The 72089-nt window shown below is 40.1% G+C and overlaps 1 protein-coding gene across 4 annotated transcripts; it reads left to right on the top strand.

Moving 5' to 3' along the window:
* Nucleotides 1-12428: 12428 nt before the first annotated feature.
* On the top strand, nt 12429-70781 carry PIK3R1 (phosphoinositide-3-kinase regulatory subunit 1). 4 transcript variants are annotated; one of them, XM_063127986.1, is made up of 15 exons: nt 12429-13163; nt 41787-41879; nt 43683-43757; nt 47462-47593; nt 48519-48720; nt 48817-48896; nt 60103-60205; nt 60778-60876; nt 60987-61167; nt 62273-62398; nt 63649-63791; nt 64405-64581; nt 64685-64753; nt 66198-66368; nt 67620-70781. In XM_063127986.1, exons 1-15 carry the CDS (start codon nt 12830-12832, stop codon nt 67807-67809), a joined length of 2175 nt encoding a protein of 724 aa, XP_062984056.1. In that variant the 5' UTR covers nt 12429-12829; the 3' UTR covers nt 67810-70781. The 4 variants fall into 4 exon arrangements, with proteins under 4 accessions (XP_062984056.1, XP_062984058.1, XP_062984059.1 ...); XM_063127988.1 differs by lacking the exon at nt 12429-13163 and adding an exon at nt 37856-38127; XM_063127989.1 differs by lacking the exons at nt 12429-13163; nt 41787-41879; nt 43683-43757; ... (1 more) ...; nt 48519-48720; nt 48817-48896 and adding an exon at nt 56007-56542.
* The last annotated feature ends 1308 nt before the right edge of the window (nt 70782-72089 follow it).

Raw genomic sequence — 72089 nt, 5'->3', positions numbered from 1 at the left:
AAGATGGCGATAGAAGCGGAACGTGGAAACCGGAGTGCTCCGAAAATGGGCGCTTCTCTTCGCCTTGCTTCTAGGGGTCCGCGGTCCGCTTCTACTCCGCCTCTGGGCAAGGCGGAGCAGGCCAATTCGCTCCTGCTTCTGCGCTTCTAATCGGAGCAAAGCACATGCCTATTAATTAGTACCATCCCCAAGTAAACTCTTAAAATGAAAGTTGGAAAATGAATGTTCTTTGCCATCCAAAAATTTATTTGGATTCTAATAACAAGGCCCCAGGTCTAAACCTTGCTCTTTCTTCCACCACATTGAGAAGTTCTTGCCCTTCCCATCTGCCCAGCACCTCGAACTCTTGCCTGTGGCTTTATGCCCTCTTTTGATTACAGATGCTTGTCCCCTGACTTGTATGGCAGTGGCATCACCTCCCCTAGTCTTTACAAAATGTAGATGCTAAATGTTTCTCTTGGATGATCACTATGATGGTTATTAGTGTCCTCTCAACATTTCCATTGATTCACACTTTCCCTTCACAATGGTGTCAAAATGCTCATTCCATGTTTTAAAACTTTATTTTACTCTGCCTGTATTTTACTCTGGCTACATTTGTCCATCCATGAGGCCTATACACGAATTGATTTCTGAATATCCTTGTTTAATACTATGTCTTATTCACATAAACTAATATCTGGCTACACTGAACAGCTCCCAACAACCCCACCTTCTTTTTAACTGTGCTCCTCTTAGCATTTTTCAGAACTAAGCTAAGCTAAGTGCAGTTGGATGCTCTTGACAAGTCTGAGCATGTATCTCTCATTCTGAACTCAGCAATATGATAGCACTCTTAACTGCGCTGTCACACATTTAAGATTTTTCAGGACAAACCTTTTTAAATAGGACAGTTGCATTGACAGTTTGTAGGAAGCAACTGCACAATACAAAACATCATTGTTCTGTTGCATCATATTATTAGGAAAGCCCACATGCAATGTAGTTGACAAGATACTTAAATGTCATGATAAATAAATCTTCCCTTTTATTCAGGAGACATTTAATTATCTCAACACATAATATTCCTCATTCAATCTGCAGTCCGCAAGAAGCAAATCAAACGCAACAATGTACTTAATCTTACAGTGCCTTTCTGTTTACATTTTCTTTGTTATTCTTTAAACTTGGGATCAGCAACACAGTGCTTGTGGGAGTCTGTAGGCACCACCCTTTGTGCCTGTTGAAGCTCCTTGCCCCTCTCAAATTTTAATTTTTTAAAAAATGTGTAAATATTTGTTTTTGTTGACCTTCAGTGGTGGCTTAGTTTGCTGGAAAGGGAAACACAAGCCTCCAGCTGCCCCACCCTCTTCCTATCTTTCCCCCATAATGCCTTTGGGCTGTGTGTGTGTGTGTGTGTGTGTGTGTGTGTGTATGTGTGTGTGTTTTCTCTCTGGATTTTATTTTATTGGGTGGAACGGTTGCCTGGGCTTTTGTTTTTTGTGAGTATCAGTGTAGCCTGGGTTTGTTGGGGGGGTCCCCTGTTTTGTGCATGTATAGATGTATGAGAGAGTGTGCTGCAGGTGGTATTACCTAGATTTTTGGATGGTGTTTGGGTGGTAGATTTTTTGGGAAGTGTGTTGTTGTTTTTTAAAAAATCTTTTTTCTTGGTGATGTTGCCTGGGTTTTTTGGGGGGGCGGGGCGGGAGATGCCTGGTGTTTGTATGTGTATGTGTGTTGCCTGGCTTGTGTGTTTGCCTTTGTATGGTTTTCTGGATTGCATTTTTCAGGTGTGTATTTTTCCTGGTAGTATTTTTAGGGTGGTAGTGGTCTGGGGTGTATTTGTGTGTCTTGCCTGTGTTGCTTTTTGGGGAAGGGGGCTACGGGATATTGGGCAGGTCGGATGTTCTGAGTATCACCAGTTTTCCTTCTAAGAAATTGGTATTTTTGTGCATTTGTAATGTGGAGTGAAATATATACTCATTTTCTTGGGCAAGTTAACTTGTCTTTTGTGACTAGCCAGGACCTATGGAAGCCATTTTGTGGCAGTGCCCTCAACACTTGACAGACCTTCTTTCCTCAGGCAAGACAATGAGGCATTCAAGTTGAACTATTATGACAGATTAGCATAGAGGAAGTCAGAGACTGAGGACAATAATCAAGCAGATGCTAGATACCACTTTCCCTTTCTTTGGGATTCCTACTACACATGAGCACTTTAAAATTGCTACACTTCTTTGCATAAGTGTTTGTATTTATAACTATGAGCTAAACTGTTGTGTTTCAGCAGGAGGAATATTTCAAGTTGAACTTATTTAGTCAGAAGTAAGCACCACTGAATTCAGTGGAGGTTACTCCCAGGCAACTATGCAAGGGATCCTAGTTATACTGTTCTGTGTGGTGGTGGTGGGGGAGTGCTGTCATGTGTGCATACATACACTGTCATGACAAGTGCCTACATTTCAAAATTTAGTAAACCACTGTACATTTGAATGGTTTCCAAATTTCTCTTATTTTGCAACATTACAGTTCCATACGTTAAAAGAAACTCTTACATTTTAAAAAAAAAATCTAGAGCCACAGGGCATTCAAAAACCAGGGCTTCTCGGATTTGGCTTCATGTGGTTTTATACAGCCATTCAAGCCCACAAAATACTAATGAAACCTAGGATTTTGTAGAAGGGGTCCATCTATCTGACTGGTAGAAACTTAGCAGGTGAAGAGCTTTCTAAACGTGAGAATTAAGGGGCAGAAAAAGCTCCAGTTGCTAAGATTAGACCATCAAAATGCATGCGACTCACTGCCAAATAACCTAGATTAAAGTGCGGGCAAATCTCGGGCAGCTGTTGAAGGCACAGGAGACCTACCAGGAAAAAGAAGACTTGGCAACCCGTATGGAAGGGTTAGCAAACAAAACAAATATATGCGGGTTGAGCTGCAACATCATGACATAATATGAGGAAACCAAGACGCTAGAATAGCCAAGGCCCACTCCGTATGTCGCCCTCCAGAAATGGTGTGGCGGCGTCTTTCTGTCCGAGGCACCCCTCCTCCATAGCTCTCCCACCACCCCCACCACCGGGCCTCGTTTCTGACAGGTCAGCACTGGGGCAATGGGTGATTCTTCTCCCTAAGCCTAGCCTGAGCTGAGGCTACGGAACGCGCCAGCCGGGGCGGCGGCGGCTGCAGCAGCAACAGCAGCAGCGAGAGAGGCAGGCAGGAACCGCCAAGCCTGAGGGGAAGCCGACGGCGACCGCCGTGCTGCGGTAGCAACCGCAGCAGCCCCGACACCACCAGCAAGCAGCAACAGCGGCTGCTAGCTCAGTAGCCGCCGCCAGCGTGACAGCCCAGTCGGGCGGGTAGGCGGCGCTTGAGTCCCCGAGGCCTCGAGCGGGTTGGCAGGGTTGAGGACGAGGAGGCGGAGCGACGGACGAAGCTGGGAGGGAAGCCAGCCTCGCTGGGCTCGGGCTGCCTGGCTGGGGCTGAGGCTGAGGCTGAGGCGAAGGGAGCTGGCTGCACGGCTGCCGCGGCGGCGCTGGAGAAGGGGCAGGGGAGGCTCGCTCTGCGGACCCGCCGGCTTTCCTCGCGCCGGGGACGCGCGGCCGAGGCCCAGGCGGGTGTGACAGCCGAAGGTGAGAGGCTGCGGCGTGCCCGCGTCCGCTTTTCGCGGTGGCCTAGCGAACGGGAGAAGGGAAGTCAAGCGGCGCCTGACGGGCCAGGGCGCTGCTTGGCCGCGCGACATCCTGTTCGGCGGAGCGAGGCCTCCTGCGGCCTCGGGGTGGGGGGAGCGGGGCGTGGGGGGGGGGCTTCGTTCTCGCGGGGCGCCTGCTCCTTTCCCTCCCCGACAGGAGTGAGGCTGCGGTGCCTGCAAAGCCCGGCGCGCTAAGGGCAGCCGCTTCCAATCACCCCCCTCCTCCTCCCCCCCCCACCGTCTTTCCTTCCTTCTTCCCCCTACCACTTCCAGCTTACTGGATGGGGGAAGTTCAGTAAGGCGCTTCTCTCTTGCAAGCGCTGAGAGCCGGTTCATCAAGCGACCCTTGCAGCCCCCGAGCCCTGTGCAGTGGGTTCCTCGGAAGCAACTCGCAGCGAGTTCTTTAGGCAAGGTGTTCAGGATTGCAGCCGTCATAATGGTCGCGTTTGTGGCAACTCCTAACTCCAGACGCGCCGGGCAGCTCAGAGGTGCCTCCTAAGGACTGGAAAGATTGCAGGGAAGGAGAGGGTGCAGGAGTGGCCAGATAAGACTCTTTATTTTATTTCTTCCACCACCACCACCCGTCTCTTTCTGAAGGGCCATAATGGTGGGCTGAGTTAAGTCTGCAGTGAATGGCAACAGGGGTAGGAGAATTCTTAATTCAAGAAATGCCTTTGCTGTCTTTATATCTCAGAATAAAAATATATTTTTCTTCTATCACCCATCCGCTCCCCATAGAGCCTTTTTGAGGAAGTCTGTTTGTAGCTTACTGGATTCTGTTTGCATTAAAAAAAGAAAAGAAAAGAATCGAATCGAAGTGTGAATGGCACTTCTTGGTCTAGACAGTATGCAATGGCATGCGTGTGGCAAGGTGCTAGACTACTGGATGCTAAATAAACCGTGCTAAATATTGGCACTAAAATCTCATTCTCTGGATATGTGAGTAATCTACTGAATCTAATTTGGAAAATTGCTTCACACCATTTTCCTGATAAGAATTTTAATTATGTATTTGATAGTTTTTTTCTGCTAAATTCCTGCATTTTATTCTTACTTCATGTGTTTTATTTGCACAGCACTCTCAAACTTCTTTTAACCCTATAGACATTTCTGAAAAACCTAACTTTAATTTCTGTCTTCAAAAGAAAACATAAACAGGCACTTACTTAAATACGCAGGGAGATGCACTGATTTCAGTACAATGCCATATACTGTTGGGGTGCAATGTGTTGAATTCATGGCATTGATTTTTTTTTTAATGAAGTGTATGTAGCCTAAGCTAAATTTCAGTGAAGAAACATTGTGAACTGTTAAGGAAACAGTTTGTGCTATGGAGAGCACTACTTTGTGTTTGTTTTTGGTGCTTACTGGTGGCATTTTGGAAGAATAGCTCTTATTAAGTGCATTGTGACTTTACTGGAAATGGAAGGTGTCTGGTTCTGAAGGAACAAAGTGTGGTTGAAAGATTTCAGTTCATGAGCGGGAGAAGAAAGTGTTGTGCTCTTCTGTTACCAAATCTTTGACTCCAAGTATTGGAGTAGTTGTATGTGCAGATTGTTCTGAGAACTGTGAGGCACAGGATTGGGATACAATTTCTGGCCTAGAAATCTTTGGAAAGCAAGCAGCTTCCCTCACAGTGATTTTGGCCGTTAGGTGACCCTTTGACTGCATGTCAGTGGCGCATTCTGTGAGGGCTGTTTGTAGAATAGAGCATTCATAACAGTCAATGCAAACTAAGTTCGGGAAAAATAAAATTAGAAGTGTGGGTGTTTTTAGCCTTATCTAAGTCTAATTGCCCGTTAGTCTAAATATCTGTGGACTAATGTTTTATAGTATTTCTGATAGCATCTGACAGAAACTACCTTGATCAACCTGGTTTGTATGTGAACATCTTTGAAGCAGTTTAGCTCCTGAGAAACAGCCACAAACAAGTAATCTCAGGCTTAAACTCTTTCTTCCAAGACCATTTCTTTAGAATGCTGCAATAAAATTGCCTTGTGACTTTTTTAAAAGTACATTTGAGTTACTCACCAAAATCTAATCCAGCTAGTAAATATATTCATACTGTTCAGAGTAATTATATCCTATTGTACTATAGAAGTACTTGAAATTTACATCCCAGTCCAACACATATTGACCTGGAAGCAAGTATACTGATTGGAATAAGGTTTTACTCCTAAGTAACTGCGTTAGATTTGGGATGCCAGATGTCCAGAGAGGATGTTGAACATCTGCAGCTATCAACTGTATAAGGTTAATTTTGATTAGCTATCTGCTTTCCAATATGTGTTCATTCTATCTGTATTCTCTTTTTTCTTGTCTCTTGATATATATTTTTATAACTTTCCTTTTGCAGTTATCGCTCAGGCAGAGCAGATTCAGGAAGTCTAAGGAAAACTTGTTAGATTAAAATGTGACTACAGTTGTATGAATAGGCCATAGGATGGAGGCAATTGTTGACAAGATGATGGAATTTCTTGCTGACCAGATGATGTGCAAATCATTTTGAGGGGAAATTGGTAAATGTCTTGCATTTTCACATAGTTTGTGTAACTGGGATATTATAGGTTATACTGTTATAAATTCATCAACAGTGAACCTCTGGTGTGAGATTACTTGGAATATCCATAATGTTAAAAAGAAAAGAAAAGAAAGAAAGAATACATTTTGGGTTATATGTGAGAAAGAAACTAGTAAAATTGCTCTTGTGTGAATAGGATAAAGATATGATTCTTACTGTGCAATCCTAGGCATGTCTTCTTAGAAGTAAATCCCATTCAGTGGGACTTTCTCCCAGATAAGTGCATACGATTGCCACCTTTATTCTAGAGTTGTCCTATTAACTTGAATAGGATTCTGAAGTTTTTTGAAAAATGACTGCCAAGCCTAAAATTTGGAGATGTGGTGTCTGATGGCCACAGTTCAATTGAAGAGCACATGGTTTGCACATATGAGGTCTCAGTTCAATCTGTGGTATCTTCAGTTAAAGGATCTTGAGCAACAGGAAACACTCTTGCCTGAGTCCCCAGAAAGCCACAGTCATTCAGAGTAAACTGCTGGGCTAGAGAGACTGATCATTTGACAGTGTAAAGCAACCCCTTATATCCTTATACAAGGCCTGCTCAGAAGGTATCCGAACTCTGTAAGGATACAAGTGGTTCCACTCATTACACCTGAGGATCCAAACCTGTAAACCAAAAATACATAAAACCATTAAAATTAATGGTTATTGTTTTTTTCTTCTTGGAAAATCCAATTCCATTTTATTTAAACATCATAATGCTGTTTGCATGCAGTATTTGTTATTCATCGTGAATTTGTGTAAAGGCTTTTATAATTAATCAGTTCAGGATAGTTTATGTAACTCTAGCTACACAATGTTTGGGGTTTGGATTAAATGTGGTTGGTTTGTGTAACATTTTAGTAATGCAAAGAGTAAATGTAGCAAGTAAATGGCATTTATTTATTTATTGCATTTTTATACCACCCAATAGCCGAAGCTCCCTGGGCAGTTCACAAAACTTAAAACCATTCAAATTATAAAACAAACGGTATAAAAACATGATATACAATACAATATAAAAGCACAACCAGGATAAAATCAGCAGCAGTGCAGAAATACAAATTTTAAACAGCACAGTTAAAATTAAATTTATAGACTGTTAAAATGCTGAGAGAATAAGAAGGACTTCATCTGGCATCTGAAAGAATATAGTGTAGGTGCCAAGTGAACCTCTTTAGGGAACTCATTCTAGTGTGCCACAGCAGAGAAGGCCCTCCTCCTGGTAGCCACCTGCCTTATTTCCTTTGGCAGGGGCTCACAGAGAAGGAACCCTGAGGATGACCTTAGGGGTACATATGGGAGGAGGCGTTCCTTCAGATAGCCTGGCCCCAAGCAGTTTAGGGCTTTAAATGTTAATACAAGCACCATTTGATTTTGTTGTCTAAGTGTAAGCTCATGAGGATGTTTGTAGCCAGAACTAATAGCACTTAACATGTCGCCAGAAGCAGAAAATTCATACTAAGACGCCTTGATCAATAACACAATTGGGTTTGTCAGGGGAAATTCTCCCCTACTCTCAAACTGACTGTAAGCAAGAGACTGCTCCATAACCCATCACTTGCTGATATTCTTGGCAGAGGTAAATGCTGCAATATTTCTATATTGTTTATCGTGGTAGCATTGTGGCAATGTTGGTGAGATCCAGCAGATTGCTGTCAAGGGATAACAGCTAATTCGGCAAGAGAACTCCTTGACCCTGATTTCCATCACAAGCCTATACTGGCAGATAGCAAAGAGGCAAAATGGAATTGCTGTGTTCAGGGTATATATTGGTATTTGTAATCCAGGTGTAAGGAAGTTCAGCATTTAACAAAGAAATATACTGGTGCTTTGCTTGTTCTCTTCCCATTTGATACACTGTTAATCCTGGAGTTAAGGGAACTGTTTCTGTACTTTATCTATAGTATAATCCTCCCTTTTAAATTTTAATGAAATGTGTGTATGCAGGGATACTGTATCTCACATTTAGAAGGGGGCGTGAAGGATAGAAAGTTAGATTAGACAGATTTTGCAATGTTTAGAGAAGAACTCTTATTTGGCAATCTGCCAAAATATTTGTGGCAGTGAGAACAAAGTGAGTAGTCCTCACACACTTGTGCACTTGCTGAATTGAAATTATTTCTTTAAAAGATAATAAATATTTCAAAGCATTTGGGGAAGTGTTAATTTTCTGGTACATATTGTATGCATATTTAGTTGAATGTTGGCGAAGTTCCATAATCTTAAATCAAGGTGTGTTAAGTGCATTTGCTTGTTTGTTCCAGGAATTAGGGAGGAAAACAATGTACACAAAAATGACTGTAGAACAATTTAATTAATACTTATGATGCCTTTTTCTCCCTTGTTTCCAATTCCTGTTGTGTTCCTTTGCATAGGTGTGAAAATTCTAAAATAAACACCAGTAAGCCTTCCAAGTTAATGACAAAGCCTTCAGTTCCTTGATAGTGCATGACCTTTTAATTATGACCCCCACCCTGAACTATTCTCTAAGAGCCTAAATCCAATACAAAATGGGTGGTTAATTTCCATAGATGCAGTAGTGATGCAATGCAAAAATCTGAATTGTTGTATTTATAGAAAGTGCTTTCTTTTTCAAAGGCCATTTCTGACTGTTGCATAGTACAGACACTGATATCTTTGCCTTGTCAGTGAGTCCCTGTGATTTTGGTGGTGGTTTTTGTTAGGTCATGCAGTGGCATATGAAGAGACATCTTTCTCTCAATGCATCTTTTTTTCTTCCTATTTCAGTCACTAAGTGCTCATCTACACCAAGCAGGATATTGCGCTATGAAAGCGGTATATAAAAGGCAGGAGCCACACCAAGCAGGATATAACAGTATGGAAGCGGTCTATGGTATGTGTCAACGGGCCCCAACAGTTGTCAATGCACTTCAGTACTGCTATAAAGCCGTAGTGTGGCTCCTGCCTTTTATGTACCACTTTCATAGTGCAATATCCTGCTTGATGTAGATGAGCCCTAAAAAAAGTTGTCTTGACCCAGTGGATACCACAGAATGGAGAAAACTAGTATATCTTAATACTGAATCTTAATCCTTTGGAGATAACTATCTCTAGAAAACAACATTTGCTTTGGTAGGGGCTGTGCTGTAAGAGGGCTGCTCATCTTTCTAAGATGGCTGTTTGTCTAATTTCACCTTTTAATTATGTAAATAGATGATGGTTGATGCAGAACCACATTTTGGCACTATGTGTTCTTATGGGAATGCTTTTCTAGACTTAGCTTATGGTCATCTAGCAAAGACGAATTCAGTTGTTTTGCATGAAAAATGTTGATGATTATGATTGGCAGCATAGGAAAGTTAATGGAGGATGATTGGCAGGTAAGTTGTCATTTAATAGGCTTCCCCCAAAATTTCTGCCATGCACTGAAGTTGCAGGGAAATAATAAGGTGGCATTTCATTATCTCATTGCTCATAAAAGAGTGAACACATGGTGTCAGATCCCATGTTTTTGACTTCAGTTGAACCAAAGGTCTTATAGATTTTAAATAATCAGGAGACATGGAGGGTTATGCTTCATTTTTACCTTTTGTGTATGACTGTTGAATGCATATCCAGATACATTAAAAAGATACTGAAGTTCAGTAAATATAACATTTAGAATGTTATATTGTGGAAATATATCTCCAAATTTTGCTCTCTGATGTGACTGCTGTATCTATGTCATTGCTGTGCTACAATTCTTTTATCTTCCTTCAGACTCGCTGACATAGGCATCAGCTACACATAACTAAACATCCAACCAAAATTATTAGGTGGTCAAATAGTTGGTAGCAATATATATGCTTGTCTTTATAGAAATGTTTGGTAAGAAGTTCTTTGTACATGAAACTCTGGAAACAGAGGGGAGGGATGCCTACCAAAGATCAACAGGAATTTCACACTAAACTATTATCATAATTGTAACAAATGACTGGCTGATCATTAATAGTTTCATCTGCTATAATTACACAACCCCTGAATTAATTATATTATTTTTAGAAGGTGTTCCCTAACAAGTGAATATGCAACAATTAAATTATTATTCAAATTTTGATTTTTTTATATATCAAATAGAATGATTAACAAGTGAAATAATAGACCTTCTGTTCTAGATTAGTATGTATATTTATACTATTTTCAGCAGTGTATTACTCTTTTCACTACTTTATAATCCAATTAGGATATAAATATCCTAGTTCAGCCTTCAAGGTATAATTTAGGAACTTGCCCTTTATTGTATCCTGTCCAGTACTACTCTTTAGATCTAATTGGCCATCTAGGCCAATTACATAAAACTCTGGAAAATCTGAACTAAGGTATGGAAGACAAAAGTGAAAGCCTTCATAGAAAAAATGTAAATATACATATTGAGGCTGAACAAATGAAAAATGGAGAAACGTGCCTTCACCTGGGGGGAAACTCTGCTGAAGCAATGTTTCTTCTCAAAAGAACCATCCAAAAGCAAAAAGTCATATTTGGCAGGATGCCAAGGCTTATTCTGACCCCCACCCTGCTTGCCCACTGCATACATGTACTATACCTGGCTTTGCCCACTTTTGTCCTCAGCCTTGGAGATCAATGCAGAGAAGAGCATTAACTCTTAGGTATGTAGCAGATATTTAAAATAAGACCGCTAAGAATAGTGCTGAAAGTGGACAGATTCAGAATACCAGCAAATCATTTTTTATTAGAGAACGCATGTGGGAGGTGAGCATGCATGCATACATGCGTGCACACACACACACGTATGTGTTAGAAGAAAGTTAGTGGATTTGGACCACTGAAATAGTGGGTTTGCCGTGGTGTGTTCCACCCTCAGTTCTCCAGCACACTCCTAGCATGTATCCCAGAAGCCTTATGACACAACTCTATCCCAGGAGTCTTTGCAAGTAAGGCTGGTGATGTTGTGGCAAAGGCCATTCTGCCATTGGTGTGCTGACTGTGCTTGGTGTGTTTTTATTTTTCCAGCTGTGGTTGGAAATTTGTTGGAGTTAGTTGGTGTAAATATTTTCTCCCCTGATGCTTTCATCGGCATTTCTTGTCCCTGCCTACAGCTGTTCTTTTCTCTCGGTTTGCTGCCTGCAGCCTGTCAATTTGGTAATTTGAGGGAGACATTCCACTTAAATAGAACAGAGGTGAATAGGGCATTAACGATAATAACATTTTCATTAATTTTCATTAATTAATTATGAGTTATGACTTTGCTCATTCTTGTCCACAGAGTGACTTATTTCCAGAGTAGATGGGATACCAAATGGAACAATGTAAAAAAAATTACTTTGCAGTGCAGACATAGGGCATGTCTACACCATAGGGTGTAGAGGGAGGGAGGGGGGAAGATTGCGGACTTACCTGCTTACGCGATCCTCCCCCAACGTCTTGATGGCCGTGCAATGTTCCGGAAAGAGGACATCACGGCTGTCCCCCTTCCCCCGGCAACAGGAGAAGGAGTGCAATTGCCCTCCTCTGGAAAAGTGAGTAAAAAAAAAAAAACACCCCACATCCCCACCCCTAATGGGTATGGACTGTCCCCATCCAGCTACATGCCTATTTTAAGAGTCCCGCTATTGGAAGCAGCAGCCACATGGCCTGCACTCCTTGGAATGGTCCTGGGACCGTGGAAAAATAGGGGGTTTCCATGGTTTCCAATATCCCGGGGGAAGTGCCTGGTCGTCCCGGGTTGCCCCCGGGATCTCCTGTGCATCATTTGGACACATGGGGACAATCCAGAGACGACCCTGGGATATAGGGCTGGTGTAGACATGCCCATAGAAGATAGAGAGCACTCATGACCTATTCATTTTAAGGAACAAGGAACATCAGTGTAGGAATATCCTCTGTATGGGAATCTTTTCTAAGATAGTTAATCCTCTGGAGTTGTTGTTTGCAGTTAGATTTTTATTGGAACTTTAATCATGAGTTTTAATCTCTGGCAACACAGTTATTTTTGAGATATGTTCCCCCCTAGTACAGGGACTGGCAACCTCTGGTCCTCCAGATATTGTTGAACTCAACTCGCCTGAGCCAGTATGGCCAATGGTCAGGGATGGTGGGATTTGTAGCCCGTCAACATCTGGAAGGCCACAGGTTGCCTACCTCTGCTCTGGGACCTAAACTTTACCATAGTTGGAGCTGTAAATGATGGTTAGAGTAATTGAACTAATCTTGTGTCTGAATGTTTTTTCTCCATAGGTAAAGTATGTGTACAGAACTTCACCGCAAATGTTTTAAGACAAGTGAACGTTTTATGACAAGTACATCTGAAAGAAGTTCAGCAAGGAATAATATTCAGCACACCTTGAAAAACTGTGCCCATAAGTGCCAAGCAAATTTGAAAAGGAACTAGCTGGGAGTCTATACATAGATAAAGAGTCTATTCTTCTGCAGTTTCACTGATTAAATATAAAGACAAATACAACATCAGCAGAATAACTACAGACCCTGGTGCTTCTTACATATTTGTGTTACGGTCCTCAGAACTGATACTTTACTTAGCCTGTTTAGGACTCCTTTAATTGTATATACAATAAAACCGAGTAGCACTGTGTTGCTGTTATTCACTAAAATAATTGAATGTTAAGACATTTGCCAAAATGAGTGCAGAAGGATACCAGTACAGAGCTTTATACGATTACAAAAAAGAACGAGAAGAAGACATTGACTTGCACTTGGGAGATATTTTAACTGTGAATAAAGGTACTTTAGTTGCCCTTGGATTCAGTGATGGGGAAGAAGCAAAACCTGAGGAAATTGGTTGGTTGAATGGTTATAACGAAACTACTGGAGAAAGAGGGGACTTCCCAGGAACTTATGTAGAATATATTGGAAGAAAAAAACTTTCTCCCCCAACTCCAAAGCCTCGTCCTGTTCGACCTCTTCCTGTGGCACCAAGTCCTGCAAGAATAGGAACAGACAATGATCAACCAGGTTAGTAGTGTCTCATTTTTTCAGGTGGTTGTGATTCAGTACAAAAGCTTGATTTTGTGGAACTTTCATTCAGGTTTCCTTAATGCAGAAAGTTCAGAAAAGCTCTAACACATAGAAATGAGAATTTTTGAGAAAATAAACTTCTCATCTTACAGCAACTAAGAAATACATATGATTATTAAACATGAATTATACCTTTTGGAATAACACCCATGTAGTAGTAGTAACCTCACATTTCACAGGTGCTATTACTTGTAGCTAAATACAAGTAATAGCTTGTATTACTTCAGCTATTGGGCGGTATAAAAATGTAACAAATAAATAAGAAAAAAACACCACTGGTACTGTTAGACTGTGTGCATCTGCCAATGGTGCTTGTTTATCTTAGTATTAAAAAGCAATTACATTTTTAAAATAATAATAATGGATTCATTCTAATATGTAAAATTTCTTGAATGTAATTTTGCTATCTATAGACAGAATTAGTGTGTTGATCTCCATTTAAAATTTGATAATGACTAAACCAGTGAGCTAGGATAATTAGTCTTAAAAATCAGAAGCCAAGAAGTATGGGCGTTAGTGTATATAAACATTTAAAAGATAAGAAACTTAAACATAAATGGAACTAACTAATTAACATGTATTCTAGTATTATCCCATCGGGGTCAGTGGCAGTGCACTTGTGAAAGTGGTCATTACCTTTACTCCCCTTTCTCACCCCTTATTCCTCTGCCACAGTAGAATAAAACAATGTCCTGCCCAGAATGATAATGGGCTAACATCCAATGTTATGTCAGCCAGGTTCCATTAGTAGGGCAGGGCTTCTGTTCCTCTCCTCCCCATTGTACTTCACCTATGCACAAATCTATGTACATATTGCCTGGGAAGCAGGATATGTCCAAATGGACTCTCCTCTGAGGCTCTAAAGCCATAGCTAGATGGGACTTTATCCCAGGGTAATCCCCGGGATCGTCCCTGTGTGTCCACATGACGCACAGGGGATCCTGGGATCAGGGATGATCCCTCCCTTGCCAATGCCCCGGGATCTTGCCCTCCCCTTTGGCCCCAGTTTTTCTGCGGTCCCAGGCTGAGCCCAAGACCACGGAACGTGTGGCCGGGTGCTGCAGGTGATTCCTGGCGAGTAAAAAAACTACCCCACATCCCCACCCCTAATGGGTATGGACTGCCCCCATCCAGCTACATGCCTATTTTAAGAGTCCCGCTATTGGAAGCAGCAGCCACATAGCCTGCACTGGGGAAATCATTGCAGGAAATTCCCACGGTGGCTTTGAGGTGGCTGCGGCATCGTACAACCAACACAGCACCACTGCACAGGCACCACAGGGCTTTTATTTTATTTTTTTATTTATTTAGAGTATTTTTATCCCGCACCTCAGCCAAAAGGCTCTCGGAGCGGCTTACAATGTATCAATAAAGGAGACAGTCCCTACCCTCAGGCTTACGTTCTAAAAAAAAAGACATGACACACAAGGAAAAGTGTATGGAGGGAAGAGGGAGAAAATAAAAAGAAATTAAGGAGACTGCTTAGGCTGGTGGGAAGGCCCTGCTCCGTCCTCTCATCTCCCAATGGAGGGGCAAACCAACAGTTCCTTCTTCCCCACAGAGGGGTGGGTCCAACTGAAGCAGGCTCCGATGGTGCCTGCCTGCTCCAGTCTCCCTCGCATCTTCTTCCCCACAGGGTGAAGATGGCAGTTAGCCCTTTGAGGGGGGGGGGGTTCCAACTGAAGCAGGCTCCGATGGAGCCTGCCTGCTCCAGTCTCCCTCGCAAGATGTATAGATAGCCTCCAGTAGTGTGAGTTCTTCCTACTTGTTTATTAGTTGGCCAGAAGATGGCAGTTAGTTAGGAAGGACGCAGGTGATAGACAGTGTCTATGTAATTTTTGTATTCAGACATGTACTCAAGTAATGTGGGATGTTATTGTGAATGTATCATGCATGTGGGTGGGGCCTAACTTGAAAAAACTTAAACTTGGAAAGAGGGCATAGAAACCAATGTTAACAAATGCAGAAGTGTCACAAAAAGTAATGACAAAATAGCTACCGATGGCTATACATAGAAACTGCTATTACTTTCTACTCTGCCCTTATACCTGAGTTGTGGAAGTCACTAACTTCCTGCTCCAGCATTCCAGCAAACAATTTAAGAAAAGCCTTTAGATCATCTGCTATGGAGAAAATATTTCGTGCATAAATACTACTAGCTATTGCAGTCAGAGCTTAAATTATTAAAGGTGGTAAAATTGGGTTTTCTGCTCCCCCGAGAATGAAATGGTTAATCTTTTATATAGTCCAGATGCATGTGGGCAACAAACCAACAGGAATCTTCCCAGGATAATAAACTATTGCTCTGCGCATTAGAGTGCATTTTGAACCTAAAGAGACTCTGATGTAAGATTTGCTTGACTGTCTTTGGTGAAGTTTATGTTTTTTGGGCTTAACCGTTTCAAAATGCTCTGTATGAATATATGGGAGGAGAGCCTAAAAAAGGGGTGTTTCTTAGTCTAAAAAATTGTGTTTCTTAGTGTACTATTTGAAGTCAAATTAAAAACAAAAATATACTTGTATGTCTTACAAGATTAAGTTTCTGTTGTGGTTTCCTACTGATGGATTAACCATGGTACCTTTTCCACATTTTTTAAAAATGTGAGTGTTCCCATAAACAAAACAAGTTTTACTTGGGTTTTCTGTTGTGTTTATCAAACTAAGTAACCTGAGACTTGGTTTACTTCTCCTAACTTAATCAAACCAGTATTTTGTTGCCTTTGGGGGCTTACATACTATCTTCAAAACAATACATCTGATTGAAAATCATGTACTATGTTTGGAGGCCTGAAGGTTTAAGTAAGTTATGAATTTTTTTTCTTCTAATTTAGCTTAATGTGCTAACTTACACTTGAGCTAATTCTAATTTATAAAACTCACAGAGCAGCTAACCCAGGATTTCATAATGCTATTCAATCCTACCCTCTATAAAACCATTATCTAATTAGACCTGCCAATTTAAGATAACACTTCTGATGGTGGGCTATAATCCACAAAAAATTATGCCATAATTAATAGTTTTTAAAGTTCCACAAGCCTTTTTTTGTTTTTAATAATATTGTTTCGACACATTACAGTAATTTAAAATCCACATTTCTAATCATAAGTAAAATAGAAAATTATTCAGCTGTGATTCTAGTGATATCTGGTGTATACTCATCTAAGAGAGCAATCTCATAGCTCCTAGACTGCATCTGGGGGGCCATAGGATTAGTCGTTTTCCTGGCTATGAGGTTGGAACCCTGGCTCCGGCCTCATAGCCAGGAAACCGTGCTCCCCACCCCTTTTCTCTCCCCGTTAGCCAGTATGGAGAGAATCGCACCAGCTACCTCCCCACGCTTGGTAAATGGAACACAGAGACGGGAAATGGGGTGTTCCCAGGGGCAGGAAGGGGAGGAGATCGGGGCAGCTGCCTTTTGCTGAATCCTATGGCCCTCCCAGCCTCCTTCACTCCCCCACTACAGCGCCACTGCTAGATGGGTGAAAACACCCATCTAATAGAAATGAAAGGCCGCAAGAGTGCAGAGACAAAGATTGCCTCTGCAGTCCAGCCGCCCTGCATTGAATACTTGGCTGCCTCCAAGTTGGGAGGCTGCGGACTGTCGGCATAGGATTACACCCTAAGTATATTTTGACGGTAAGGGCCAATGGACTGTTATCTGAGTGGTGATGCTGATACTTTCCCATGGTTGGACCACTTCCTGTATTTAGAAAGAGGGATCATGTGAACTAACTAAGGGCCTTGCTAGACGAGGCCTTAGCGTGCTGTGAGGCCCGGTTTCCCTGCTGTGTGTCCAGATGACGCACAGGGGAATCCGGGGTCAAGGCGCGCTGAAGCCTCCCTTAACGCGCCATAAGCGAAGTTGCTTATGGCACGCCTTTTCCGCAGCCCCAGCCTGAGGCCGGGGCTGCGGAACGTCTAGCAAGGTCCGTGGCTTTTTGCGGCTACTCGCTTACTTGCGAGTAGCTGGTAAAAGCCATGGACTGGGCACAGCACTCATATGAGTGCTGTGCCCATCGGGCCGGGGGGTGTGTGAGGCTGGACCCAGCAGGAGAGGGGGGTAGAAGGTCGGGCACTGAGATGGCATCAGGGAGAGGGAGGACGGGCGACGCAGGAATCAGGGAGAGGGAGGATGGGCGACGCGGGCATTGGAGAGGGAGGTCGGGCGATGTGGGCATCTCGGAGAGGGAGGACGGGCGACGCAGGCATCAGGGAGAGGGAGGACAAGCGACACGGGCATCGGGAAGAGAGAGGACGGGCGACGCGGGCATCAGGGAGAGAGAGGGCGAGCAGGGAAAGAGTGGCCAGGGAGGCATCTGGGATGGCAGGGGGGGATCAGGAGCGGAGGGGGCTTAATTTTTAAAAAAAGGCACTTACCTTGTCCTTCGGCTTCAGGGCGCACGTGGCCCCTTTAACAAAACAAAACAAAACAAAATGGCCGACGCTGCAGGGCTTCCGTAGTCCCTGCGCGTCGGCCGTCTAGGAGGCAGGGCGGCGCGCGCTAAAGTTAGCGCGCCTTCACCCCGCCTCCATGCCGGCTTATCCAGCATGGTCTAGCAAGGCCCTTGGTTGGGGAAATCATGTACTTGCTTCAGTCACCAGCATCATTTTTTCCAGTGATGCTTATGTTGGGAATAATCAGATTATTTGCCCAATCCATCTGGTTTCTCTTCTTGGACATTATTAGAGCCATGGGGGATGCAGTCAATAGGAAGTGGCAGCCATGCTGCTCTGGTAATGTATTAGTCAGGATGAAGCCTTGTTAAATAAAATATAAGCACACCATAATTTATGGATGAACTTTAGAAACCTCCCCTGAAATTTGTGACCATTATGTTTTGTATATAGGCAAGGCTGTTTATATACTTCTGATTTCAGCAACTTCTGGGTGGTTGGAGAAGGATGTTTGTTCGTCCTCTCCAGCACTGGTGTTCCCATCTTGCTTGTCATGACATTTGCATGGATATAACAGAGCTGGCATGGCAAACTGACTGAGAGAGAGGCCACTTCTGTTGCTCTTTAAATAAATAAATATTCCTGTATAGGCCCTCAGACATCAAATAGACATTGCATCTATTCCCGCAAACCAAGCAATTTTGTGTGTGGGTTGCCCTCCAAATTAATGTTAGAGAAATATTTTGGATTTTTAAAATAACTAAAAAAAGAGGGAGTCTTGTCAGTTTAGCCTAACTCCATTTGACAGCATTGATGAAGCTATGCTACATGGCCTTTCTCCATCTATATTCTGCCTTGTGCTGTTGGTTGGAGAACTGCACAAAAGGGAAAGCGCTCTGTAGAATGGTCCTGATCATCCCTTGTGCATATTCTTCAAGAGAGACTAGTGTACAAATAATAGGAATGGCTATTGAAAGTAAAGTACAGAAAATCTACCATTCAGCTTCATGAAACAGCAACACATTCTATAGCAAAGAAACCTTGTAGGCAACTGGAAATTCTGTACTGATTTGTGAGACAAATAGAAACAGCTAAACTTTTGATTAGCCAGAACTAATTTATTTCCCTTAACTGCTATTGTTTTCCCCCTTTATGGTCACGTGAATAACTTAATGTCTGAAGAAAGTTAAAGTGTGATTTGTGTGCAAACTAATCATAGAGGACATCACGCTTTTTTGTAATCGATTACTATGTTCTTTATCTTTGTTCATGCACTATTTAATGGAGCTATGCTAAATCTTAAATATTGGAGGGATATTGAGTTTGTTGAGAACTAGAATTCTCCACAATGCCTGTATGAAGATGCTTGTAGTTCACAGTACACTGAAGTCACACTGAAGCATTGGGGGCAGTTGAAGTAACCTGCTGGTTGCTCTATTAGAAAAGTGAGAAACCAGGAGTAGGCTTACTTTTCCCTCTCCATCTGCTATTATTCCTCATGATGATCTTGAAGTTGTACAACCACAAATTCTTAAAGACAACACTGTTGAAAGAAATGCATTGGTATCTCCACCTACCACCTTTAATGCAGAATTGTGCTGCCTGATGCCCTCCAGATGTAATGGACTACAACACCCATAATCCCCAACTATTGGCCACATTGTCTTGGGGATATGGAAATTGTAATCTATACAGCTGGAGGGCACCAGCTTGTGTACCCCTGTTATAATGTAAATATACCTCTAGAGGCCCTATTTACTGGACCGTCATTAAGTTTTATAAGGTTGGTGGGCAATAAAGAGCCTTCTCACTGGTGGCCCGTACTCTGGGGAATTCCCTCCCCAGATGACTGGTCCCATCTGGTTTTTAAAAGCCTGTTTGTTTTTCTGACTTTTAATTGAAAGTCTTTATTTATTCATTATAATATTTATAGACCATCTTTCCACAAATGTCACCAAGCCTACGTACAACAATACAAATAAAAACAATAATAAAGACATAAGTAAACTGCATTAAAACACCAAAACTTTAAAGCCACTGTTCACATTTTAAAAGACCAAATTAAAGAGATGTGTCTTAATTCCTTTCTGGAGAACGGAGATCAATTTTATCTCTAAAGAGAGTACATTCCTCCGTTTGAGAGAAAGCGCTTTCACGTGTGCTTGACAATGTGGGCCTCTGTGAGCAGGTGTGTCCTGAAAGGGACTCTCCTGAAGTTCGCAATAATCAGATGGGTTCATTGTAAGACAGGTAATCCTCAGATAGCTAGGTCCTAAGCTGTTTAAAGCAGGGGTGCACAACCTTTTTGACCCTAAGGGCCACATGTGATGCTAGCATGGAGAAGAGTCAGATATTTGCATGAGCATGCATACAGACACACACACATGCACAAAGCAAATGCACGCATTCACCCCCCCCCCATTGTTCCTGACGTAGGTTGCGCTTTCGCCACTGCTAGCAGCAACAGGAAAGAGAGAACTTTATGATGATCTCTGGGAGAGGTAGGGGGAAATTCAGTAGTGGTAGGAGGGTCAGGGCACACTTGAGGGGCCATAGTAAAGGCCTTGGAGAAGCTCATGCGCTCCCGGGGTGCAGGGGCTACACCCTTGCTTTAAATGTTATGACCAATGCCTTGAATTGAATCCAGAAAACAACTGATAACTAGTGCAGATCTTTCAATATCAATGTAAGAGTGACATGATCACAATACTCTGCAGCAGACTAGTTGCTGCATTTTGCACCAATTTTATTGTATTTGCTGCTTCGTCTGTTAGCTGGTTTTGGATTGGATTTGTTTTTAGACTGTATTTTACTCTAACTGGCCTGTTTTTTTAAAAAAAAAAGTCTAACTTTTTTATTTTATGAATCTGTTACGGTGAACTTAATACTGTAAGCTGCCTTGGAAAAGCTGTGGTCTTGAAAGGCAGCTGAGAAATAAACAAATAAAATGAATCTTACCTGTTATGGAAGTTTGTTTTGCCACTGAGTTAACTGGTTACTTGGAAATACTAACTAAATAGCTAACTTTTCAAAAGGCATTCCATGTTTAGTTGCATCAGATAAACCATATGCTTCCCCATGTTTTTTGTTGTGAAAATGCAGGCAAAAATAGATAGGCTGTGGAGATGTAAAAAAGAAAGAACACAAGCTTCTTATCATTTATGTGAAATAGTATTCATGAAAGGGGTTATAATTTCTCATATATTTGGTATTGCATTTGAAATTCTGAGACAGATAGATAGATAGATAGATAGATAGATAGATAGATAGATAGATAGATATAGATAGGTGTGTGTGTGATCTACTGCTTCTGTTCAAAGGAAATTACTACTATATTGGGGATACTACTATTTTCCCCAATATGGTAATAATGCTAGTAAGTTTCTCTAGCTGTTGTTTGACTCCACCTGCTGGTAAATGTTCATAGTACTGGAAATATGTAAGATTCCAAATTGATGGATTGAAATTAATGAAATGGAATGAAATTTTGAATAGAATGAAACCTGATTTTAATAGTGTGAATTGTGTAATATGAATGTTTCAGTATCCACTGTATCCATTGGATCCAACCCAGTTTACTAATGGTAACTCCTACTGAAATTAAAACAAAAGATATTTAGCGTATCTACTTTAGGACCTCTTGCTTGTCTTCAAATGGCATGTTGTATATTATACTTAATTCTCCCCCCCCCCCCAAATAAGCCTTTAATCAAAGTCAGGGTATATGTTTAATTTGTGGTAATATCTGTAATTACCTGATACAAACTGGAGTTCCCTTTCAGTTTGGTGTTATAAGGGAACACATTTTTTCTGCAACATGTGGCTGTATGCAACTAGTCTTTGACAAGAAATGATAACTCTCTACCACTATGCCCTCTTAAATCTTTGATTAATGCCGTTTACAGATACACAGCTTCTTGTGAAAGAACACAGATGTCTGCAATGCAGCTGGCCATAAAACCCCTTGCATGTGTATCTTGCTTAAAATCTTGTGTCCATGATGAATTACCATGAAATCAGTCTGAAGGCTGAAATCTGAGGAATTACGATATTTTAAAAGCTTGGAATGAAAAGGGCATTTGTGTTATAATTTAAGTATTTAACACTAGTCACAGCTTATACATTTTGAGGAATTGTATTTAAATCACTCTAAACTTGAAAGAGTTACTGAGATCGCTTTATTTATTTCCGTTTGTCTGTAATCCAGTCTGTTTAATTCTTATTTCAAAACAGAACGACTAAGGTGGCATATCTTAATTATTCGTATCTTGCCCTGTCCTAAAGATTATGCACTGATTACAACAAATGCAGAAGAATATAGAAAAAGAAAATCATTTAAAAATGCTCTGTTGGCTAAACCCTGACCCCAGATGCCAGCCCAAACAAAGGTCTTACAGTGCTTCTGAAATGTGCTTAGTCTTTTTGGCATGCCTCCAAGGGGAGGGGAATGCCACAGCTATGAGACAGCCACCAAGAGCACCTCTTTCTCTGCCTTTTTCTTATCTGAATGGAGCCAGTGATATGGATTCCAGGAAGCTTCCTTATACCCTAAATTAATTGGAAATCATTAGCATACTGTTTAATTTACATTAATAGACAAAACTAAAAAAAAAAGTGACCCATATTAATTTTCTTTCTGCACAAATCTCTCAAATGTTTCTCCAATAGATAAAACATTTGAACTGAACTATTTGACTGATCGTTGTGAAGTCAATAAAGCACACTTCGCGTATAATCCTATACATGTCTACTCAGAAGTAAGCCCTACTTATTTCAGTGGGACTTGCTCCTCGAAAAGTATACATAGGATTGTGGGCTAAATGTCTAAGTGGGAAGCCCCTCCTTCAATTTAGCGGCCATTCCCTGCAAATGACTCCCATGCATTCAGTGTTATCTATAGGGTTGGGATTGTGCATTTCCCAAGGTACATCTACCGGTAGTTTGGCCCTAAGTCAGCCCCGAGACCTGGGTCTCCCGACTGCAAATCCCACAGTGCTGTTCTTAGAGTGTAAGTCTGCCCCAGTTTCTGAATATAAAAGTAATCACCACTGCAGTTAGTACAAAAGCTTCACAGCTGCTTAGCTATTAACTGAACATCATCTAAAGTTTCATGACAAATGGCAAGCAGGAAAACAGCACAGTTTGTGCCATGGTGATTGCTTTCTGTAGCAAGCAATAACTTAGCCATAACTGCACTGAATTCTAAATTCAACATTTCTAAGTAACCCAACCCATTATCTTGCATGTGCTTCATATTATTCATAGTTAAAGTTTGTTCTTTGCAGTAACAATCTCAAAGGTTAGTTTTTAGAGTAGAGATCTGATAGTGCTTGGAGGCTACAGTCTGATTCAAAATGTTGCTAGAGCAGTGAGACCCTGCCCTGATCAGCATCAAGAGACATAGAAGTCAATGTCCTCAGGGAATGAATGGCTGCTCTTCCTGTGTGTAAAAAGCTTCAGGGTGCTCAAAAAGAGGATTACTACAGCTTGGAGCTATAGTAATGCCTGTGCTTATGTGTTTGTTGAAAGAGAAACTGATATTCAGAGAAGCAGTGCTTAGACCCTGGTCTCAAATGGTGAACTAGCAATGCAACATGTGGAACAATGCCAGGGCCAGGAATGGATTAAGGGCTTCTTTTGTCAGCGTTGTGTATTAGTAGGTCCCCAATGTTTTTTTCTGCGCAGCTTCGCGTAAAAGCCCTGCGGTGGCTACGTATCTGTTGCTGCATCATATAACTGACGCAGCACAGATTCACAGCCCCCAAGTTGTTCATATCTATTATTTGTTTAGGCATGATCCATGTAGTTCAGCAATTTTAAAGTCAGTTATTTTCAGTGAACGGAATCAAAGCAGGTCTTAATCCTATCATTGAAAATAATGACATTTGAAAGTGTTTAATTTTTTATCATTTCTGGTGGGTATGGGGGAAATATTCTATAAATACTAAGGCTGCAGTCCTATACACTACTGTTATGAGTAAGCTTTATTGAAAGTAGGTGGGACTTACCTATTGCATTCTGTGATACTTAATCTTAGCAATCCTTACCAAAATTGTATAGGAGAGGCTGTGGTGTTCCTGCCTTTTCCCAGTGAGAATTCCCCTTCTCTAAGGTCTTTCTCACCACTGTAGGAAACACCTCCCCACCCTGCCCCGCCCCCCAGATGCTGTCACCAGACCTTCAAGGCTCAGGTCCAACCCTTTACTCTGTCCTTGAGCTGTGAGGACACATGTATTTATATTTTCACCTGAATTGTTTCCTTTATTACCTTCCCTTATGTAGGCAAGAGCAAAAGGTGGAGGATTTGTATAAATAAATAAATCAATCTTTATTAATTAGCAATACTTTGAATATTAAATAAATAACACTTAACTGTTCTATTAATATATATTCTCTGATACACAATACTCCAGATCACACTATCAATCAAACACCACAGACCTTCACCATATCTCTAACTCACCCAATCTCTCTCTAATGCAAACTTGGAGGGAATCTACACGTCGTACTAAAGGCGCACGCAAACGCCTTCAGTGCAACCCGAAAGCGCGTGTGTAGATCCTGCTGGAAGAGGCGCAGGAAGAGGCGGAGAAGGAGGCGGCTGGGGTATCTGGCCGCGTCCTTGCCGCTGCCGCCGCCGCCGCCCACCACCTCCCCGCCGGCCTCCTGCTGCCGGCACCCATCCCGGCTTCTTCCCTCCTCACCGTGAGTAGCCGGGGTCAGCAGAGGCTCTTTCGCCGGCAGCAGGAGGCCGGCGGGGAGGTGGTGGGCGGCGGCGGCAAGGACGCGGCCGGATTCCCCAGCTGCCTCCTCCTCCGCCTCTTCCTGTGCCTCTTCCAGGGCAGGATCTACACACAAGCTTTCGGGTCGCACTGAAGGCGCTTGCGTGCGCCTTCAGTACGACGTGTAGATTCCCCTCCTATCTGAGTCATACAGCCAATCATCACACATATGCAAATCCACCATTCTTCCTTCTCCCCCCAGAAATACTCAACATAAAACACAGGAGTACATAATCATAGACTTATAATAGGAACATAGACTTGTTACAGTCTCTCTCTATACAGATGTGTAATGGCATACAGGCCAATATTATTATTACCTGTATTACAGTTCAGAGAAGAAAAGACTAAAAAATAGTGCTTAAGGCTACTCGACAAGTTTGTGTCTGAGCCAATATTTAAGCTGGGACATTCTGCCCATGCTTTTATTTAAAACCAAGTATGTTGCAAAGAGCTCTGAAAGGATCCTTCCAGACTTTTTGACTGTGCAACAAACTTTAGATCAATTTCAACCTAAGCAAATGCAAAGTCAAAACATACCTTATTTCACATATATAGCAACAGTGTCCAAACTGCTGATGGAAGGATATCCAGCTGTCATAGTAAAAGCTTGCTGACAACATCTGAATATTTGGGCTATGTCCTTCAGAAAACATAGCGAGGGGGAGAGAGAGAGTAAAGGAATATATATGGAGCACTATCTGTGAAGGAAGGCTTAAGAAGTTTGATTGCTTAGTTCAGGGAGAGAGAAAAAGATAGCTATCATTTTTTAAAGGTGTTGAGAGAGAGAGTTAATAGAGAGAAATTATTCTCTTCCCACTGCTAGAACTTAAGGGTTTGCTTTTTATTTTATGTTTACTGCTTCCCTTGAGAGAAACTTCAGAAATGGTGGCTGCTTGATTTTAAGATTTTGAACATGTAAATTGAATGTAAATTGAAATGGAGTTCTTGCCAATTCAAATCCAGTCAGCTGTTCCAAATCCAGAATAACATAGCTAATAATTGGCCTACATAAGCATTTTTATGAAAAGCATTATTGAGGGCTTTTCCTGGCATAATCCTGTTCTGAGACTTGACCTCTCTGTGGGCATTCAGAGACTTGCCTGTTAGAAGGGGAAAGTGTTGAGGAATGCATATTCAATAACACAATGGTAAATAACAAGAGCTGTTTGTTGTTTGGGTTGTGTGTGTTTTTTTTTAAAAAAAATGACATCTAGATTTAAAGGGCCTTTGTGCACCCAGGAAGAGGCTTCCTCAAGTACACAGATGCTACATAGTGATACTTTTTAAAAAGCTGTATTTTTTAACTTAACTGCCACCAGATCTATATTCTTGCAATTTCCTCTTTGGGGCAGAATTTTGTGCTGACAGTAACGAACCACTTTAATCTGAATAATTTGCCATCCCAACCTTCACTGCTAGGTTTTCATAACAATTTATCTAATATTGGAATATACAACCAGTGTGTTGATAATAACGTGTTCGCTGTCCCACAGAGCTTTTTAAGATTCCTGTTTGTAATAAGCTGGCAGTTATCTTCACTTATTCACTCTTCAAAGTTCACAGAAAATGTGCCCTTCAGTTATTGCAGTGTTGGTAAAGACTGTTGCAGTCTTTCTTTTCGTTAGTGATTTGACAACTCGGGATACTTTTCAACAGGTCAGTGATGATCAGTAAGGCAATTTGCTGATGAGAACTGTGGTCACTACTGCAAGGCAATATGAGGGAGGAAGGGACCTTATGCATAACAGGAAGAGGAGGTAGTGACAGCTCCAGGGAGTCTCTCGGTCAGCAACTTGAAGCATGCTTACAGTTGCTGACTGTCTAGAAACTCCAAATATGTGCTGCTGACATCAGTGGAGGCTGCTGTGTAGTCAGCAACTGTGGCCAGATCTACACCAAGAGGGATATAGCACACAATGAAAGTGGTATGAAAGTGGTATTTGGAGGTGGGATCTACACTACTGCTTTATAGCAGTATTGAAGTGCACTGACAACGGTTGGGGCCCATGACACATTCCATATACTGCTTTCATACTGCTTTCATAGCGCAACATCCCACTTGGTGTAGATGTGTCGTGAGCCCCAACAGTTGTCAGTGCACTTCAATACCTCTATAAAGCAATAGTGTAGCTCCTTCCTGTGTGCATTCTCAGTGCTACCTGAGACAATCCCTCTCTCCACCGTTGCTGCGTGACAATGACTGGAAAGACATGCTTTTTCCTTAGCCTTTAATTGCAGCAATTCCCAGGTTTGTAGACAGCCACTTACTTGCCTGTTTCCCTCTGGCGAGCAAGAATTGCCTCTAGGTGAGTAGACAGTGAAGTTTTACAATTTGAAAGAGATGCTGCTCTTTTTGCCCCAGCAAAAAGAAATTAGGTATGTGGTGGGAAACAGGCTAGTAAGTTTTGTGTGCTTGACCAAATTTGAGATCTGTTTTAATTAGTTCATAAAAGTTCCAGTCCACAACTTTTGTTTACTAAACTGCCTGCCTCACTTCACTGTGGAAGTTATTTCTGGCCTAAAAGAGAAGCAGTTTGTGTAAAGTTTTTCTGCATGATGGCAGACAATTCTTAACCTATGTTTGCAGCTGTTTATGACCTTTATTGAAGTCAACTTACAATAAATTCCACTCCTCACCCTACCCCTGATTCTGAACCAAGGCTGTGAACATGCACGTCTGGGTTTATTTTAATTTCTGTCCTGTTCCTTGCAATGAAAAAAGCATTTAAACGAAATCAGTTGAATTCTCCTGTTTTTTGTATCTTTGGATGCTGTGCCACCTAGACAAATGAAACAGGCATGCTTTTGGATATCTGTCTTGAGGACTGTTGCATAGACAAAAAGTTCCTAAACGATTTTGCAGATAACTATCAAGCTTAAGAATTCTCATCAACAGACGTTGGTCCTAATTGCCTAACCAACGTGAAAAGGGGAAGACAGTTTTACACTGTTTTTTCTCCAGATGTTTCCTGCAAGACACACATGTGTAATAGTAGTAGTAGTAGTATTAAGAGAAGGATCCAAATAACAAAACTTTAAAAAGTAAGGTTTTTTGTCTGATGTTCACGATTTGCCACTGAGTGTTTATATCAATACATGTTTAAGCAGAACATGTTGCCTTTTTTAATTTGTAAGGGTAAACAACCCCTCTCTTTCCTAAGCGATAACCACTGAGATACTTTTACAATAACAATTCAAATAGAAGGGTGTTCTTAGCTTTTTGTTGTTGAGTATTTCATATTTGTTTAGTGTGGCACAGGAAGGAGCAAACTGTCACCTTCTACCCACCAAGGCCATCAGCTTAATCCCTCATTAACTTGAGTGAAAATAGGCCCAGAGCTATAAAGATAATCTGGGATTGGCTCTTTAACCTTGTTATTAGGAATCTTGTCTGAGAAAGTACTGTAGTCTTAGAGGTCCATAACTGTATATGCTATACATTATTAGTAAGCTTTAAAAAGAAATGCAAGTAGGAATACTTATTGCTCTGCTCATCTCTTCTGTTAATACTGTATGACATCTAATGGAGTTGGCTTCATCTGTTGACCATTTGATACTATTTCTTACAACATTGATTAGAAACTTGAAAAACACATCTGAGAGTGCTTGTTCATATTGTGTCCCCGTTTTTTCCTACCTGTATTTTACTGATTCTAAGGACTAGTTTTCACTTTATAATTTGTACTTGAATATGCATATTGAATGTAAAATACATACACAGCTCAAGTATGAAGGGCATAGCACTGTGGGTTGTTGTGTTGTGTGAACCCAGCCATGTTAATAAACCATGGTTTGATTACTACAAACAACCTACAGCTCAAACCATTCATTCTCTGTGTGGGTTGTTTGCAGTTTACAAACCATGGTTTATTAACACAGCTGGGTTCACACAACCCACGTTTCAGTGACAGCTTGTGATTCAACAATAGCCTACACACAACCTTGAGTGTGGATTGTCGGGTTGTTGGAAGAAAGGTTCTAGTATATTCCCTTTTAAATCCATTTTAAATAGAAATACAATACAGCATACCACAGTGAGGAAAACAATGACCAGGTGACCTGTGTGCTTGCTTAGTCTATTGTCCAGGTGGTAACTGTTGGTGAGCAACTTTGAGACCCTGCTCTCATTGCTTATGGTTCTTTGTCTTTAAACTGGACCTGGACCAGTAGCTCTTCAAATAGAAGACACCATGAAATGGAGAGCAGTCATCTGTAAAGTAAACATGACCGCCAACATGACCACCTTACAGGTTAGTGGATCTAGGATTGCAGCCTAAGAGTGGTTCACGGTGACTGAGTTCACTCTACTCATGCTGTTCTTTAGGGTGCAACTCCTGCTGGGCCAGGCCAAACTGCTACTACTTCCACTTCTTTTAGCTGGAGAAACCTTTGGATTACTTTTCTATACATACACTGCTTCGCTCTTGGAAAAGTGTACATAAAAGAGTTTCCAGGTTGTCTTCTGCAGTATGCTCCAGTGAAACAGTACCTAGAAATTACATACCATGTATAGTGCAAAGGGCAAAGGGACATTCGGATTTCCAAAGTTGTGATTTAGCAGATTAGGGAGAAAGAAATAGCCTTTATTCCTTATAAGAATATTCAGGATTAATAATTTTCTCATTGTGGTAAACCATTTCTGTTGGTCTTTTAGTTCAAGAGCAGATGCCTTTTTCGGTTTGCTCCTTTCTTGCAGTTCCTTTATATGTGAGGGAAGTCCTTGATTGCCACAGAATCGGTTATGAACAAGTCGTGTGTCTGCCATACGTATCCCAACCTTCTTGTGCTGTTGTGGAACTCAGGAATACTTCCATATCTAGCCTACATCCAGTCTTGCCAATTATTTATGGCTAGTAACTCAATTGTTTATTTCTGAAGAGTAGCAAATCAGAGATGGATGGAAAAGAGTAATAAGTATACTTTTTGAATACCTAATAGTTTTGAATGTACATTTGCATAACAACTCATACTGCAGGAACCATTTGTGTTGGGCTGATCAAGCTTCTGCCACATTACGTGCAAGTACATGAATATGCTTCATTATTTGATTGCCTTAAGAAACTGCAGTTTAAGTTGGCAAATCGACGTATTTAAAGAAAAACTTGTATGCTGGCAAGATTACAACATGCGGTGGGGTGGGGATGGGGAGCCCAAATGCTGAAGTATAGTGTGTTTATAATGTAAGGAAACCATAAAGTTACTAGGGAAAAGGAGGATTAAATGTGGTTCTAATTTATTGTACTGGGCTCAAGATAATAGTATTTCAGGACTCAAGAATAACTGATGGTATCTTTTTTATTATTTCTGGATCAAATATTTTAAGGAAATCTGGAATTCTTAGCTGTTCTAACTCCTAGAAAGACTGGGAGTTTTGTTCTCATTATTATTATTATTATTATTATTATTATTATTATTATTATTATTATAATATTTTTAATCCACCCAATAATGAAAAAATGGGCAGATTATATAAAACTAAAATTAAAAAATACAGTACAAGCACCACAGAAAACAACAACAAAATAAAACAGCCATAAAAGATAACAGTATTGGCACCAGATGAGCCTTCTTGGAGAGGACATTCCATGAAGAGGGCACCACAACTCAGAACAAAGTAATTCTTGTAGTTATCCATCTACCTACCTTCTCGGACACCTGGAGGAGGGCCTCTAAAGATGCCTAAGGGTCCAAAAAGGTACATAAAAGAGGAGATGTTCCATTAGAAACACTGGCCCTGTTCAGAGGCAACTTCGGGAAGGATGGTTAGGCTAATCATGCCGAGTGTTCCTGCCGCACGTGCACTAACCACCCTTCCACCCTAACCACTCTTCTTGAGCGCATGTCACTTCTCCTTGTACTGCTGCAGAGTGTGGGAGTAGTCACTTTTCCATAACTACTAGGAGAACCATGGGAAGAGTTTTTTGTGCCTCTTGGCCATCAGCCAAGCGGATGAGGGTGTTTTCACTTCATGCAGCGGCTGCAGGTTTTGTGCCTGGGAGCGCAGAGCACTCAAGGTCCCTGTGCTGATAACAACAGAATGAGATCGAAAACATCTTTGTTCCCTACTAGGGATGTTGCGGGTGATGAATACACTCCCCGCTCAACCTGTTGGACTGGGATCCGCAAAACCTTGCCTCCACTCACTTGCCATGCCACACTCATCGTAAAAATGGTGGCTCAGTATTCTGCATAAAATGTCTCTTACAGAAATGGCAGTTGTATAGCCACCAGTTATGCAAGATTATTCATACGTCTAATGGCAGCACTGTGGCAGCACTTGGTTAACTATGGGGGCCTGACAGACAACACACTAAGCCATAGTTATGGCCACTTACCCTTTTGCAGCATGTGATTAGTGATGGTGGTTAACCATGGTTATGTAATCACCATGGTTAGGGGAAACGCCCTACACACAACACGCTAAGCCATCATGCTTAGCTCAAAATTCTTAACAATTATAGCTTAGCCCATTATCTAAACAGGCCCACAGGGGCTGTTCACATGGTACAACACAATATTGTGGGTTATTGAACCCACGGTAAGACTGCTGTGCATGTGGGGCACATGTAGCTGACATTTTGAATATGCAACCTCCGCTTGGGGGTTGTCATGTTGTGCAAAACCAGCGAGCTTGGATTATGCGAGGATTAAACCCTTGCATATCTCATGGTGTGTTTTAGGGTTACGTGAGGGTTGTTTAACCCTCTCATAACCTACGCTTGCTAGGTTTGCACAACATGATATGCAAGATGGTGCCCACGAGGGCTGCAGTTCATTGTGGAATAAATAATCCAAAATGAGACATTGCACATTCTATGAACCCAGGCTCTGTCTCCAAGCCATTTAGAGTTTTAAAGATCAACACCAACACTTCAAATGTTGAGCAGTTTTTAATATGAAAATGCAGATGGTAACATAATAAGATTTATTTAGTCTTAGGCCATTAGCAGTCTAGCAGTGGACATTGTTGTAGGAGTTCATAGCTACTTCACACAGGGTTTTAAACTATGTGGATTTTATCATTTGTTTAGAATGGCTATGATAGATTTGTATGTACTTGATAACTGGAAAAATACTATCAACCAGATTATGCTGGGCAAGCATAATACTGCGTTTAATGCAGGTTCTACCTACACATTGCAAACTGACAGCTCATTAGGGCCAACTCTCTTCTGGAATAGTCACAACTGAGGCCTTGAGAACAGGGGCGGGGTTAACCCAGATGCTGTTAAAGTGCTACTCCTATCGTCCCTTAACATTGGCTATGCTGACCAGGGCTGATCATAGGCCAGCAACATCTAGAGGGCTACAAGTTGCCCAGCCCTGCTGTAGATTCTAAAATGTACGTGCAAGTTCTTAGTTTGTGGCTTCAGTTCAGAAATCTGCTAGACACGTTCAGTGTGTTCCGTTTTTACTAAAAGTGCCACAGAGCTGCTTGCACTGGGCAAGAGCTGCTAACTATTTCCCACAGGTTGCAGTGATAAAAGTCATACAGTAGCAGAGATATACAATTTTACCAAGGCAACCAGTATAAGAGAACAGCAGCAGCAACGACAACAACAACAACAAATAAATCTGCTTATAGAGAACATGGAGAAAAAGTAACACTGTGATCTTGTACACAACTACTCAAAAGTAAGTACCATTGAGTTCAGTGAGACTTGCTCTTAGGTAAGTGTGTATATACTATAGATTGCAACCTTAAAAGCCTAAGATTCCCCAGAGGGTTTCTGGACTTTTTGTACCAAAGCAACAATGAGCTGCACTAGGTAAAAGCAATTGCTACATCAGCTCAGTTTTAAGCACCTTTAATTGGTGTTGATTTTTGTATATTGCTGTAAGATTCCAGGGCAAGGCTAATTAGGGTACAGCTTGTTCTAACTGCATGTGCAAACTCAATATGATACAAATCATGTACAAAGTATGCTTTCAAGTCCTGTGGGTGGTGTTACCTTCAGTTACCTTAGGAATCAGCGCACTGGGCTATTAGAAGAAAGATCACAGGACCTAGCTGGGAAGCATCACTTTTGAAAACCATTTCCTGTTAACCAGAAAAGTTCAAATAAGTACATTTTAGTTCCTCTGTACAAGTAGGGATTTTGTATGTAAAGAAAGCTCTTTCTTAATTACATTCTAACCTGATTTTTTTTCTGTCAATACTGACTGAAAGTTCTTGCAGTTCTGGTATAGTGACATGTTTTGTGATGCTGTAAATGGAACAGCATTGTAGGTTGTTTCTTTGATGTCTGAACCCAGGCACTGGGGTTTGTGGGTTAAATAACCCAAAGTTAACCCAAGAACAAGCCATGAGTTAACTTGGGGTTGTTTAACCTACAAACAAGCTCAAGTGTTTGGACATTGCGGAAACAACCTATAAGTGCTGCATTTATAGCTTGTTCCAAGAAATCGGAAGTGGCTCACACCCCTCTACCCACAAATGGATTTACATAGACATTGTATACAACTTAACAGATTGTCCATGTTCCAATGTAATGGCAGCATCCGGTCATTACAATTCATGGGTTAATTAACCCACAAATTGCCATGACATCTTAACAGCATCAGTATGTTAAAGAATATAAAATAAGTCTATGTAAAACCATTTGTGAGTTAATTAAAACACGAATTGCCACCAGGTGTTGCCAATACATCCGAACAGGGCCATTGACTCTCTACGATTAATACTGTCCAACTTCAGCATTTCTACACAAAGAGGCATAATTTTCTCATCCATGCAAGGAAAGGGAGAAGATAGTAGTTTGATTTCCAGAATAAAGCAATGAAACGTAACTGTGGAATTTTCACATTTGTTGCCGGATGGGAGGGTACTTTTTTTGTATGATCAAGCAATTTATATCTAAACATTCTCCATAGAAAGCAGATGGAGGAAATAGCTTTCTTCCAAACCTGCTCCTCAGATTTAGAAGACAAAATGTTGTCTCTCTTTTTGACATAATGAAGATTTTACGCAGTTCAGGCAGTCACAAGATAAGTCAAGGCATGTTTCATTTTTGGACAAAATAATGAAAACTTCAGGGCTCTTGGAGAACTGTATGGGGTCAAAGAAGAGGGATAGTAATCTTAAAGTAAATATATAAATTCTTCCCTATAATTAAGGAATAAGTAGAGTCTTAAAAGAGATCTGTGAAGCATTATGACATACATAAAATAATGGTCTACTGTTGAGTAGGAGATTCATCCATGAAGCACCAGTGGGATATTCTAATACCCTGAGGTGTGGAGTAACCTCAAAGCAAAAAGCACAGTCATGAGATAACTGGACTCTTATGCTACTTTCTTTCTAATAGGTTTTGCTGCTCAGTATTTTTTCTGTAGTGGTAAAGTAACTCTGAGAACTGTTACTTTGGCACTAACAATCTCTTATGAGTTTACTAAAATCTTATTGTACTTAGTGCTCTCCAAGCTTTGAAAAAATATTTTTTTACATAATGTCAAATATTTACCACTGTTACCAGATACTTGCTTTTTCCTGACACAACACAAAAGTAATGGAAACCAACAAACAATTGGTGTTTGGGGGAAATGGGGTGAAACTAGGGGGAAATGGGTGGGGCCACCCGGGGAAGTGCTGGGGTCCTGATGGGGGACCCCAGGAGGCTGGGTTTGGCCCCTGGGCCTGAGGTTCTACACCCCTGCCTTTGCCTAACCTATCTCTGTATAGAATGGTTGAGAGGATAAAATGAGGCGAAGCGTGCAGGTGACAGCTCCTTGGAACAAAGGCAGAATATAAATGAAAAAAAGACTTTTCATAATTACTCTGAAAATTAAACAGGAAAGTGACCTTTAGGTGTAGGAAAGAATTTGAGTATCATTTAACAGCACATGCTGAGTTTTTTTTAACTGACCCCAGAATAGTTGTTTTAAAATGGATATTGTCTGTTTTTGTTTGTATTTTATGCTTTTTATGGTTTTACATTTTGTATATTTCTTTTTAATGTTCACTGTCTTTAACTTTTGTAAACCTCCCAGAGAGCTTCGGCTATGGGGCGGTATAGAAATGTAATAAATAATAATAATAACAACAATAATAATAACAACAACAACAACAATTCCTGTTAGGGGCAGAAAAAACAATAGTAAGTACTCCAGGGATCAGCACGTTAATGCTACTGATTATACATTAATTCTATTGATTAAAATAATAATAATAATAATAATAATAATAATAATAATAATAATAATAATAATGTGTTCTGTAGTACACAACCTTTTGCAACTTTTTGCCTGCCGGGATGGGGGCAGGACTTGAGGAAGAAGCTGGCAGGTCGGCTAGACTACGGGAAAAAGTGAATGAGATGCTGCTGGGTGCACCTTACTGTAGTAGCTAATGTTGTGTATTTATTCGCCAATCAAACAAGAATAAGTAATACTAACATTTTGTTTAAGTTGTCCTACTATTCTTGTTGATGGTGCTGTTGTACACATACACAACAAAGAGTCTTGTGGCATTTTAAAGACTAAGAAATGGATTCTGTCATGCATAAAGTGCTAACTTCAAATTTGTAGATCTGTATACATTCTTGAAGTGGGGGAGTGGGGAAGAATGAGAGCCTGTGGCAGATACCAACTCTGTCTCCAGATCTTCTCTGGCAACACTATTACAGGACCTAATAATGCCACCCACAATATCAGGGATTCATACAACTGTTCCATCTCCCAACGTGAGATACACCACCAGTGTCCAGCAATGCCATACTGCATTTTACCTAAGACACATTGGCCATTCTCCATGTAAAAGAATAAATGGACCCAAATCTGACATCAGGAATGGCAATTTTCAGAAACCAGTGGGAGAGCATTTCAACCTCCCAGGACACCCTGTCAATTAAGGTGGCCATTCTTGAACAAATAATTTCAGAGACAGGTATCAAAAGGAAATTGCTGAAGTACAATTTATCAAGACATTCAACTCTTATTTCCTGTGGTTTGAATTATCATATGTTAATCGGCTCACCATTGCAATTATGTCTGTGTTATCACTCAACAGTGTTTTATGAATGGCAGCTGTTAAGGTAATCATCACTGTCTGTACTTTTTTTATTTCAATTCCCTCTCACAACCCATAGTTTGCATATCTCCTCCACTCCCCAGCATATGTATTTAAATCTGCCAATTTGAGGTCAATATTTCATGCATCTAATGATGTGTCCATGAAAACGTATGCCGGAATAAATTTGTTAGTCATTAAAGTGCCACGAAACTCTTGGCTATTTTTGCTTGGCTATTTTTGCTGCAACAGACTAACACAGCTACCTCTTCTGGAAATTGTATACATGGTGTCTTGCACAGTAACATAAGCAAAAGCAAAACAGTTCCCTGCCCTGAGGAGTTTACAATCCAAATTACTGCAGTGGCTCCATTACTCATGTTACTCGTATTGTATCCTCATGTATTAGCTCTACATTGAACTACTTCTTCTCTCTCTCTCTCTCTCTCTTTTTAAAGAAGGATGATTGAAAAAAGTGTCCATATGTGTCCATAAGTGTCCATAAGATATACTTTAACAGTGGCCCATAGGGGGAGTAGAATATAACAGACACTTTAACTACAGGCATGTTAAAAAAAAAAGTTCCAGTTGGAGCCAATAAAAAACATCTGTTGTTTTATTTATAGCTCCCATTTCCAAGAAGTATATTCTATAGCAGATGAAAAAAGTGGATGACAGCTCATAATTCATAAAGTTACCAAAGCTTAATCTGATAGAACATCATGTACAAAACTCCTCCCTACCACACAGACAATATCTCTTCCTTCGAACAGAAGATAGCATGGGTTTGCTACATGTTAAATTGGGAACTGACATACAATTTGCAGCACTTGTTATAATAATTAAAACATTAATAAAGAAGCATGGTGCTTCATTATTGCAAAATGTTGGTTTAGAACTAGCAACTCAGTACTAGGGAGATGCATTTTGTTAATGTTCCTAAGATGGATCCCCCCTCCTAAAATCGTGTTTACACACACTGAATCTATTTTGTTTCATACTCCTTGATAATGTGTTGTTGTTTTTTAAGGGACATTTTTGGTGTATCTAGTGTTTAAAGTATTTTGAAACTTGCGGTTAGCACAAGCAGTAGTGCTAAAGGCTTGTACCCCCAAAATGCAGGCTTTTAAAATTAGACATCTTACGTGAAGGTAAAATACTTGTTCTTTCATACTCATGGAAAGCAACTAGGAAAGAAATATTACAGCTCTCAGGTTTTCAAATCATCAGTGTGGTAAATTTTCTGAGAATTTCTGTAATGCCATTAAGGACATGAATAGTATTGCATGACATTGACCTGTCTGTACTGAGTGCCACTTTCATACTCTAAACATATTGGGTACAATTCCACAGAAACTTGTCCCATTGGAATAACTGGGCGTAATCTGGTGAGTTCTATTAGGCACCCAGAAAGCTTTCATTAATTTCTTGCAAACAGTATGTGTCTCCTTCTCCAACTCCACTCCCACATGGTAAAACACTTTCTAAGCATTCTCCAATGGAAAGCAGCTTGCTATGTGGGACATCATTGGTGAGGATAAAAGCTCTGCTGATCGCGAAGAAGTTGCAGCTAGTGGCACTTAAGTAGTATTGATTTCCCTAGGACTTAAAACTTACTTAACTTGTTATGGATTTGTTCTCATACAGTATGAGTTTCCAAATAAATTCACACATTTAGTGAATTTGTATGCATCTATATGAAAGTAACTATAATGAAATTCTTTAACTGCAAAGTAGGTATTTTATTTATTTATTTCCAGCATTTATATACTACTCTTCATCTAAACAGATTCCAGAGAGGTGAAGAATAAAAGATAAAATGATTACCCAAACACTTAGGCCTCAACACACTTGTCCTGTGGAAGAGTGTTTCTGAAAATCTAGGTGAAAAGAAAAGACAGAATGACTCAGGGTTGGACTTAAATTGTAATATTAGACCATAGTCTCCTGTATACCTTCTAGTAAATCAGTCCCCCCCTTTTTTCCATAGTGTATCATATTACGTTTTAAAGGGCAGGCTAGGTTATAATTTTTGTTCTATCCACTTTCAGGCTTCCTCTAGCAGTAATGAAAGGTTTGGCTCAGACACTTCAGGGCCAATCTTCCAGCTTTAACTTTCCATAGGTCTGTGCCAGGTAATAACTCTGAAAATCTCTTTTTACTGAGAACTCCTCCAAAAGGTGCAGCTGTGTGCTGGTTTCGTCTTGCAGTTTGTAGCTATGTTGGCAGTACTTAGATGCAAGGTATGTTGTCAGCTCCCACACGTTGCTGTTGCTAAATGCTGTTCAGGCCTGTCTCTATTAGTGAGAGGGAAGAACATTTGGATTGGAGGGAATCCCAACTTCTGTTTCATCTGATTGGTTATCATTGTGGCAAGGTAAAAATAGAACCAGTGGAAAATCCAGGATTTCTGACATGTCATCAGAAGCCTTCTTTAACCTGGGATAAATGCTTAATGACTAGTGAAGGAGGTTCTTTAAGTTACTTCCAGCAGCTGCTTAATTTTGGAGATAGTGGGTTTTAAAATAAAACCCAAACAGTACACTTTGTCATATGTAGAAAGTAAAATGATTACTTTAGGTGAAAGACTGATACTGGATTGTAGCAAAGGAATCTGCAAAGTTGCCCAGATTCTTAAGAATGGACTTGGGTCTCCAAACCTCTGCGCTGTTTTACAGCACACTTCAAAGCAGAAGATAATTTTAAAGTCAGGTACTGGCAGGCTGCTTGCCATGCTACGTTATTTGTGTCTTTGCTAAAAATTGCATGTTGGAAGTGGGGCTTGTTTCATGTTGTAATCCTTCTGATATGTGCGCCGTCCTCTGCTCTGTTAGCTCTAATCCATATTCAAAGCTTATTTTGGCTTTGGTAGCTGGAATACTGACTTTTATTCCAATCTATTGCTGTAGCATGTCAGCATTTTAAAAAATTAAAAGCACAACGAACAAACCTGGCCTTCTTCTATGTAAGTCTTGTAAAATGGCATTTAGTTCTAAGAATGTTGTAAAGTGTTTAGTTTGGCAGACAAATGTTTCCTGAGGTCTTTTTCTTTCTTTTCTTTTTTTACTTTAAATGACTGTAATTTTCAGTTTTGTGCCAAAGGTAGAAAGTTTAATACTGAAGCACCAATTGCAGTATAATCTTATGGAGTTTTTATATGTCTTGCAGAACAGTATAGCTAGCTCTTTGCAAAAGTTCTATTTTTTTTCCTTCAAAAATGGCTGTGAAAATAGTACCCAGTGAGATGAAAGTATAGATTCAAAAAGCAAAATAATCAAGACTGCCGCCCAAATTTTTTTAGTAGATTGATCAATCAGTTAAATTTGCATCTGAGTAAAAACAGTTCTGATGAAAACGTAAAGCATACTTCCTGTGTTTTTAGATGATGGACACAAATATGATAACGGCAAGCATCATCTTAGATGAAAAATGTTCTCTCTTCCCTCATACCATCTTAGAAGAGGTGCCCCATGCTTTATATGAGGGAAGGGAGAATGCCTGCTCTAAGATCTTGTTTGCTATTTGCCACTTTTATAAATGTCTGAATTAAATACTGTACTTTTAATTGCTGTACAATTAACTAAGGAGGACCACTTAGAACAATCAAAAAGATCTTAACCAGTTTGTCTAACAGATTAAGGATGCAATTACTTCTAAGTAAATATGCATAGGATAGCACTTGACATGTTGCAGCTCTCAGTTATCTTTTATATAGCAAACCTAACTCATGTCACCATATTTTCCTAACTAGAGAAGATAGGACAAGGTAAGAGCAGTCATTCCTTAAAAATAGTTTAATACTATGCTATAAAACTGCAGTGAAGTTGCATATATTTGTAAAAATGAATTTTATTGTTGTAAGCCGCCTTGCAAGGGGTTCTGCCCTAAAAGATGGCCAAGAAATGTCTTAAATAAAATAATAAAAAATGATGTTTTTATGAAACATTGTATTAGTCCATTGCTTCTGCTCCAATCCCAAACTGGTTTTGCCCAGATGTTGTTATTATTATTATTATTATTATTATTATTATTATTTATATAGCACCATCAATGTACATGGTGCTGTACAGAGTAAAACAGTAAATAGCAAGGCCCTGCCGCATAGGCTTACATTCTAATAAAATCATAATAAAACAATAAGGAGGGGAAGAGAATGCGAACAGGCACTGGGTAGGGTAAACAGGCACAGGGTAGGGTAAAACTGTTAAGTAGTTAAAAGTAGGTCCACCTGTACATTGATGTATAAAACTTATGACTGGTAGTTGCAGATGCCCTGCCCTCTTTTAAATCTGGTCACTCTAGAATAGCTCCTGCACTTTAACTGATGTGATGAAGAGGGAATTTCACCAGGTTCTCCATATATACAAATAAGACCTGCTGAAACTCCCTTTTCTATGCAACTGTTAAAGATACAGGAGCCTTGTCCTCCTTTTCATATGGTCACCCTAAGATTATCTCTGACATAAGATAGTAAAATTCACCTCAAAGGAATAGAGAAAATGCTTCACTTTGCTTTCCTTACAGAAGACACTAGAGGGAGTAAGAGAAACAAGGCATTGTGTTGATGCCTTGAGTTTTGTTCTATCTTTGCCCGCTTCAAAGCTGCTTCAGACACAACTATTTAATTTGCAGATACTCTGTATAGGTAAACTATGTGCACATGGTCATGTATGATGCATATGTGAAAAAGAGGCAATTGGCCACACCTACATTGATTCAACATGGATTCACATATTTTGAATGAATATACTTTTATAAATAAAACAAGATTTTTATGGCATGGGTATATTTCAAAATGCTTGGTTTTCTAGAATAAACAAAACTTCTTAAAAGTTTTAAAATAACTTATTTAATATAAAATGATTCCTCGCTGGCAAATAGTTCACTGGGTCCACTAAGCTAGGATGAAGAAGAACATCCTTTTCACACGGTTTGTAATTTTTCTGGAGACATTTCTAATCATTGCTGCAAAGAATGCTTCCAGAGGCTTATTCTGTGAATTTAGGTTCTTCTTCTGTGGCAAAGAACTGTTCTTATTCTTAAGAGGATTCTGTGCAAACTAACAAAAAGCAAAAAAAACCTTCTTGTTGCTTTTTTTTAAAAAAAGTGTCAAGTTTTGTTTTGTTTTAAGAAACCACATGCTTTCTTAATAATTTTACCAACTGCTAGCCAAATAAAGGTATATAGCTCCCTCAGGTGGCGCTAGACATTAACCCAGATAGCTATAGGGTGCTTTTTGTTTGTTTGTTTTTAATGAGAAGCTTCTTTAGAATCTAGACTTAAGCTATGCATCACTGTTCCCCACAGTCCTCCCTCATCAGTTACACTGACAAGGGCAGTGAACAATAAGACTGGAAAAGGCATGGCAAGAATCCTGAATAGAGCAACCCTGGCATATGCTCCAGTTGCCAGACTGCATATGAGTTTGCCCATGAGCACAAACTGCATGCCAGTTACACGCCACTGAACACTTTTTGAGAACCACCCTATGGCTGCTATATCCCATAAGATCCCCAACATAATTGGGCACAGGTTCTCAGTATTCATGACGGTCAGTACAAAAAATATGGGGCCACCTTTCCCCCCAGGAGGGATCATCACTGGTGAGAACCTATACACAGCCAACATTTTCTCTCTTACACGGCATTGGCTTTCCAAAGAAATGTCCCAAGCTTACAGGGATAGCACTCACTATCTGGTTGGCTTTTTTTTTAACAAGACGTTGATAGTGGCACACTGACCCCAAGCATCCCTTTGATAGGGTTACCCTTCCCCCTCCATTGTAACACTTCCGCATGGCCATCATATGTGGGAGTTGCACAAAACCCTGATTAGGTTCATGGCCTTTATTTATTTACATTTCTCAAAGATGAACATACATTATTTTAACATGAGTTGTGGTCCTTTCTGTGAAACAGTTATTTTATTATTGTCTGAGAAGTTCTGATTGTAGTGATAATTGATTTAAAATAACTGAGGGTGAATAAAATTACCTGAATTTGAAGAGTATGTTTCTAAAGTAGCATAGCTTGTTTGTTTTTAAGTGGAAAGGTAATTACAGCAGGAGAATGTCCACTAAGACTGTGCTAAATATCTATCCTGGAGTTTTATCATTTGGTTTCAATATAAATGTTGATATTTGAGACTCAAACTTGAATTTATATTAAGCAAGGGGGGTTATGTAGGGTTCTAATACGTGAATATGGATTGATGAACAAACTGTTTGCATAGACTTTGACAGCTGATAAAGAGAATTTGTTCAGTGTTTAAAATTTAACCAGCTGCATTACATCTCATGATTTTCATAAACTCTAATTGTAGCTCAGCTCTTTATTTTATGCATTTAATATATTACTATTTTTCTTTTACAGCGTTCACACTTCCAGATCTTTCAGAGCAGTTTTCGCCACCTGAAATTGCCCCTCCCCTCCTTGCCAAGTTAGTGGAAGTCATTGAAAGAAAAGGTATGCCGATAATGAATGGAGCTAGAATATTAATTTGTTATATTAATTTGATTCAATTACCACCTTTTGAGAGTCACATTTTGCATTTCCAACAATATCTGTGAATATCAGGAGCCATGTCAGGTAAAGTGTAGTCTTGTACAATTTTTCTGTACTTGCACAATGATATCAGAATTGCATTTGAACTTCATGGGGTTCCTTTAAAAAAACCAACCAAATCTATTAATTTTTAAACAAATCTAATTCCGACTCACTTTATGGGTACGCACATGCTGTTTGAACAGTGGCTACTTAGTTTATTAACATAGTAATTAAGCTTGTACAATTTGCCACTTCCACAGCTGGCTACAGAATTGTCTTGCTGTTTTTAACCTTAATGGCTTGGAGACCATTATTTGTTAGGTACCTCCCCACCCTTTAATTCATTAGTGATAAGCCTATTCCCACTAGTCAAAACCGCTAAACTTGTTGTATGTGTTCCATATGAAGCCTCTAGGGGGCTTCTGCAGTCTCTGAATGTTTTAGTTCAAAGCAAAGGGAGTACAGGTCTGCACCTGCCCCCGCCCTTACGGCCGCCCCCACTGAAATAGAACAAAGCCCAAGTAATATGTCTGCCTAATAAAGAAAATTTGGGTTTCTCTCTCCATCTGATTGCTTCACATTGTCAGCCTCCCTTTCCTTTGCAAGGCTGTTCTTGTATTGAGTTCCTACATTGGCTTTGAAGTTAAAATTCGACTGGCCATTGGTGAAGGTTGCAAAACCAAGGAGAGGGGGTTGTAATCCCTAAATGTTGTTCTTGCTGTCACAGCTGGCTTCTTTTAAATGAAGCCAGTGTTAAATGTCAGCAACGTCAAACGCTTCATATGGAAAGAAAGTAACACCTCTACCTAACGTGGCTGTTTCAAATTGTACAGATAGTACTGTTATCAGTATGCCAAAATTCTATGTTAATGAAACCTTACCTGACTTGTACCTGATTTTACATTAGAGAAGGTATGAACCTCCAACAGGTACTTGGTTTTCTCTGTCTCCGGAAACACTGTACAGAAAAAGAGGCAGCATAAAACACATATGTAGGTACAACTATTCAGAAATTTTAGACCCAGTTGTTTCTGAGAGAAAACGCAATGAAGGGTGGCAGGGGATGCTGTTCATATAGCAAGGAAATCTTGAAAATCAAACTTGCGTCCATTTAGCTCCTTCTTTTTGACTGAGGGCCAAACTACACATGATGTAGGAGATTTGCGGTCAGATGTTTCTTATTATTTTTTAAAGTCAAAACTTAAAACCAGTTGCAGGGGTGTTCAAATTGAATCAGAAAAACGGTATTAAGGAGGTATTTTACCTGCCCCCACTCATGGGCTTAATAGCAGCTGGGGGAGGGATTTCAATAGGTAAAGCATTGTATGAAGAAAGGGTTAACCCCCACCTTCATCCTAGCAGTCTCCCCCCACCCAACAAGCTGCCTTTAAGGTGGTTGTTGGGTGTGTGGGTGTTTCCATTCAGTAGATCTGATATTAAATCTCCCAGTTCATGTTTGGTTTGGCCTTGATGTAGACTCCACTAAGTCAAGATTTTGAGTAGCATAAGCTAGTTGTCTACTGTTGCTCACCCAGAAAGTTGGTAAATAAGCACAACAGCCATACCTTGTAAGGGGGTGCAGTTGTATGTGAATGAATGAAGATAGATTCACACAGTTACATGCTGGCTCTTACTATACTGTAGTGTCTGGCTGAAATCTGAAATGCAAAATCCCACAGGAGATGTTTGGGTCCATAAAAGCCAATCTGTTCTGTTTTTAAGGTCTGGAATGTTCAACGTTGTATAGGTCACAAGGGTCAAGCAGCACTGGTGAATTAAGACAAATTATTGAGTGTGGTAGGTACAACTATTTTTCATTCAGATAAGCAGACGGGGTTGTAAACTGATGGAAACAAATTGCAGTGAAATATAAGTGACTATGCTTAATATATTATTCTTTATTCCATTGGAATTCCATATGTGGGATACATTAATGTTAAAATGAAACCATAAACATTGAGGATAGTTTATATTTTATTAGTATTTATTAGTAATTAATTCTGATCAGTAGGTGTGTAACTGCATTGTGTTGGTTAATTTCCATAGTGAAACTGAAATTTCATAGATTCAAACACCTTTATAGTGATTTTTTTTTCAATTAAACAAAAGAGATGTTGAAAACAGTACAGTGAGGTTGCCTTTAAATAGAGTCTTTGAGACAGACAGAGCAATCCTATACCCATATTATGCTGGGACCACAGATACACTGCTGCTGCTCCATGAACAGAATGGCTGCTGTGTCCACCAGTGGAACATGGATACATAGGAAGCTGCCTTAGACCATTGGTCTATGTAACTCAGTATTCTTGTCTCTGACTGGCAGCAGCTGTCAAGGCAGGATTTCAGGCAGGATTCTTTGCTTACCCTACCTGGAGAAGTCAGGAATCGAACCTGAGACCTTCTGCATGTAAAGCATGTGCTTTATCACACTGAGCTATGCCCCCTCCCTGCCATTCAAGCAGCTGCTGGATCCAATGAATGTTCAGCCCAGGAGAGGAGAGGGGAAATCACACAAGTAAAAAATACAAAAGCTGCAGAAAAATAAGACATACCTGCAGGGTCCCTTGAAATACTGTCAATGTCCACCAATCAGGGACTGTACTATCCCACACACAGAGGGAGCCAATGAATTCGTAACAACAGGAGCATGACCCCAGCCCAGACGCCTGCATCATCACACACACAATGATACCACAGTTAGGGATGTCGGAGGAATCAAGTTTGGGGATTGAGCCCAGCGAGTTGCTGCCAGTTTGCGGACCTCAGGGTTGTCTGACCCAGCTTGTCCATGAGCCACCATTTTATGCAGAAACATGGATAAACCTTTTACAGAGATCACCCTTTTGTGCAAAATGGCAGCCGTAAATAGCATGATTTACACAATATTATAGGTGTAAATGGTCTAATTAGACCATTTACGCCTGCAATTTTGCATAAATCACACTATTTATAGCCACCATTTTGTGCAAAATGGCAATTCCTGCAAAAGGCTTACCCACAATTTTATGTAAAATGGTGGCTCGCCACTCACTGGTAACTCACAGGCCATGTAGTGGTTTGCCTGCATGCCTGCCAGGCTTGGGCAAGCAGTGGAAGTCCAGTGAGCAGTGCGTGAGGCAGGAGTGGGGGTTTCGCCTGTCCTTAAGTCCACAGTGCTTCCACTTGATCAGCCCCAGTGGCTCAGTCAGCAAAAAAACCACCACTGCCAACCTTCAGGCATCCTTGCAGCCAAGGTTTTGACTCCCCTTGTGCTCCAAAATGGTGGTTGAAAGGAATATAGCACAAAGAAGAGGCAGGAGGAGACATGTAGCATAGCAAAAATAAATTATTAACTGTTGCTGGTACAGGATTCTGAGTAATGTAATTTTAAAATGACGTTTTTAAAGTAACAAAATAACATTATTTTAAAGTAATGTATTTTTTTAAATAACACCCTAAAGGCATTTTGAGGTTGTATTTTTTATTGATGAGGTTTTCCCTAAAGAAAATAAGGAAGTGCAATTAATATTTGTAAATTTAAACACATATCTATGTAATAATTATATTCTCTATACACAGATTACATGCATAGTTGTGCCTTTATGTATTCAATATATACTCGAACTTTTAGAGATCTAACAGTCACTGATTTCAGTGCCAATAATGTACTTCAGTTTTTTAACACTGGCCTTAGCACTCATTGTAGTGCTTTACTGCACTACTGTTTACACAAAATATTATTATGTAAAACATAGCTCAGTTAAAAAATACCTTGGATTCTTAGAAGGTGTATAATAGTTGACTCATATTGCCACATGAAAAATATATTCAAAGTAACATTTAAAGCAGCCTTTCTCAACCTGGGGTGCTCCAGATGTGTTGGACTGCATCTCCCAGAATGCCCCAGCCAGCAGAGCTGGCTGGGGCATTCTGGGAGTTGTAGTCCAACACATCTGGAGCACCCCAGGTTGAGAAAGGCTGATTTAAAGTATGGGAGATGTGTCCTCATTGGGCTGTGCGTTACGCAGGTTTTGCAGTCCTTCATTTCATCTGGTATCATCAGCTGTCATTTTGCTTTCCGAGTGAAATCCAATGTCATGTGAGCTGACTTCGGCTCATGCAACAGGACTTTCCCTTCCTCTCCTTCCCCTGCAGTCCTCCGTGCCACCAGAGTTCCCCGGTCCTCTAGAGCAGATTGAAGGGCACACCGGGGGCTGTAAGAATGACAGTGGGAGGGCTTAATTGGATTCAGCCCCAGAGGAGTAGCATGCAGTGGTGTCAAAGCTCTTATGCTAAGAAGCCGAGTTTGTACAATTTATTTTGTCTTCTAAGGTGTGTGCTAATGTGAAATTTATTGTATGTGAAGATCTCTGCAGTCCTAAGGGGAGGGAGGGAGAAGCACCCATCCAGGCAACAGATGATCCAGTGGCTCACCTGAGGGACAACTCCTATACCTGGCTCTCCCTCTCTGCTCTTTGATAGTATAATAAGATATACTGTCTTAGAGTGAAGGGACAATATGCCACCCCAGAGCAATGCCATGTGGTGGAGATGTTAGAAACAGCCCAAATGTATTCTGTGTATTATTTTATGTAAGCCACCTTAGGGATCTTTCTGGATCAAAAGACAGGATAGAAATGAATAAATAAAAGTAAATATTTGAGTGCGTTGTTTGCTACAAATATTTCATTATAAAATTTAATTGAGGTGTAAGTTTTATATCTGTTTTGTATGAACAAAGGGCCTTGCTAGACGAGGCCTTAGCACGCTGTGAGGCCCGGTTTCCCTGCTGTGCGTCCAGATGACGCACAGGGGAATCCAGGGTCAAGGCGCACTGAAGCCTCCCTTAACGCGCCATAAGCGAAGTCGCTTATGGCGCGCCTTTTCCGCAGCCCCGGCCTGAGGCCGGGACTGCGGAACATCTAGCAGGGTCCGTGGCTTTTTGCGGCTACTCGCTTACTCGCGAGTAGCCAGGAAAAGCCACGGACTGGGCACAGCGCTCATATGAGCACTGTGCCCATCGGGCCAGGGGGATCCCGGGGGGGGGACATGGGGGGGGAAGGCCGGACCGGTAGGAGAGGGGGATGGCGGAGGGCGACACGGGAGACGGGGAGGGATGGCGGAGGGCGACACGGGAGATGGGGAGGGATGGCGGGGAAAGAGTGGGCAGGGGGCTTAATTTAAAAAAGGGTGGGGGGCTTAAGTAAAAAAAAACCTTACCTTCTCCGGAGTCTTCGGCTGCACGTGGCCCCTTTAACAAAAAAAAATGGCTGACGCTACAGGACTTCCGCAGTCCCTGCGCGTCGGCCGTCTAGGAGGCGGGGAGGCGCGCGCTAAAGTTAGTGCACCGTCGCCCCGCCTCCCTGCCGGCTTATCCGGCAGGGTTTAGCAAGGCCCAAAGAATACAGAGTAAACAACTGAATTGACCAAACAGCAAAGCATGATGGTCTCTCTCTCTCTCTCTCTCTCTCTCTCTCTCTCTCTCTCTCTCTCTCTCTCTCTCTCTCTTTTTCTTCTCTCAGATATTTCTACAGTGGATTTTGATGCCATTGATCTGCAGATTTTATCAGATGCTTTGAAGAGGTACTTTCTCGATTTGCCAAATCCAGTCATTCCAGCATCTGTTTACAATGAAATGCTTTCTATAGCACAAGGTATGTGTTCAAAAGTTTTCCTCAGCACAGAATCGGGTGTCTTAGAATCTTTACATTTAACAGTGCCAAGGGATTTGATTCTATTTCCAGTATGTTTAGGATATGGAAAGTTTAATATACCAAAAGGAAGAACCTTACACAAGGCTCGGCTATATTATTTGAACATTGGTGCGTGTGATTGAAAGTGTGTGTGCACGCAATGTGCTCACCTTACATTTTACCTTATATTTAAATATCTTAGTGGTTCTTTTTAAAAATTTAATGTACAAAACGGATCTTTGTGTTAAGAACTCTCAGTCTTTTGGCGAGCACAATATTTGTACAAACACAGGTTAAGAAACCAAGGGTTTTTCTGTCTGCAGAAAAAGCTAATTGTTAACCTTTTATCAGTACTCGCAAGGTAAAAGTATTAGAGTAGGCAGGATTCTGAAGTCTGTTGGCAATTATAGGATACCATGCAATAAATACATACAGATAAGGCTCCTCTCTTTTAATAGTGAATTCAGGCAGTGGGACTCAACCTTTTCAGTGGCAGGGATCATATCTAGTTGCAAATTCTAGGGACAGGATATTATTGCTGGTATAACCTTCAAAGTTAGAACAGCACCTCTGGGGCTTATCTGCTACATCTCAGAATTACCCAATCATGTGTGATACTAAACAGAAGACAGACTTCTACCAGCACACACTGAACATTCTGTGGTTTTAGTAAATGATACTTCTGTTTCATTTTGATTCTTGTTTAGTTGATCCTTTTTTCCCCATCCATACTTACTAAATTTTTCACGGTTTCAAAGAAGAAAAAGGAGCTTGGGTTTTGCTATAGGAATTAGTATCCCTAGAAAATTGATACGTTTCAGTGTAGCTTTTTAAAACAATTGTTGAATAATACCAAGCTCATTGGGAGACATTTATTTCTTTGCAGAAGTCCAGAACTCAGAGGAATATGCTCAAGTGCTGAAGAGGCTCATCAGATCACCTAATATACCTCAACAGAATTGGCTCACACTCCAATATCTTCTCAAACATTTCTCCAGACTATGTCAGACCTCTGCCAAAAATCTTTTGAATGCAAGATCCCTAGCTGAAATTTTCAGCCTTCTGCTGTTCAGGACCCCAGTAGCAAGGTAAGATGTATGCATGTGTATCTGATAACTATACAGAATATTTAATTTGTCCAGCATACATTTTATTCTTTTAATACATGGTAAATATTTTTACAGCTCTGACAGTACTGAATACCACATAAAAATCCTGGAAGTGTTAATTACAAGTGAATGGAATGAGAGACAACCTGCACCAGGTAAGAAAATCTTTACTTTGGAAACATTTTGTAATAAATTTTATAGTTTTGTTTTGGAGCCAACAAACATTGCATTTTATGTTGCTTGTTAACAACATAGGAACTGTGTGTTGAAGTAAAGTATACACATTTGTTTTTCCAGAATGAGTTTTCACCAGTAGCATTTTTCTTATCCTTTCAATGATTCCTTTTGAAGTGGATGTTTAATGAAGCCAAATATTTTTGCCTTCTCTTATTGTTGACCAGCTAGTTAGCAGTGTATACAGCTGAAAAACCAAGTAGTCTCTTGAAACAAATTTGCCTTAGAGTGTTTGCAACGAGTACATCTCGGCTCAAGGTGTTTAGGGGTCTAGCATGCTATTGCCACAAGCTGTGCTGATAATAAAAACTGGCCCCAAGATAGCTGTTGTGAGTCTAGGATTGTGCACAGGAGCAATGGATCTGCGCTGGTATGCAAAGATTGTACCTTCTTCTTTGCCTGGCTTTGCATCAAAATAGGAGTGGGTGAAGCTCCTGTGTGAACCTATCCAAAGTTAAGATAAAGTCAAGAGTAATGCCTGTATTAGCTATCCCCCCCCAAAAAACCCCTCTATTCTGTTTGTGAGGTGGCTTTAAATTCATTGTCTTATGTATATTTCAACATCCATTCTCATTAGTGAGATGGAAGTACCCTTTCTGCTCCATCCAACTACCTTGTTTCTCTTACTTGAACTGTGTCTGTGACTCAGTTCAGAAAATTCGGTAATCAATGAAGTGTGAAAACTCCACTCAACGGTTGAGTTTTAGGGGATACTCCCCCACAACATGTTCTAACTGTACATTGTGTGACTGTGGGTTACCATGCAGTTGAGTAAAATCCATCGCAATGTTTGATTGACAGTTCCTCCGCCCTCTCTTGACAGTCCCATCAGCCATTGCTGCAAAGAAACAATCCTGGCAGCTATCCCAGAGTGGCACTTGCTCCTTTTGCTTCTCTTGCCAGGAAACTCGGTAGCCAGTGGGAAAAGGCAACTCAATGCAACAAAAAAAGCCACATAACCCGCCATACAACATGCAACACTACGGTTGTGCAGGAATGCTCCTCTGCACCATGTGCAGTGTTTTCCCAAAAAAACTCCACCATTGCATGGAGTTTTCCCGCCAGACAACATGTTTCTCAATGGTGGTGTAAAAACTCCACCCTGGAGTTCTAAAACCACCATTGAGAAACGTGTTGTCTGAACTGAGCCTGTGACTCACCTGACCAAGAGAGAAAACCACAGCAGACCCAACTCAGCAACAGATTTATAAATCCAAGCTGTTCTCGGTTTCAAAGATTAATTTATGGGTTGTGGTTCCTAAAGCATTCCTCAAGCTAAATAACACAAAGTGGTACCACAAAATATATGTCTATTGCTTAAACAGTATTAGAATATAGCAATATTTTGCAATGAGGAAACAAACAAAACATATTACTACATACAATGCAATTAGGATAACTAGAAGCATAATAGAAATAGCGGCTAGCATTTTTCTTACTTAAATTAAAGTTCTGTTCCTCTCAACCATCAAAACAGTCATCATTAAGATCTTATAGTGACCTACACAGCATGCATAGTTGGCTGAGCTTAGTAACAATGTTTGGTAGGCTTCCTGTTCTCTCAGGAATTGTCTGGTCAACTGTGTTAAAACCTTACTATTTATTACATTCTACCTAGCAATAGCTCTAGTTCCTTTATCTTAAACACATATCTATGCACCTCGATGTTTTGATCTCAGTCATAGCTCCTACTCATAACCTTAGGGGTGGGAGCATGGGGCTCTCCATAATGCAGCCAGGCTTACATCTAACTTCCGAAGCACCTTTGTGAAGGTCCATCTCCTCATGAGATAGTTAGTCATTCTATACTTACAGATAGCCCACATACAGATTATAATGAATAACACTCCTATGAAATACAATAAATCCTTAGCAATAATATACATTGCATTCATACTTTGAGACATTAGGACTACATTAAGCTCTGGTGGACACACATACCTGGTGCAGAGTAGTCCGTGGTAGTGTGGGTGTATTCAAATCTTATGTTCGCATTGAACTTACTAGGTAGTTCGTATGCAAGCTGCTATTCTCTCCTTCTCCATCGGTAAGATGGGGTTAGTAATCATATGTACTAATAGTGATCATAATTCTCTGAGCACCAGTCCTTATGTAGCCAAAATGGTACCACCCATGCACAGGATGGATGTATCAGCAGACTCAGGGAAACCCTGAGGTTTGTAGAAGTGCAAAAGTCTTTAGAAAGAAAACCCTTAGTGGGAAAAAAGCCCAAACATCCCGATGAGAGCTGAGCATGTTCATTTGGCAATGAAAAACTGGTGTTGGGGGAAGGCTTTCTGGAATGTAGTGGCTGGAATTCTGTACAAGGATTGCTTCACTTGTTATCATTACTTATATGCTTAAAACCATAGATGATTTATGGAACATGTACTATTACTGCAGAAGTTCTACATAAGATAGAATAGACATCCTTCAAAACAAACACAGTATAGGACATCCAACATCAAAATATATTCAATTCAAAATGAATGGACTAGAAGAAGAAGAAGCCACATTTTGCTACCTTTTTTTGTCTAAATTTTCTGAGCAGCAAACACATACGTATCAACTTTGGTATGGACTTTTCATTTATGTGATAAGAGAACACTTTCTGCAGAAGAAGGATGTTAAGTCACATAGATATGACTCTGGTGGCATTTTGAAAACTGCATGGTATTCACTATTGGGGTGGCGATAACAGTCTACATTACAGGGGCGTTATAGGGATTACTGAGATAACGTATGTGAAGTAGGACTGCAACATTAATCAGCAAGATTAAAACATGTTTTGATCAGCTAGAAAGGTGCTCTAGTTTAATTAGACAAACCATTTTTAAAAACAACAACTATTTCTTATATATGTACCTCTAAAAGCTGCAGGTGCCAAATGCTATCCTAGAAAAGATGTCCCTCCTTTGCCCATCAGCAGCATGCGATGACTCTTCTAAAGTGTTGCCTGCCAAGTCGTCTACATACATAATTTGAAGGGTGTACTTTTCCACAAACTACTGCATTGTTTATGCTGATTAGTCAGGTGACACCCATAATTTGAAGTCCTTTGAACTTTTGAATTGTGCTATTTAAATGATAAGTATCACAAACCACATGATAAGATCACAAATATGATGAGCCAAAATGAAAGAACTGAACATTGGGTAGCAGTTTTGGCACATATTCAGAGCTCTGTGTAGTGCCCATTGTTTTCTATAAGCATCCGAATGTCGCATTGGCCTTAGTAGGGGTTGGAGCCCTTTTTGTGTCGAATGTGATGTACACATTAACTTATTTTTAATATACATGCTGCACAGCTTTCCTGTGCGCTCACCCTATAAATATGGGGTATATGCTAGCAGCCTGTTGCAGAATTATGCACAATATAGGAACATCGGAAGCTGCTTTATACCAAGTCAGACTATTGGTCTATCTAGCTCAGCATTGTCTACACTGACTGGCAGTAGCTCTCCAGGGCTTCTGGCAGGAGTCTTTCCCAACCCTACTTGGAGATGCCAGTGATTGAACATGGGACCTTCTGCGTGAAAAGCTGTACTTCTGAGCTACAATATGGCAATGGCAAGAGTCGGCATTGCCAGAAAAAATAAGCAGGCATGAATGAGGATGATTCTGCCAAATGCTGAATACTTTCTCAGTCTGCTCTAATCTTTATGTCTTGACACTTCTTGCTAAGAGGAGGGAGTCTCCAGGCAGCCACTTTCTTATATCCAGTTCAACCTAGCCTGGGTTTTTTGGCTTGCCACTGAAACTGGTATCTCTTGTAAAATCTGAGAGTGGGAAACGTCATACTTTATTACATATTCAGATCAGAGACAAGAACATATGAATGAACCTTATCTGTCTTTTCATACACAAATGTTCTATTTACTCTTTAAAGCCCGTTGGCTATTTAATATCAGCTTGATAGAAAACGTTGAAGTAAATATACTTTTAGGCTGCAATCCTATGCATACTTTCCTGGGAGCAAAGTCCATTGAACACAGGGTGGGGGGCTGACTTAAGAAGCATAGGTTTAACTGTGCATGTTAAATTAACATGCATAAGATTGCTCTGTCATGACCTGTCGCGGGGTTGATAAACGCAACAGGATACTATAGTGATTGTATAAGAACATGGTATTTATTGCTTTAGAGAATTTTAAGCACACTATTAATTGATAATGCATTTAAGCTGTGCTTTTATAAATTTCAGTATAAACATTAATCAGAGGTCTCCAGTGATTAGAGGAAATTAACAAGGGAGTGATTTGTCATGGAAAGCATAGTGTTTTTCTCCCCTCCCCATAACTTTTAACTTTAAACCAAGCTACATTCTAATGTTTGTCCAGCAGAGGGCTCCCCTTCTAAGCTAATAATAACCAAGATTCATATAATTTTAACAAATAAAATACTACCCAAATTTTGTCAATTCTTATTTTGGAAATAGAAACTTCAGTTATTTCCTTGGTTTAAACATATAACAACATAGGCGATCGCTGCAGTTGGATGTTGTGTTATATGTACTCCATCCAGTGTCTGCCTTTAGAGATTTTGTGGATTCAGTCTCTTTCAAGCACCATCTACCAATTATGGAAACAAATCATGCAAGAGGTGGTGAAATCCTGATTTTGATAACATGTTATAAACGAGAGAATAAAATGAACTGCATACACAAGGCACAATTCAGCCTCTTTCATGTTCTGTTGCTTCCTACATGCAGAGGTATGCACACATGAATGGATTCCCTTAATGGCTCTTCCTCCCACATTTGCAGAGCTGTATGTGTGCATTGCTGCCTACAGGGGAAGGCCTAAATTGGGGCCAAGTTAAATATCAGATGCAGCTATGAGTGTGGGCATTGACTTCTGAACAAATCTTTAAATTCCAAGGCAGGTAGTAGATGGGAATGGACTCTACCTGGAATCAGTAAAGCTGTAGCACAAACTGGAGCCAACAAAGATCTGTAAATAATAGCAATTTCTGTAATGAAATGCAGATTTTCATTATGACACTTAAAATGCATTCAAGTGGAAGATATAAATGTAACCCCAGTTACTTTTCTCTCCCCCCCCCCCCCCGCCCCAATAAACAACTAGAAGTAATTTCCTGAGCGGCCATCTACGTTAAAGCCAGTATGTAGTCAAAGGCAAAGAGATAAGAAATGTGTGCAAAAGTAACATCTCCATAAAGCTCTACTTCTGCCCAAATTCAAGACTTTTTCTTTTAATGCATCTCGCTTACTGCTTGATTCCAGGTCAGTGAGTATGTGCTTAGGATAGAGAATACCAGTTACTGCACAACCAGATTACTAAAAGATGTCAAAGTATGGTTATAACCAAACTTGAGGGGTGGGGGTAACCAAAAAAAAAACTACCAGGTAAGATGCCTGTTCACCATCAAAACTTCCTATTTTCTTTGTGTTCACCTGAGTTTAATAAACCAAATCAAATACTTTTGTTCCTTTCCGACAACCTTCTATACAAATATGAAAAGTCGTTCCATTTGTAGCTGTAGTGAGAGAAGGGAGGGAGGAAAGAGGAGAGCAAACTTGCAGCACTGGGGTGGAACCAGGCCACAGCTTTTATTGAATCTGCAGCTATACAAGCAGTTTGGCTAAAGGGCAGGGTCCCAAGCACCATAGCTGTAACATGCAGGAGAGTGATTGAAGGCAGAGTTCATGCAAGTTGATGAGTTTTACCCTTAGGCATGAAGCCTGGAGGGATTCTGTTAACCCTCACCAATCTCAGGGATATTTGGGGCACACGTAACTCCCACCTGCCTCCAGTTCACTCCCCTTCCCCATGTCTCCTCTTCACCCTCAAGCCAGCAGCATGGAGTCACATTAGGAAGGGGTAGAACGATCCATAGAGAGCAGAAGCAGCTGACCAGCGTGGATCCTGCAGCACGAGGCTCACTGCCCATCCTCCAGTACCTCCTACGACCACCACTCTTGCCAGACACAACAGTATCCCAGTTGAAAGCCAAGAGCAGTGCATTGAAAGAATGGAAGAGATGGTTTTTTAAAAAAATAATAATCCAAAAGCTTCCAGTATACTTCTATATGCTGAACTACTATGTATGTGCATTATTAGGCTGATCCCTAGGGGAGGTCCCTTTCCCCCCCTGAGTATGTCGTCAGAACATAAGGGGATTTGGTTATCTCTCTCCCTTTTCTCCTTTCAATGAAGGCTTGCAGCTTTATGCTTCCCATTTATATAATTCTTGAGAGGGTTAGTAATTGAATACCAGGATTGCTAGGAAACTCTTCTCTTCGTCCTTTCATCCCATCTGCACATCTACCTCATCAGATGCAACAAAATGGCTTTGATCCTATCACTTCACGTCAGAATCCTTACCTTGCACAGTGCCGATTATGGCATTTGACCAAAATAATGCTTGTGCTTAAGGTTGCAGTAGTAAGCACAAGAACATGGATGGGAGGGTGCTGTTGCACCATGTCCTGCCTTGTTAGTCCCTGGCCGATGGCTGGTTGGCCACTGCGTGAACAGAGTGCTGGGCTAGATGGACCCTTGGTCTGATCCAGCATGGCTGTTCTTCTGTTCTTACCAAAGAGTAAGCTCCATTAGAGACAGTGGGACTTGCTTCTGAGTAAGCATGCACAGGATTGTGCTGTATATCATTTGAAAGCTCTGTGGCAATCAACATATCAAGCTGAAGCTAGCAGATATCTGGGGAGGGGTTGGACTTTAAGTTGATTTCAATTTGACTCAGCAGTGCAGGACTTCATTTTATGGGTCTTCAAACAACACCTGTCGTTGTGGTCCAGGGAAAGTGTGTAGAAGGTGGTGCAGTGAATGCTAACAAGCCTCTTCTGCACTTGTGGGCTCTCGGAGGCACAGAACTTTACAAGGAAGGCTTTCATTCTATCCCTCCCCCCACTCCGAACTAGCTCAGCCACTTCCTGCATTTGGCTCCTCATAATGCTTTTCTTGACAGTCATCTACTTCAATACCGCATGCAGCAGCCAGCCATAGAGACTATTTTAAGGCTACTTACAATGGTCTTCTCATTTACTTGGCTAAAATGAGACCGGTTAGTCTTGCATTGGCCACTTGTTAGCCGATGACAACTCTGACTTTGACTCTGGCTCCCCTCCTCCACCTGAAATCCCTTGCTCAGCAAATATTTGAACCTGCCCAAGTTAATCATGAAACTGAGATCTTTATCTCAGAGAGACGTGCAAGCTACAGAGGACTTCTTTTTTAAAAAAAGCCTGCTAAAATCAGTGATGAAACAGAAATGAGCTGATAGTCACCCCGAGCACAGAAGTTGATTTTTTCCAAAGGCTAAAAGGACTTGGAGTTTTTAAATTCTGCACATTGCAACTTTTTCTTCTGAATAAACGGAGCCAGAAGAATAGGCTATACTTTTGAAGATACTTCTTCCTGGTTATTTCAGGAAAGCTTTTGGATCTAAGGAAAGTCCGTTCTTGGTTTTTAATTTGTTTATTTTTTAATTCTGTGGAACTGGCCAGAGATCATCTGTAATCTGGAATGTTCAGGTTGTCAGTTACAAGTTCTTAAAAAGGTGACGGTGTGCCATGCATAGTATACAAAGTAAGTGACTCTTAATTTCATTACCTTTTTTTAAAAAAATTAAAGTAAAGGAGTTGGTATGGGCTCTGTGTGTGCGCGTGTGTGTCTGTACGTATATGTGTATAGATAGATATGCACTTACATAGAGACGTATGCATATACATACATTTTTCTATAATATGTGTTAAAGCATAACAGATTATCAAGTAAAGCATTTATAGTTAAAAATGTGATTGAGTGAAAGTTAATACGTATTCAGTGTATGCGAGAACAGTGGAAAATCACCTGTTCGTCAGTGTCTCGCCTGTTCTGGTTTTCCACATGGTGTCACAGCAAGCTAGACTAGTTTGGGTTCAGCAGTAACCTGATCGTGCAAGTATGGCTTTCCAGAATTTAGTCAGTAGTAAAACCTTTGTGAGAGAGTGCTCTTCTCCCACCCACCCCAATTTTACTGTTGAAAGCTATTTGAAGAAAACGCAAATAAAAATTGCAGTAGCAGCCTCGTCGGACTGCAGCAGCTAGCTACGTGTGCTTTGTGCCTTTCATTACCTCATTTAAGTAACGTACCTTGGCAACACAGCTATTTGGATAGCAGGTGTGCTAAACCCTCAAGTTCAGTGTTTGGACTTGTGTCTGGAATTGCCTGAAGTGTCCTGTTACGCGAGGCAAATGGAAGGAAACCCTGGAGTCTGCCCACCTAAATGGATAGGGGTGGGAAGCTACTTCAGAATGGGTTTTGGAATGGCTGTGCTCTCTTGTTCTGGCTATTGTTGGTGCTGTAGCCACGTCTTCATGTGTTAGACTTGTCTGGAAGGATAAAAATGGTCAGGGGGTTATTAGTATGTGTAGTGCTTGGAAGACCTAAATTAACATTTATTCATGGCTTTCTGCAATATGCATCCCTTATCTGAGTGGCAACAGTAGAACTGTTGAGTTAAATACTTTCCATGTCTGGCTTTCTTTTGCAGTACTAAATACATAAAATATTTAGATACCATCTGCATGCTAAGTTCTGTAACAAGTAGGGAAGGGGGTTCTGAGCAGAGTGAGCAAAAATGACCTTTTTTAAAAGCAGCAGCAGCTTTTTTTAGTTCGCTTTTATTGAGACGTCGTATGTAGGAGGAGACTTGAGAATCTCAAGTCTAGTACAGAGAAGACTGCCGAAGAATTCTTGCTCTTTAGGAATTGCCAAAATGGCAAATGCCCTAATGAGAGCAGGTCAAGAGAAGCTGCGTGAATCATGTGTACTGAAATATACGTCTGCATTTTGCCAAGCATTTAATGCTTGAGAAGTTTAATTTAAAAGGAAAATGTTTGATTTTCACTCACTGAAACAAACTTCTTGTTGTTATTCATCTTAATAGGACTTGGAATTTAAAACAGGAAAGCTGGATTTCAAATCCACATACTTGGTGAATTATTAGATGATTGTGTTTGTCAACCTTAGTGAAAAAGGCATATCTAGATGGCATTTTATTAGAAAAAGGCATTGTCACTGTTTTGAACATTCAGAACACAAAATTGTGCAAAATGGGCACTTTATAATATAGTTGAAGCTTGCAGATTTCCCTTTCCCCTATATCTTTCTTCAAAAAGCATCACAATAGATTAAAATGCATGTAAAAGGATTCCAGTCAGTAACCCCCTACTAGATAGCAGAATACTGTGATGGAGAAGTGATCCAGCTCTCGGTAGATGAAAAAATCTGTATTGAAAGAAAATGCTTCCTGCTGCAGCGTATCAGCCTTTTGTCAACCTGCCAGCAGTGGAATGTACCAAGCAGCAGACAGAAAAGATTAAAGGGGGGTGGAATCGTTGTAAACTGAGAATGTGTTCAGTCTTCTTTATAAATAAAATCAGGTGCCGATTATGAGTGTCTATTCTTTCTAAAATGACAATTGTTATAAGATTAACAATGAATAACAAAAAATGATGAAACAGGAGTGGTCCAGTGACATTATTTTTGACATGATTGGCTGGGGATTATGATGTAATAGGTTACAGTGCAGCCCCTTATAGGTTTTAAAATGAATTCCAAGACACCATTACAAAGGGATCCTGACTGTTTCCTTATAACTGAGCTTTCTTGCTGAAACTCATACAAATGTACAACACTGTCTGGAACATGGAAGAACTGGATATAGACTATCCTAGGACAGATATAAATTGTGGCACGGACTTGATGTTTTATATAGAAATGGACCCACCAGGTAATACTGCAGCATTATTGTTGAAGACTAGCATATTCTGAATGTTACAATAGCTGTGTTAGAGCAAAATCAGATATTCAGGGTTAACCTACTGTATTCTTGAATTAAACTGTGTTTAGTGCATGGAAAAAAGAATCAGGAAGGGGTTTTGTACAAAATTATTTTGGCTTGCTTAATGAAACAGTAATTGTCATGTGATTTCTGTTTTAGTTTCTTCTCTCACCTGTAGGTCTGTCCATTATACAGTAAAGATAACACAAAATGCTGCAAAAGATGTTATTCTTGCTGTCATTTTAAATTTTTGCTCATTGTTATAATTGTTATATCTGACCATTTTTACTTGCAGTCATTTAGCACAGGGTTGGAAGAGCAGTAGCCAGCATTAAACCTCTGAAAATAAAACATTGTTTATGTTTTACATCTTTTATACATGCATCGGTGCACATAAGCAAGATTGAATTTACAATTAAACTAAAAAGCTTGTTTGATTTTTGATTTTTTTAAAATATTCTGTTTCCAGTGTTATCCTCCTTTTGCTAGTAAGCTAGGAATGCTGCAGTATCTTCTCTGGCACCCACTGGTATATGTACGCAGCCTTGACATTGAGCAAAAGGGATGGGATTTCTTTTTAATCAGTCTTGCCATTTGGAACAGTTTTATCTTACAGAATGCTAGGATTAACACCAGGAATATTTCGGTCCCAGATGGGTCCCTTAAAGTATTTTATGGCAGATCATTATACAAAATGCAAAGCATCAGAGAAACCCAGTTCTTTTTCTAAAACATACAGCACAGTGCTGTGGATTTGCCGATTTGTTCTTACCACAGCAGTACTGGAACTCGAAAGCAAAAATAATTCCTCTTGGATGATTAAATGGCGTGGGGAGAAGAGTATAACATAATTTTATAACATAAAATGGTATAAGGAAGTTAATACCAGGGAGGGAGACAGGGTGGAGGGAAACTTCAGTTTATATCTTTTGAAGTCCAAATTGCAATTTGTTCTGGATAGAACAGGGGAGGAGCAGTTCTCCTTTGCTGGGAGCATAAGATTTTGAGAAAACTGAGGCTACAATTTTATGTCAGGGAAAACCACATTGAAAACAGTGGGTCTCACTTACTAAAACATATATTAGTGTCAGATCTGCTTGCTAAAGGATAAGTTTTGCTTACTGGTTGTATGGAGAGGTGATGCAAAAGTTTCAAAAACACTGTTGATAAAAAATTAAAAATCCAAGCTCCGATAATTCACTACTTCTAAATGGATTGAAATATAATAGTATAATTATAATAGTTTGTTTAATCTTTTTAGAACTTATGCTGCTTGCTATGTACAGATAGGCTAAAGATTTTTTTCCCTTTCGTTTGCAGCACTGCCTCCTAAACCTCCAAAGCCTAATACTGTAACAAATAACGGTATGAATAACAACATGTCTCTGCAAGATGCTGAATGGTACTGGGGAGATATCTCAAGGTAAGGGCAAGAGGGACACCTTTTGTCTTGGTAATTACATATACGTCTCCTTAGCATATAATCTATTAAAAAGGAAAATATTGTTGTCCTTCTGAAACATTTGTAGCACAAGGCAGAGTTTGTACAGTGTTAAAGCTTTAAAAAGTGTTGCAAATAGCTAGAAATACAGAATAAAACACAGATACTCTAAACATTTCTCTGCTAATGCACTACAGTTGCAAAAATTGTTTTGCAAACATATCAACATATACTTTCTAACATCTAAAATGATTGATGTTAGAAGTCTAAAAAGTCATTTTAGTCATACCACTGTCATTTTTAAGGTTTATCTATATAGGGGAGAAAGTAGACTGCCACCAAATTCTTCCTTCTTGGAACAATTGGGGAAAGGGCTATTCCATAAGAATAATGATACTAGATTAAAAAATTAAATAAATGAGTTCATAAGAAGCTTCTAAATGCTTGCACTGTGCAGAATAAAAAAGAAGATAGGAGAAACTATTTTCCCATGAAAAAGTTAGTATTTTTAGAAATAAGAAGCTAACCTGGATGCTGCTATTGGTTAATCACAGGGAAGAAGTCAATGAGAAGCTTCGTGACACTGCTGATGGTACATTCCTGGTACGAGATGCCTCCACCAAAATGCATGGGGACTATACACTTACACTAAGGTAAAAACAGTTGAATCAGATTATTTATTGAAATATTCTTTACATGACTACATTTAAGAAAAGTTTTTGGCATAAATAAGGTGACTCTTTTCCCCAAATTTAATTTACAGGAAGGGAGGAAATAATAAATTAATCAAAATATTCCACCGAGATGGGAAATATGGCTTTTCAGATCCATTAACGTTCAATTCTGTGGTTGAACTAATAAACCACTATCGGAATGAGTCTTTAGCTCAATATAATCCAAAACTGGATGTTAAGTTGCTCTACCCAGTATCCAAGTATCAACAGGTAAAAAAAATGTTTTTCTCTTTTCCCCTTCCTCCCGCCCTTCTGCTTGAATACGGAAAACATTCTAAGATTATTTTCTGGGGAAATGGCCTTAAATCACTCTGTAAATGATAGAAACTAAAGTCCTATCAAATATTGTTACTCTGGAAGTAGCATTTAAGTGCTGTTGATAATCACCACTAGAAAATTAGTGGTCATGCCTTCATCAGATGCAACAGTAGGCTTTGGCCTACAAGAAGAAGCTCATGCCACAATAAGCCGATTTATCTACATTGCTATAGGATGCTGCATTTGTTTTTGCTACTACAAAACTAACCCAGCTCCTCTCCTGGAATGTGCATTATTATCCAAATAACCTTCTTGCTGATCATGATGAGTTCTTTATTTGTGTAATACCCTAAGAAGGATAGAGTATGTAGTTGCAATTTTGCATCAATTGAAGATACTATTCATGTACTGCTAGAATGCTCTATTTATAATGATCTCAGAACCAAATACATTCATCCATTGTTAAGATTGTTCAAGGGAAGGTCATCCCTTGTTAAGGCTTGTTTCCTATTGTCTGATGCTGAGAAGTATATATCTTTTATGAGAAGAAGGTATCTAAATTCCTTGTCAATGCTCTACAATACGTGCCACGAAGTCTAAAAGCTGTATGGAAAACTATTCAGCTCTTAATGGTTTGTTGGTGGAGTTTTAAATTGTATAGTGTTTTATTGTGTATAATGGCAATTTGCTAAGACACAATAAATCTGTTACAAGTTTTTTAAAGAAGTGTAATACTCCACAAATTGTGGGAGTATTAGCAAAAATAAAAGAAGGATCCTATGGCTACTCTTAGCGTAACTTTTTCTTGAAGGCCAGAATTTACAGTTGCATTTAATTAATGCAAAACCTCATTCCACAATAAAATATGTGTGGTGTACACCTGCTTTTAGAAGCAACATTATAAGCAAAGTATTCAGTCATGTGCTGAATCCATTCTTCTTGTTGTTTACTCCTTTACAAATGACAACCCAAAACTAATTGCTGTTTGATGAAAAAGATTAATACTGTAAGAAGCTGAGTTTTCATTGGATATTATTTCCTGTATTTATCCTCCCAGGATCAAGTGGTTAAAGAGGATAGCATTGAAGCAGTTGGAAAGAAATTACATGAATATAATATCCAGTTCCAAGAGAAGAATAGAGAGTATGACAGGCTCTATGAAGACTACACAAGAACATCTCAGGTGAGCAGGCACTCCGTATGCTAAATATCAGTTTGTTTAGCAAGTGTTCTGTTCTCTGGTCACAATAACTTTCAAAATAAAGACAATATGCTCTTTGTACAGGACAGCAAGCAAGTTAGCATTATCCATATTCAACTGTGATTGGCAGGGACTGAAAATACCAGGCTAGTAGAACTGCTTTATACATCTTGGAGGAATCTTTTACTTCATTTGTAGAGGATTTCAAGGGTATAGCTAGAGATTTTGAGCCAAATGGGGAGTGGATGAAGTCATTTCAGTGGGTGAATTTGCATATGCATTTTTAAAAGTCCTGATTCTGGATCATAAGCAATGTGAACTGCTTTGCTTCTGCTGACACAGTTCTGTTGTGATTTTGCTACACCTAGTTTCTGCTTAAAGTTTAGTTTATGGTGATATGCATGAAGGAAGCTATTTTTGATGAGGATATTCTAGTCTACTATGTCTGATCAGAGAGAAGTACATTGTTTGCAACTCTCTCAACTATGTAGTGTTTGTACTCCTCGCATGCCTCTACTTAACCAATACATTTCCCACCAGTAACTAGACTGCATTTAATGCTGAGCAAGTCACTTCATGATACTTTCAGCAGTAAACCAGTAGGAGCTTGAGAGAAATCAGCCAAACTAAAGTTTATATTGCTGAGTTTATATTGCACATCCATACAATTCATTCCCTTTTCTGTAAACCTGCATCAATGCAATAAATGGTAGAACTAATAAGTCAGGCATGCCCAAGGCCTGAGATTTGCCCCATAGGAATATTTTTTTTACTTTTTCTCTTTGAACATCTGACTTCTATAGCATATCACAGACTATTTTTGAATGTCCCCAAATTTTTCAAAAGCAGTTTGTTATGGGAAGATGTAGTGGTGGCTGCTGTTCAAGAAACACAAGTCCACTGCTCAGCCAAAGAAGAGGTATAGTTCAAGGGTCGAATACATGCTTTCCATGCAAAAGCTCTCTGGTTCAGTCCCCAGCATTTCAACTTAGGGCTTGGAAATACTGTTGTCTGAAACCCTAGAGAGCCTTTGTAGGCATTACTGAGATATATGGCACCTTTCTTTGTTCCACAGCCGAAGTTGATATTTCATGCATTAGAAAGATACACAGACATTCACCTCTGCTGCTTTATTGGTATTTAAAAAAATCCTGACACAAATATGCTTCAGATAGAGAGTAGCCAATCACTCTTAGAGTTTTACTTAAGTTGCCATTTTTTCTTCCCTTCAGGAAATTCAAATGAAAAGAACTGCTATTGAAGCATTTAATGAAACCATTAAAATATTTGAAGAACAGTGCCAAACGCAGGAAAGATACAGCAAAGAATATATCGAAAAATTTAAACGGGAAGGAAATGAGAAAGAAATACAAAGGTTGGTAGTGTTGCTTAACTTTTTTAATGTTTTAAAATACAAGCAATTCCCTTAGAAACTGCAATGCTGAGCAGTGCCTAAGGGCATGTCTAGGCTTTCCAAGTGGGGAGGACCTCACGATACGCCATTCACAAGATCCTGCCCCTCCGTCCACACGCGGCGTGCAACGTTCTGGGAGGATGGAAGGTGTTGCAGCCGCCATTTTGTTTTTGGGTTTTGGGGTTTTGTTTACTGAAAACAAGCTCTCGAATGCCGCAGTAAGTTTTAAAAAAACCGCGATCCTGCTCCCCCCACCCCACCCCCAATGGGCACAGAACACCTGAAGGGCCCCATGCCCAGTTCCTTGCGTTTACTCACAAGGAGTCGGGACAAACCCGGATGGCCGCCCACACGTCAAACGGACTCAGGATGATCCCAAGACCACGAGAAAAACCGGGATAGAAGTGTAGGGCCATATCCCGGGGAAAGGGATGGATCATCCCTCCCAGGATCCCCTGTGTGTCATGTGGATGCACAGGAACAATACTGGGACGATCCCCAGGATATCGCCCCTGTCTAGCCATGCCCTAAGTCTCTGTGACCAGAATCTAACATGCCAAATTATTTTCTCCAGAATTATGCACAACTATGAAAAACTCAAATCTCGAATCAGTGAAATTGTGGACAGTCGGCATAGACTAGAAGAGGATTTAAAGAAGCAAGCTGCTGAATACAGGGAAATTGACAAACGCATGAACAGCATTAAACCAGATCTCATACAGCTCAGAAAGACTAGAGACCAGTACTTGATGTAAGTAGCAATGAGTTGCCAGACTTTAAGTGCACTTCCTCTATAGAGTCCAATTTTTATGAACGTTACCATGAGTAACCATGTCTTCAAAATTATTTTCCAGGTGGCTGACTCAGAAGGGTGTACGGCAAAAGAAATTGAACGAGTGGCTTGGCAATGAAAACACAGAAGAGTAAGTCTCCAAAATCTTTTTGAGCACTTGTGTTATCTCAATTAAATTCTAGTTCAGTACATTTTCAATGATGGAATATAAAACTTCTCATGCTATACTTTAGGGACCGTACTACTTTGTTTCACCCTGAAAACTAGCTTTTCCATGAGTGGGAGCCTAAGTGATTTAAGATTAAAAAAGAAATATATAAATAAGTAGAAACTTGAGGTTTCTGAATTCACTTACTGAATTCATGAGCTGAGTAAAATTTGTGTCTTTTCTCCCTGATATTCAGGTGGAGATTGAAATTTTTGTTATCGACCGAGGTCTTATCTAAACAGATGATCTGTAGCACTTTCTGTTCTCTTCAGTAAAAGGAAGTGGACAGTCTCCCTACAAAGATTCCCACTGCAGCGCTCACAGCTCCTCCATGTGTCACAGCCACTGTTTTAAGGGCCCTCGTCTTCTGTTGAACCCAAGTTTGCAGTTGTCAGATCGATTGTTTGATTGATTGATGTTTTTTTAATCCACTCAATACCGAATGGTTTTAGGGCAGATTGTTTTAATTATTTGAAGTAAGAGAGTCAGAATGCAACAACAGCACTAGTGTTTGGAGGGTGTTTAAGAGAGGGGCTGTAACTCTGTGGAAGAGCGTATGCTTTGCATGCAGAAGATCTCAGGTTCAATTCCACCATCTCCAGATACAGCTAGGAAAGAATCCTGCCTGGAACCCTGGAGAGCCATTGCCCCAGTCAGTGTCGACAGTACTGGGCTCAATGGAATGACTCAGCGTTAGGCAGCTTCCTAGGTTCCTCTGTTCTTATATTGTACCATGTAACTGCTGAGTATCCCAAAATGCATGATGGAGTAAACCAGCAAAACAAAGCAAATAGCAAAAATCACATTTTTAAAAAAATGATACCTAGGGGGAAAGATCCAGTACTGTTTTACTCCCTGATAACATGAACACCCTAGATTGCTTCAGGGTCTGCTCCAACTTGTTTGGAAGGGAATTTTGTGATTATGGAAACCTCATTAGAATAGCTTGTGATAAACATCATGTTAGTGGGGGCAATTTTGGTGCTGGGTGAAAACGACCCAAGTATATTACATTTTAAAAAACCTGTTTGTTGCCATAATGTGAAGTTAACAAGAATCTTTTTGATCTCATTAGGTTGCCACATGGCAAAGTTGTGGGCAGCCATTCTTATGCTTTCTAGACTCAGACAAACAAGTCTGCGTTTGTAGTTGGGGTTTTCCAGATTTGGAAGGTAGTCATAAGATAGTGATGATTAGGGGATTCGTTGCTGCTCATCAAAGCTTGGGTCCTGTTCTCATAAAAGGACTCTACTCCAGAATGCTGAGAGAGCTACATTTTCAAGTCCTGAATTTGGTTGAAAACGTAATAAATAAATAAACATCAACTAGGTTTAGTTCTTGATTATTATGTATTGCTTTTAAATAGCCAATACTCTATGGTGGAAGATGACGAGGATTTGCCTCATCATGATGAGCGAACATGGAATGTGGGAAATATCAACAGAAGCCAAGCTGAAAATTTACTACGTGGAAAGCGGGATGGAACATTCCTTGTTCGGGAAAGTAGCAAACAGGGTTGCTATGCCTGCTCTGTCGTGTATGTATCCAAATGTTTTGCCCTATTTTCTGTAGCAATGGACAGAACATGTCATTAATCCCCCTGCTGTGATTGAATTCCCTTCTGATGATTATCCAAACTTCAGGATCAAGCACCTGTATGTTTGGATTGTCTTCCAAGGGTTTATTTTAATGTCATTTTATGGCTTGAAATACATTTGCACGCACACACCTTGAGCCTTCAGAATGTGTCGAGCTATAAATCTAGAAAAAAACTTTTTTATCTGAAGTTACTAAACTTTGCAATAGTGTTTGGTACCAACTTATTTGTCCCATCACCAAATCTAGCTTATTGATCTGTTTATCCACCATACTGAATAAGGAGATATCACCTCTGTGTGTGTGTGATTGCTTTATACACACATTATTTTTAAATGCTTGCTGAAGTTCTCTGCAAACCAGCCTGGTGTTCTGCAGCACGTGTGCCTAACTTCATTTCTGGGTGAAGCCATTAATTTGTATGCTTTCTTCATGTTTAAGTTATTAAGTGGATGACTCAGTGGTACAAAGTGGTCTTAAGTTGAACAACGAAATCCTATAATAGCCAATTGGTGTCCCTCTGCTGATAGAAGTATCTTGGATCCAGTGGAAGGCTTCTGCCAGCAGAATGGGGAGAGGATGATTTTCAGTGACTCCCCTCTCAAAAGCCCCCTGCATTCGCCCCCCCCCCCCCCCAATCTGCTCTGCAGGGTTGGGGGATGCAAGGAGTTGCAATGGAAAGAGGGAATTGCAGGATTTTGCACCTACATGCCCCACTCCCCACCCACTGGTTCCACTGACAGATTCCTCCACTGGACCCAAGTGCCCTCTTGCAGTGGAGGAATATCAATTGGATATAACCTATTGAGTTCAGTGGGACTTACTGCCATGTAAATGTGACAGGATTGCAGTCCAAGATCAATAAGAAATATTCTGAGAGTTTCTGGATGTGTTACACAGTTAATTTACTTGTGGTGGTACTATTTATTTATTTATTTATTACATTTTTATACCGCCCAATAGCCGAAGCTCTCTGGGCAGTTCACAAAAATTAAAACCATAATAAAATAACTAAAAAGTAACAAAAAATTATTAGCTCAGCACAGATAAAATCATGGAAGTAATTCTAGGCTGTACAATAACAATGGAACAAAGGATATTTTTATCATCCTTTGAAAAGGCAGGTTAAATCAGAAAAAAATGTATCTTGCTTGGAAACATTAAAAAGAACCTCTTTTTCCCCTCCTTTTAGTGTGGATGGTGAAGTGAAGCACTGTGTCATCAACAAAACGCCTACTGGGTATGGATTTGCAGAGCCATATAATTTGTACAACTCGCTGAAAGAACTGGTGCTACATTATCAACACACATCGCTAGTGCAGCACAATGACTCTCTCAATGTCACACTAGCCTATCCAGTATATGCGCAGCAGAGGCGATGAAGATGTTAATACTTTGGGTTTTGTCTCTTTTTATGAAACACCCACAAAGATAATTCAACAATCCTGAGGCCTCTGGGTAGAGAAGGCTCTTGAGTTGGAGCTAAGGCGTCAAAGCCATCTGTCTTGAGATGGGACTGAAGCTTTCTTCACAACCGCAGTGGGAGAGATCGCAGTTGGAGAGCTGTGAACACACATTTCTAATCTAAAGTGCTTTTTTAATTAAAAAAAAAACCTAAGCTAAGGAAAAAAGAAATCACAACAAGAGAGAAGTGCTACACCTGTCTCCCTGCAGGGACATAGAGGCCTTTAACCATGGTGCTTGTTGACCATCCCCTTGAAGCTTTAAGAGCTTCGAATGTTGGAACTCTGAAGACCGCAAAGTTGCAGCAGGGGCTGTGGAAATGGCAGCAGAATTTCTCAGTCATGACTTGGGTGATGCAGCCGTGTGCAGTGGATGCAGACGCCCAGCATTGTGGATTGCTGGTTTTCTGGTGAATGATATGTAGCAGAATGGCACTTTCGTTTTGAAGGGACACTTTAAAAGACTTGACGTTGTGTTCATCAGAGGAATGGACACGGTAACAGAAGTGCCAGGAAGTGTTTTTGTTTAGACATTTAAAATCCTGATTTAAGAAGATATTTAAGACTGAAAAAACTGGACTTTTATGGCATACAGTATAATATGTACATAGTTCTGGATGACTAACTATCATAGATAGATACTGTCAGTACCAAACTCATTCTGTTCATTATTTGTTTTTCCAAAGCTGAATCCTTACACTGCTATGCAATACTTCATTTTCTATAGAGTGTATTTGTCTCAAGTGTAACTAGAGGATAAGCTTTTTTCTATTTTTTTCCTTTTTGTCATCTCAAAATGTTCACTTAATTCATATTTTGTGCTGTTTTTCATTTTGTTCATTCTCTCCCCCTCCCCTTTTTTATTTTAAAAGGAAATGTACAGGACATCAGTAAAAGTTGGCTTCAGAATTAAAACTATGAACTATTTTACCAGGGTCTTTCCCCTTTGTGTAGATTATTGGGCTGCTAGCTCAAGGTTAAAATTCAAGATTTCCTTTTCAACTAAATATTTTGTTGGGCAGTGCCTGATAAGCTTCAAAACTGCTTTATTCAATAAAAATATATGAACATTGCAAAGTATCACTGAGTCTAGCAATATTGTTTGAAAAATATCTTCCGATTATGGTATCCCAGTACATTTGATTCAGTTTTAGATTTCTGTCCTGGTTGTGCTTGTATTTAGGAGATGTTTCCATCTTATTTTGAATGCTGCAGATAAAGAGATGGGAAATATTGACTACTAGAGTAGTTAAATCAAATTTAATACTTCAAACTTAGTCATGTGAATTTTTTACCAACAGTTCTAGACACTGCATCAAGATACCTTTCATATCACGTGGGAGACTATTTTTGGTTGGGTTTTGTTCGTTTTTACGTCTGTGCATATGGCTTCTATTTTTCATATTGTTCTGAATAGCAGAATAAGAATAATTTTAGGAAGTCCTGTTTCTGTGACATCTATTTCCCACAATTAATCTTTTGTTACTTTTATATCTATTAAGTGAAAAACAAAGGTTGTCATCTGAAAGGGCAAACAAATAAAATACCAATGGAGTAAAAGTAATGAAAGAAGCATAAAACCTCAGTGTTAGTATTGCACCAAATTCTGCATTTCTTGAACAACACAATAAAAATCATGCTTGCATTTTATGTTTTACAGATTAGTGTTAAGGAACTCTGGAAGATCTTTTTTTAGTGAATAAGCAAACAGAAAATAGATTTGTGGAGCTCTTTATGTTTTTGACCCTTTAGGCAATCTATGCTTCTTAAAATGAGGCATTAAGGACTACTTGTAGATATATTTTTATCGTTCAGTAACATTATGAATAAATTAGTTTGGTTCCCTGTTTTTATTTACCGGTATCTTTTATATCTGATGGTGTGTGAGAAGTTTGTTTATAACTTGTTGACTTTGCTTTCCTGGGGAATGTAGTTTATTTCAGCATACTTCAGGACTGAGTTCGAACCCTCTTTGCATGCTAGTGGGGAGCTTTAAGATAGGCTTCAGTAGGAGTTAGGGTTGCAACTGCAGGCTGAAAACTTTAATCCTCTTGCACTGGACTAGTCTTACTAGAGTCAATGAAACTATTCCAGGCCTACCCAGGAGGAAGTGGACTGAGAATTTCATTTCACCTCTTGGAGCAAAGACCAACTCAAACACCAGTTTAATCCATTCGTTTCTTCTTCCCCACTAGACTTCTCCAGAGTAGAAAAAACATGCACATTGCTCTGATTATTGTTCTTGAAGGGCAAATTTTGACAGGTCACTGAATAGCAAATAAATTACAATTGTAATATGACCAAAATGCACTTTGATAGAGAGGTGAATGTGCATCACTGGGCACCCACACCTGTCTTATTGTCAAACAGACAGTTAACACTGTCAGTTCTGATCACTTCTTTAGAGGGAAAATGAAAGTGAATGTAGGTCCCTTTGGAGAGAGAAAGATGGGGCCAGGATTCAGTCCTCCCACCCCCAGCTGACCAGCACTGTTCAATTTTGACAGTATTGATCATTTGTTTGGTGCTGTGCACCATTGCCAATCTTGTATTGGGAACCACATTTGCAGCCTCTACAGCTGTGTTGGATGCAGTGGTTGAGCTTTGGGAACTCCATGCACAACCCCCTTTTTAGTGTGTGGTTTCCTATCCAGCGGTGTACAAAAACCTACTTCTGTGCATGTATCTTCCTCTCTGGTTCTGGATGTAGAGAGATAAAACCAAAACTCTTGAGCTACAACAATAACTTAACAGGGCTTCTGGAATATGAACTGCCATGTTTATATCATGAATACAGCTACTACAGACAAAACAAGTTATGGGTTCCTTAACTTGAGGCTTAGGTTCGTGATCTCTGGTGTACTTCTATATATAAATATATATCTGTGTGTGGAGAGAGAGAGAGAGAGAGAGAGAGAGAATGGCCCGTGTTCTAACTACAGTTTTCAGTGAATCTAAGCATGCGTTGAAACTTTTCTTCAAACTTCACTTTTATCTAAACAGCCTGGAAGAGATGAGCTGGGCAGCGTTTTTAATTGTATTTTAGTGTTTGGGTTTTCTTGTCATTTAATGTGCCGTTAGCTGCCCTAAGGGCTCTCTAAACCATTTGACAGGAGATGCATTGCAAGAATCACATAGAACCAAATTCTGATGATTGGAAGTTTGTATAAATGGAGTGCTCTTTACATGGAGACAAATTCAATCCAAATAAGTTGGATTTTCTTTTATAAATGAGATTTGAATATGGAGGAAGGCTGTTGTACAGCAGTCGTAGTAAACCGAGTATATTTTAACATCTCTAATTTCTATTGAAAAGGGAGAAAAAGCTTCTTCTTTTTTCCAAACAAGATCTTCACTAGTGAAGAATGAATTTCATGGGTGCATCTGACTTTAAATTCGAGTAACCTGCTTGAAAGGCATAGGGAGCTTGGAAAAGGTCATGTTTCTAAAATTTGTTTTAATGTGTGAAGCCAAATTTTATGTTTCAGTGTCAGCTGTTATATAGAAAAAAGTGGCTTTGTCTTGTAATTAACAATGAGCTATGATGCTTTGGGGGGAAATAACATTCTGATGTTTTTCAGTGGGGAGAACATTGGTAAGACTTAACACAGTGCTTTTGCTATGCATGGTTTTTGTTTGGGAAAGCGATTCCTAAGGTGGCTTTTGTTCAGGATCGCTTTCGGAATGGGCAGTTCCAAGCACAATGCCTCCCATGGGACATGGTTCAAAATGCAGTATTCTGGTTTTTAAAGAACTGAATAAAATGGGCCAGATACAAAATTGGGGGAAGTTACATTGCCATTTGTCCCTATGAGACTGCATTAGCTGCCCAAGATGCTGCTATTTTATTCTTAGTTCTCCCTCCCCTAAAAAAAAAATTAAGCTCTCTTCTGTTAAATGTCTTTAAAACATTAAAAAGATGTTTTTAATGTTTTTTTAGGGAGGCAGAGGCTAAATGGATTAGTTGTATACTGCCTTTAAAAGGCAATATTAACAAATGCGCCTCCTTAAAAAATGTTGTTGGCTTTCTGAACTTGATGGAGCTGTGTCCTGTTTTTTAAGTTGCTTTAAAAAAAATTGTACTAGGTCTTCAACCAGAATAAAGGTTGTTTTGAAACTGCACTTTATGTATTGATTTCTCAATGAAGGCATTGGCTCAATCTCTTGTGTGTTTGTTTTTCTGATGAATAACTAAAAGT

This window comes from Elgaria multicarinata, chromosome 6 (genome assembly GCF_023053635.1).
Source record: "Elgaria multicarinata webbii isolate HBS135686 ecotype San Diego chromosome 6, rElgMul1.1.pri, whole genome shotgun sequence".
Classification (NCBI taxonomy): Eukaryota; Metazoa; Chordata; class Lepidosauria; order Squamata; family Anguidae; genus Elgaria; species Elgaria multicarinata.
Note: the sequence above shows the minus strand (reverse complement) of the source record. Positions and strands in the feature narration are given on the sequence as shown.

What these genes read in the sequence shown, in the direction of transcription:
- PIK3R1 (XM_063127986.1), top strand. Translation starts at nt 12,830, where the DNA reads ATGAGTGCAGAAGGATACCAGTACAGAGCTTTATACGATTACAAAAAA. An exon ending in TACTGGGGAGATATCTCAAG is followed by an intron (nt 60,206 to 60,777) that starts GTAAGGGCAAGA and finishes GGTTAATCACAG; the next exon opens with GGAAGAAGTCAATGAGAAGC. An exon ending in GACTATACACTTACACTAAG is followed by an intron (nt 60,877 to 60,986) that starts GTAAAAACAGTT and finishes TTTAATTTACAG; the next exon opens with GAAGGGAGGAAATAATAAAT.